This window comes from Epinephelus fuscoguttatus, linkage group LG3 (genome assembly GCF_011397635.1).
Source record: "Epinephelus fuscoguttatus linkage group LG3, E.fuscoguttatus.final_Chr_v1".
Classification (NCBI taxonomy): domain Eukaryota; kingdom Metazoa; phylum Chordata; class Actinopteri; order Perciformes; family Serranidae; genus Epinephelus; species Epinephelus fuscoguttatus.
Window position 1 is genome coordinate 45,369,751 of NC_064754.1, and position 60,948 is coordinate 45,430,698.

At 40.9% G+C, this 60,948-nt stretch overlaps 3 protein-coding genes across 9 annotated transcripts in view; all 3 read left to right on the forward strand.

Moving 5' to 3' along the window:
- LOC125886582 (transcriptional regulatory protein AlgP-like) overlaps positions 1–6,483 on the forward strand; it is a 10,256-nt gene extending 3,773 nt beyond the window's left edge. Inside the window, exons 2-4 of one of the 2 annotated variants that reach the window (XM_049572907.1) lie at positions 1,270–1,367; positions 2,811–2,883; positions 5,064–6,483. In XM_049572907.1, coding sequence (XP_049428864.1) covers positions 1,270–1,367; positions 2,811–2,883; positions 5,064–5,566 — 674 coding nt within the window. In that variant the 3' untranslated portion in view covers positions 5,567–6,483. Of the gene's footprint in view, positions 1–1,266; positions 1,368–2,810; positions 2,884–5,063 lie in introns of both variants that reach the window. The other variant, XM_049572906.1, reaches the window with a different exon arrangement.
- Positions 6,484–11,731: 5,248 nt separating this feature from the next.
- On the forward strand, positions 11,732–18,216 carry LOC125886578 (uncharacterized). Of its 2 annotated transcripts, none has more exons than XM_049572902.1 (2): positions 11,732–12,703; positions 17,470–18,216. In XM_049572902.1, the coding sequence occupies exons 1-2, from the start codon at positions 11,770–11,772 to the stop codon at positions 17,505–17,507; spliced, it is 972 nt and encodes a 323-aa protein (XP_049428859.1). In that variant the 5' UTR covers positions 11,732–11,769; the 3' UTR covers positions 17,508–18,216. The 2 variants fall into 2 exon arrangements, with proteins under 2 accessions (XP_049428859.1, XP_049428858.1); XM_049572901.1 differs by lacking the exon at positions 17,470–18,216 and adding an exon at positions 17,128–17,190.
- Positions 18,217–25,391: 7,175 nt separating this feature from the next.
- elf2b (E74-like factor 2b (ets domain transcription factor)) lies at positions 25,392–59,652 on the forward strand. Of its 5 annotated transcripts, none has more exons than XM_049572843.1 (10): positions 25,392–25,545; positions 40,239–40,408; positions 41,626–41,878; positions 52,876–52,989; positions 53,761–53,943; positions 54,333–54,419; positions 54,546–54,738; positions 55,478–55,888; positions 56,023–56,185; positions 57,961–59,652. In XM_049572843.1, the coding sequence occupies exons 2-10, from the start codon at positions 40,334–40,336 to the stop codon at positions 58,561–58,563; spliced, it is 2,082 nt and encodes a 693-aa protein (XP_049428800.1). In that variant the 5' UTR covers positions 25,392–25,545; positions 40,239–40,333; the 3' UTR covers positions 58,564–59,652. The 5 variants fall into 5 exon arrangements, with proteins under 5 accessions (XP_049428800.1, XP_049428797.1, XP_049428798.1 ...); XM_049572840.1 differs by having other exon boundaries at positions 25,393–25,545; positions 54,543–54,738; XM_049572841.1 differs by lacking the exon at positions 25,392–25,545 and adding an exon at positions 32,819–33,060 and having other exon boundaries at positions 54,543–54,738.
- The last annotated feature ends 1,296 nt before the right edge of the window (positions 59,653–60,948 follow it).

The window sequence follows — 60,948 nt, forward strand, 5'->3', positions numbered from 1 at the left end:
AAATTAACTTCACTTTCTTTTAGCTCTGTTTTTGATCTCTACAGATTCCTGTCTATTAAGTTGCAAAATGCTACACTGTTCATCGCTGTTTTTAAACTAATGTAAATCTAAATCTGTGATGGATCGATTAAACATTTTGTGAATGCAGCAGGTAAACGATCATCCATGTTATATAGATATAAGTTGTCAGTATCAAAGTCACAGGATGAGTTATGATTGCCAGAACACACGTGAAACATGGGAAGGACGAGGGGGGGGGGCGCTGTACATTGTGTTCTTTCATGACTTGAGATGGCCTACTCAGGTTGCTGAGTAAACCACGTGCATGTACACACACAGAGGGTGTGGATCATGCTAAAGATATCGTATGTACTGTAACAGCATGTAGACTCCTTGGTGTGTGTGTGTGTGCGTGTGTGTGCGATCTAGGTAGAACAAGATTAGGATGAAGAAGTTCTTGGGAAGCAGGGTGGTTTTATTTACAGCCTTCTCTGCATGCACTACTGGCAATCCTTTAAACACCAGCAAATCTTTTTACTGGGTACGCAGGCTGCAGCCATCCACAGTCACCACCAGCACAACAGTCGCCTGTTACAAAGCATTTGACAGATCCTCTTTGACTCCTGACAGATGTGCTGAGGGATTAATTCACGTTAATTTAAGACCACTAGATCATTTAAAGTTTATTTTTGATGCACATCTAAGATCATGAAGCTGGATGTGTTTGTGTGTTGGGGATTTAATTTAAGGGACAATTAGGTGTTTAGCTTGGCTGCTTCTAAATCTTTCCATCTCCCCTGTTACAAATGACCAGGGCTGTGTTGTGTAACTGGATTAAGGGATGGAGACATGTTGACGCCATCAGAATGCACTGGTCTATGTGCCGAGTCGTAATTCTGATGGAGCAGTTTCCTGAATGAAATGAATGACACACCTAAATGTTTAAATTTATCATACTTTCACTCTCTGATTTTTCTTTAATTAGTGATGCTTATTTTGGATCTCATGACACAAAAAGCAAATGCCCTATCGATAAAAGTGAACACAAGTCCATCCTAGTTCAAAATTAGTAATTTCATGATAATATATATTTCAGTTGGTGTGACTGACCTTTTGAGGGCTGACCCAATTGCTTCCATTGTTGCCATGGTAATCGACAACCAAATCAAAATTCAAAGCTTTAAGTTATTTAGGACAGCCCCAGGACTCAGCTTCCAATCATATTTCCACACTAACTCTGTGACTGTGCTTTCCTGTGTCTCTCAGCAGTTCCAGTGCGACACATGGCCTTTGGAATCCCTGGTGGCTCCAGCAACATGGCGTACTTTGTTCTGTGCGGAGGAGGCCTCACTGCTGCAGCCGTCTATGTGAGTATCTGTGTGAGATTTCTCCATTCTAGGTTCACCTGACCTCTAAGAATTAAAGTAGTATTCCACTCAAAATCTGTCCTCAGAATCAGCCGTGAGTGTAACTTAAAAGATTTTGGGAGAAATAGTACCTGAATGCTTAAAAATATTTATTACTTGATTTTCTCCTCCCACACTAAATGATATTAAAAATTGAGAATATAATTTTAAAGGAATTTAAAACTGTAGTCAAAATGTGAAACATGAGTTAAGTAGACTTGCATGCTAAACAGAGCAGTTCTATGCCTTGGCCACACTACCTGTGTGAGCAGTGCATGATGGCTAACTCACTGAACTGCTGCACCTTGCGCGTGTTTGGTGTTCACACAGACAGCGTTGCTGCTGTTGCCCTGCTGCCTGTCATCTATGTCTTTCTATATTGAGTTTGCCTCATAAAATCCATAGTAAGGACCCTGTGTTAATAAATCAAGGGACTCTGTCCACAGAGAACCTAGAGGGCTTTTAATTTGAAACAGAATCAGTCAGTGTTGAGTCAGGAGTAAATAGCCCCTTTTACACTGCCTCTTTAAGGCAGGAATTTCACTCACTTATCCCGCTTCACCATTCTGTATTGTTATTATTATGCTTTCGCAATGCTGGCATGCTGTCTAAAATAACACACTGGAGTGACGTGGTGTAAAGAAGGGACTTAATAGCAGCCCTGTAGCATGATCTTTATCTCACAGACATGGACAAAGATTTAGACAATCTATAGAAATAAGCATTGTCGGGGTTGCTGGTGCAATATCAATATGATTATCAAAAGACCATTTTCATGGTCATTGACTATTTTTGTTAAAAACTGCGCAAGTCACACAGAACAAATAATGAAATTCCAAATTTTTAGACGTAAACAGCTGCTAAGCCGTACAGTTAACACTGGCGCTGACAAAAAAAAAAAATTAGAGGTTCCTATGATGCACACGTTCTGCTCAGGTATTATGCTGGCATGTATTAGTTCTTTCCATATATTTATAAATGCAGCTAGGCATCATCTACAAGATCAGAAAATATGTGAATCCATTAAACACTGGTGCAAGGATAGACGTCCACTTCTGACTCATCAGCAGAGGGTCTTTGTGATCATCCAATCTGTAGTTTTACAGTGTGATGTCTTGGCTGGTGTAAACTGGGAGCCAGTTGACATGCATCCTCAAGAAAGACTGGTCTGTGTGTAGCAGACAACACCACAGCTCAGAAACTGGAGGCGACATAGGAGGTTCTTTGTGCTTTCTGCATACAGCCAGTCTGCCAAGACAATAGCTGTCAGGCTCTTGGCAAAGCACAAGCGCTATCAGCTGTGATTGTTCATGTTAGAAAAATCTCAGTGTAAGCTGGTATTTTGTGTTATCATTTGATGTGTGCTGGAATGTAATAAGTGCATATCTGCCCTCTTTCTGTCAGGCTTACAAGGCAGCCAATGGTGATAGTGTGCGCCATGAGGATGCAGTTGCCAGCATGTCCTCCACAGAAAAGGGTCAGTTGTTCACACACACACACACACACACACACACACACACACACACACACACACACACACACACACACTTAAACTTAAATTTCTAGGACTGTGTTTCTAAATATTACTACAGAAATGAATAATTTATTAAATAAATAACACTTTTCTTGTAACTTACATAATTAGAATTTTTAGACTTATGTCTGCAACAAATGCATAAATTACAGGCACAGCATTTCTACAATTACACATGACTAAGTCTACAGCCATGCTAGTGCCTTTTGTGAGGTTGTATCATATGGTCGTAGCCACTGTGATGTCACTCACTGGATTTTGGACTGGGTCAGTATTAGCACAAAATGTCTGAGTCAGTTTTTTCCTTTTTTTTAAATAAATAAATAAATAAATAAATAAAAATCAGGCAGTAAACATGCACTTTTGTATGGTGCTTGCAAATAATATTGCAATAATTTTGTCAGATATTGCAATATTTTTTTTCTTTATTTGGATTTTGTTTTCAGACACAACTAAGTAACTTATTCATCCAAACAACATTCAATAACCAGTCCGAGCAATCTGCACACCAATATTTCAGGGTTTTGTTGAGGCATTTCATGAAAAATTGAAAACACTACACAAAAGAAAGTGGGTCTCACATTTTCACAGATCACTTCCAATCCAGCCTCAAAGGTCAGTCAGCTAGATTTTAACTGGGTAACTATCTTTAGCTTCTAGAGAAGCAGTTGTGACATTGCAGATGTTTACACACACATTAATATTACACTATTATTCTGAATATGACAGTCTGAAATTGATGCGGGTTATGTAAACAGCATTCAGTTTAGATATTCCAAATTTGAACTTTCTTAATGTAGGATTTTCCAATTAAGAAGTATGATATGCTGATATTATTCAGGTTTTAATAGCATTGTTTGGACATGTATACAGCACATTCAGAATATGTCTCAATTGCGTTTTTTTTTTACTGCAGCTTGTGACATAAGTCCACCACCAGTGGAAATTTTTTGAAAAATTCTGTTTTGATGTGAAGAAGAAAAATGACAAGCAGCTCCAGCTGTTCTACTTTTCTGTATTACGACATGCCCTTTGATTTTCATTAGCCATGTAAACAGCTTAATAGGAACACTGTCTTCTTCAGAGTAAGGGGTAAAAAAAGAATATTCTGTGGAAGTAAACATATTGATGTTAATTTTGCCCAGGTGTACATATGTACTAATAATTTGAGAAACAGAAAGCAAAAAAAGCAAGAGATTCTGCTGCATTTCCTGACTGGTTGGCTTGGGTCTGGCTTCACCACACAAATATCAAACATGGTAGAATGATCACTCTCAAAAGTTTTATCTTGCCTGTCTGTTTTCATCTCTGTCTGCAAATTGTCTATTCAGCCAGTATAAACCCAGAGAGATCATGGCTCTACGCCCAGAGTGACTAACAAGCTTGTAATGGGGATAAGCAGCAGATGCCACTGGTTCATTTGTGTACATGCAGCCTGGAAGTGTTTCTGCTCCCAGAGTCTAAATCAGTAGTCCCTACAGCACTGTAGACTGTACTGCTTCAGCTTTAAACTGGCCAGTGATCATATTAGGTCATCAAGCACAGATTCCTGGACACAAAGTCACAGAAACATCTTGATGCACATCATGACTGTGATTGATGTGATTGTGATTTAAAGAACATATTGGCCTGACACATTCATCTGAATACACATCACTGACTATCACTACAGTGCAGTTTAGTGTGCTGAGCTGTAAATGTATATTGAATAACAGCAACTGAGAAGAGAGAATTTGTAAAGCCACACTGAAGCTCTGCTTGTAGCTCAGATTTTAGCCAATAAACCTTTACTTAAAAAACAAAAACAATATTCAGATACAAAAAAACTGCTTAACTCCAGAGTGCTCACTGATCATTAGGTATTGACTGTGCTGTCTTTTAATACTACCTAATGTATTGAATGATTGCAGCAAAGGGGGAAGAAAAAAAAATCTGTATTGGCCCAAATTTTCACAATTGGTGCATCCCTGGTATATATTGCACTAGCTGTTTTTTTGTTTGTTTGTTTGTTTTTTTTAATTAGTTTGGTATAATTTTTTCTGTTGCACATAACTGTATGAATGAAGAGACACGAGTCAAGGAAGGTTGCTATTATTTACTTCTGCTTCCTTTTTATTGTGCAGCTCCTGCAGCTGAGGCAGCACCAGAAGTAGCAGCTCCTGCAGCTGACCCTGCCCCAGTGGAGGTGTCAGTGCCAGCCGCAGAGGTCATCACAGAAGTTGCCACAGAGTCTGTCCCTGCTCCTGCAGAACCTGTGGCAGAGACCGCCGCAGAACCTGTGGCAGAGACCACCGCCGAACCTGTTGTCGAGGCAGTGTGTGAAGCAGCCGCCGTGGCCTCTGAGGTGGTCATTGCTGAGGCTGCAGCTGAGCCAGCAGTCACAGAAGAAGCTGCCCCACCAGCAGTGGTAGAGGCAGTTCCAGAAGCTGCTCCTGTCACTGTGGAAGTCACTGCCACGGAGGAGACACCAGCAGAGGCCCCTGCCGTCGAAGCCCCTGCAGCAGAGAGTGCTGGTACGGCAGCAGTAGCACTAGATGAAGTCCCTCCTGCTCCCCCTGCTGAGGCAGAGACTGGCCCTGCAGCCCCTGAGGCTGAGGCCACCCCTGCTGCTGAGGTGGCTGCATAAAGCTGTGATGGTAGGATAGTTGCCCATAAAGTAGGGCTAGGAGTTAGTTGTGCTGTGTTCCACCTTTTGGGGCCTAGGAAAAAAGGACTCATGAACCCCTGGGGTTCATGGGTGGCGTTTAGTTTTCACTTCTAGTTGGGGGTTCACCAGTCCAGTTCCCAGGGTTCCCTCCTTTCCTTACCTCACCCCACCCAAAAACTTCAGACCCAAACCAGAACATTTGGCATTAGGCTGTTTTAGATTCAGTTTGGAAAATTCAGTTTCTATAGGAATTTTTTTATAATCAGAGCAAATCCAAATTATGGTTTGGCTGCTGTACAGCTGATAGAGAGTTAACTAGGTGATATAAGGGACAGAGCTGATGACTGATGTTCTCTACGAAATGTTATACTAAGTGCCCTTAAAAAACAAACCTTACATATTCTTCCTCATTTAAAAATGTCAGCACGGTGAATGAATGCAGTCCTTAAGTTATTCAAGTTGTCTTCCTCATTCAACATCATTTGCACTTGATCTTCATCTGCTCAGCCAATGCTTACTTCGATCTGTATCCCATGAAACTTTGCTTAGGTTAGGATTATCATTCAAACAGTAGGGATGAAACACAGATGGTGTGTTTTAATATTAACTGTCTCACTGTAAAGTTCTACCAAAAAAAAGTTTGCTCTTTTTTCATGGCTGCAGCACTCTCGTTTTCTTGATCATTTTGCACATTTTTCCTCTCTTGACCATATTGAAATTCTTATTTACCAGCCATGTACAAGACGTTTTTTTTCTCTTAAGTGTCAAACTCACCTTTCTTGTTTCTTTACTCCTTTTTTAAATGTGAAATCTTTCAGGGAACACTACCGAAAATTCATTCACCTGTCTCTCAGAAATTTGTCATTATGATTAATATTCTCAAGTTTCTAAGAATAAAACATCTCTGGATGAGAAGAAAGTGTCTCAACATTGTATTTTTATTTTTTTTTTTTTAAAAAAAAGGTGCTATATTATGTAAACGGTTGTGTGGTGAATGTATGATTAAAATTATGATTTGGTTTATGTTTGCATATATCAAGATTGTGTAGGTTGTAAAAGAATCTGTTGAGAATAAGTATCTTGTTTGTCCAAGGCTAACTGTAGTCTAGAATTTATCCAGTGACTTTTAGCCTACCTTCAGTCTGCAGACAAAAGTGGCCCAAATCAAGATTTTTATTTTTTTTATTTATTTATTTTTTCCTTTGGCTCATATGTGACTCAGATCTGTTTTTAGATGAGCCTGTTTATACCTGGAATATCATCTCGCATCATCTCGGGTGATCTGATCATAAGGTTAGGGTTAGTGCCTTGCTCAGGGGCACCTCGGCAGTGCTCAGGAGGTGACCTGGCACCTCTTCAGCCACCAGTCCACACTCCATATTTGGTCCGGATGGGGACTTGAGCAGGTGACCCTCCGGTTCCTAACCCAAGTCCCTATGGACTGAGCTACTGCCGCCCCAAGCTGTCCCTAACATGGAGCTCACACCAGTGACATAAGATAGTTAAAATGGGCCCCAGTGCACGCTATTATGCACACATCGTCTCGTCTCATGACCAGAGACTTTACATTGGATAACATCAACACACAGCTTACCCAGCAATCATCACTGCATATCTGTAATGACAAATGCCAATGAAAATAAGACATTAAGAAATTAACAATTTTAATTGATTTCTAGTTATAAATAGTTAATTTATAGACTAGTTGATTTATAGTTAAAGAATATGCATGCCACTTTGTTATAGATGCTGACTTGTACAAAAAAGAAATATGACCAATGAGTTTACCTTTTTTAAGAGTATATATATATAACAAATGGCACTGTGTTTAATGTAATGGGAGTTTCTCTTTGAACACAGGCATATTTTCAAGGTGGCAATCACTTTTAAGGGCCTGTTCTCCACCCAACACATTGTTGGAGGGCCCACTCCCCCTATGGGCCCCAGTGCAACCAGTGCCTGCACTGTCTATATTTACTCCCCGCACTCACACGCTGCAGCAGGAAGCTGCTAAAGGTACACTTTTCTCATGATAAACATGTGCAACAATGCAGAGGCTGTCAATATCCTGCATGCAGCCCTACAATTAGACAAGGCTTAAGTGAATGTAAATAGTAAAGGCTGTAAGTGTGCCTATAGAACTACATAGCTCCCTCCTGTCAAAAACAGAGAAATTTGGTCATGGTAGATAATTCACATATTTATTTGCATATAGAGCAGTAAAGTGAGATCCTGTCACTAGGAACGCATGTGGAGATGCATTCAAATGCCTGGTGTAAACAGACAACTAGAACTATCCACTCCACTTCTCAATTGTGATTGGGGTCACTTCATATATATATATATATATATATATATATATATGTTTATTTATTTATTATATTTTTTTGCAGTGCGACCTCACTTTGAACAGCTATTGGAATTCATGCGTTGTGTTACACCACTGTATAATCAACATTCATCACAGTACTGTGCTGGTGAAAGTCACTTGCAGAATATAACAGACATGGTAGAAAAAAGGCACATTTAAAAGTTTGTTTCTCTTTCGTCTTGTCCTCATTTTCATCTGCTCATGAATTCACTGGTTTCCACTACACATCAACTTACAAATGAAACCGTAGACGCTGACTTAAGTGGCCTCCATGTGTACTTCAATACAACAGTGTGCTGTGTGTAACATCTTTCAGTCAGTTCAGGACTATGACCAGGACTTTGTTTTAGGTGTAGAAACACCCACTTCTTGTAGAAATGCTTCATTTCCTTAGGATCCTTGTGCCATGCTCATACTCCTGTGCTTCAAGTGTAAGATGAAAAGATAACGACTGAAAGCAGTGTTGTAGCGTTTCAGTGTTTTTCAGTTTCAAAGTTGTTTAGTAAATCAGACACTGATAAAGCTAAAAGCTAAAAGTATTTCAAAGGGGGTACATAATTGAAAAGAGTTCAAGGACCACTGATCTAAGGAATGTTTTTGCCTTCAGTCCTTTGTTCTCCTGTATTGCTTGTTTTTTGAAATGATGACCACATGACCACTCTTAGAAGATAAGATAATAAATGAATATAATGCTAGTAAAGTTTAGATCTTACTAATCCAGGTGTGACTTCTGGTCATAAGGGGGAGAAGATGACAGCTCAAGTGTTTAGCTTCCTCTAAATCTCGCCTAAAAATGCAACAAACAAACAAAAAAGCAGAAAATAAGAAAAACTGAGGGGACTGAGGAGAGAAGAAAAAAGCAAATTTTGAAAAAAAGACTGAGAGGAGATTGGAATATCTTGAAAATAAATCAAGCCATAACAACATCATGATCTACAATATCGAAGAAAACAATAATTCTGTTAATGTGATACAATTAGAGGATTTGCTGATGCAGAGATCCTGGATATTCCAAGGGAGAATCTCAATATGACAGAAATACTGAATAAGCCCTGCAGTGAGTTTTCCCATTGTGGAGATGGGGCAGCAAGTTTAAAAAACTGTGTAGGGGAGGAGGAAACTTGCATGTCATGCAGAGTGAATCTATTTCAAGACTTTAGACCATGTTGCAAAGTTGCAAAAAGGTTTCAGGAATATCTGGAATCACCTAAAGGAGAAGGGGATCAGACCACAGACTAAATACCTAGCAGAACCCTGGGTGATGATTGAGGATAAAGGTCAAAGGCTGAACAGGCATATGGAAACATGTCAACAGACCCTAAAGCAGACGACCCAGGGGAGATGGAAGAGACCACAGCGCCTGGGATGGAAAAAGGTGAAGCCCTGTGCTTCCCCTGGAAATAGCCCAAAATACACAATCCTCTGATCAAGCCTCACCCAAAGCCTAATACAAAAAGGGTTTAGCCACTCAATGAATGATTGGTGATAGGTGGGAGGTGGAATTTAAAGGAATGTTTTTTTCCCCCTCTTGTTAGCCCCCTTCATTAAAATGTGCTGACTTTTCTTTTTTATACGTTCTCTCCTCCAGTGTTAAAGTTTGATATAGAAGGGTGTTGAAGGGAATTATGCAGCAGTCTCACAACATTTTGGTAGAATTATACAATTTTGGTTACATGTGAAAAGTAGGATGAAAGAGGCTGAGGGCAGGGAGAGGAATACTTTCATTTTAAAAAAAAAAAACAGGTTATTGAAAGGATTCTTTTTTGCTTCTGTTCTGCTTTATCTTATCATTGTATTATTTTTATTTTTTCCCTTTTCTTCTGTGTTTGGAGAAATAGACAAAGTTGGGCACTGTCATGAATAGCTAGAAGAGCTATCCTGATTCAAATATTACAGTTAACAAAAATGTAAAAGAAAAATATGGGAGATGTAGAGAATAAACCAGTGTTCCTTCTTAATATTTATAGCCCATCAAAACTTTATGGTTGTCTCTACTGGTCACAGAGGTGAGGGGAATAACCATCATGGGAAGGGACTTTAATATGATCACGAATGCAAAAGACACACAAAGCAAAAAGAAACATAAAACTGCAGCAGTTTTAAGGAAGGCGGAGACAGAAATAGGAGTGGTGGACTTTTAGCAAATCTTAAATCCACAAGGTCTGAAGCACATAACATAACAAGAGTGCAGATGTGAAATTGACACAATATGTCAAACCTGGGGCGTCGGTGGCTTAGTGGACAGAGCAGGCATCCCATGTACAAGGCTGTTGCCGCAGCCCGGGTTCAACTGCAGTCTGTGGCCCTTTGCTGCATGTCACCCCCCCCCCCCCTTCACCCTTAGCTTTCCTATCAATTAAAGGCAAAAATGCCCCCAGAAATATCTTAAAATAAAAAAAGAAGAGGTGACACCTATTGTATGATGGGAAGTAGAGAGATAATATCATATGCAACCTGGGAAGAAAAAAATGCTCAAAAAGAAACAAATGCAATAGAAAGAGAGGTATAAAGATTACAAAGTATGCAGGACAATCCAGGACACATATATTAGAGAGCAACTTAAAAAAAGCAAAATAATTTTCATACATCGTGAACAGATGAAACAGAAAAGCCTCTTGCCTTTTACAGCCAAAAGGCAGTAAAGCCTCTGGCATTTAAGATATAAAAAAGCAAAAGAAACAAGCCATCATTTCTAAACTGAAAGGGGGAAACTCTGATTACCACTGAAAAATCAAAAATTGCAAGATGTTTTCTATAGATAGATAGATACATGTAGATATTACCAAAAACTTTATAGTGAAACAAACTGAAAGTAACAACAAAGTAAACCATACCTTAAATACCTTACCTTTCTAATTTCCTTCAGATTTGATTTGTTTGTCACTGATTTGTATCAGCTTTGTCCTTGGAGTTTTAATTGTGACAAGTGTAGTTTAATGCAGTCCCACAGACAGGTTAAGACTAATCCTAGATTACAGTGCTTGTTTTAGGGTGTCCCAGTGGCTCGCCAGTTGGTGGCAATCCAGGGATGTTTACTATGTAGCAGCACTTATTTCATTATTTAAATGTCATGTGAGGATCGTCTTTATAAAAACATCCGTTTCCATGTCTTAAAAACAAGACTTAAGGCTTTTGTGTTGAAATGACATGCTATCAACCAATTCTCTCCAGTAAGAGTGTTAAGACTGCTCACTACACTCACTCGAAAAGCCATCTGTTTTTTCAAGTGCCACGCACACTTTTTCTTGAAAGCTTACACCTGCAGAGGGAGCATGAAATAGGCAGGTAGTCTCCTGTAGAGTTGTTCCTGAACCTGTGGTGACTGTAGATTATGCAGTAATAGACACCTGCTCAAAGTAAGTGGAATTTAATAAAAACAGCACAGCACTGTATAAACCAGGATAAGTGCAGCACATGCCTCGCATTCACAGTAAGGTGAAAAAAAGAAAATACATGAGGTGTAATCCTAATTTAATCTGAGGGAATTTACTGGAGCTGCAACAAATTATTATTTTCCTAGTTGGTTGATGTGACATTTAGTTTTTTTTAGATCAATTTATCCATCATTATGTGCATGAAATGTCAACAAATGTCCATCATAAGTTTCCAGAGCCCAGTGTGATGTCCTCAGATGTCTTGTTTTTTCTAACCAACAGTGCAAAACCCAATAATAAAACTGGTTACTAGTTATTAGTACGTACTAGTTTAAGACATTAATATTAAAGTAATTTTAAAGTGCACTAAGCCATTTCATACTCAGATATTAAGAATTGTTGTAGTATATGAACTTAAATTCAACACTGTGTTTAAAATGTCTCTAAGCCACTACTTCATGTCCTCCCTCTGTACTTCAGAGTCTCTGCCAGATCTCCTCACAGCTGTGAAGATCTTGACAGGCTCTACAGTTGAGATCGCCGCAGCTTCCGTGGGAGAGACCACCCTGGTAAAAGCTGTCCAGAAAATAGAGGACGATGGAAAAGGTTTGGACTTCACACTGGAGGTGGTAGAGCCAGAGGTCCTGGAGGCAACCACAGAGGTGGGAGCTAAAGAAGCAGCAGGTGATGAGGCAGCTGATGAAGAAAATGAGGAGGGGCTGAAGTCTGCAGAGCCTGATGTGGAATCTCCCGCTGCTGAAGAGCTTGCTGAAGATGAAACATCTGGTTCTGTTGCAGCAGATGAGGAGGCAGCCTCTTTTCTGTCTGAGGAACCTACAACCTCAGCCCCAACAGTGGAGGAGGTGGGTGAGGTTGAGTCTGAAGATCAGGCTGCGGTCCCTGAAGCTGTATCAGAGGAGGCTGTCTCTACAGAGGCCTCACCTGAAAATGCTGTTCTTGCCGAGGACACTACACCAGCTGAGGAGGCCACCAACACTGCTGAAGCTGCCTCAGTGGATGTGACGACACCTGCTGCTGAGACATCAGTGGAGGAGGCAACAGTTGAAGCATCAGCAGAGGAAACAGTTGAAGCCGAGGCAACGCACAGTGCAGCAGCAGCAATTGTGGACTCAACTCAGCTGGCAGCAGCCTCCTCTGGGTCAGACCTAGAGGTCCTTTCAGCTGCGGAAGCAGAATCTACATCAGAGGCTCCAGTACACGAGGTCAAGCAATGCCACTCCTGCCACTCTGCTCCACTCGCAGCAGAGGACGTGGCGCCACCTGCTGCTTTGGGAGGGCAGCTGGCCAGTGAAGAAGCTGCGGATATAACATTGGAGGTCAAGGAGGCAGTGTCACTGGTGGAAGGACAAAGTAAGAACACACTGTATGAACTGCCAGTCACAAGTATTTGAACACCCAATAACCTGCCCACTTTAGCTTTACCCACAATGCTGCATAATAGCTCAACTTGTTGCTCTCTTGTTTTGTTAAATGTAGATCAAGGAAACAGAAACAGTGGTGGAGTAGATGATAGAGTAAGACCCGCCCAAAAAACAGTGCTCCAGGGATGATGTTTTTCTTTAGGCCAACACAGAAGTTAACATCGCCCTGGTTCCCTCTTCAGAAAATTAATAAGTAGAGTAAATTTTGGATTATTGCAAAAAAAAAAAAAAAAAGAACTCTGTAGCAAACAAACATTTATGATACATTTACTTTTCACTTTTATGATTTTCGAAGCCCAAATGCATTCACCAGAATAATTGTAATAATAATAATAATATTCTTATTTGTATAGCACTTATCCATAAAAGGTTACAAAGTAAATGGACCTACATTTGTATAGCGCCTTTCTATTCATCCGACCACTCAAAGTGCTTTTTTTACACTACAAGTCACATTCACACACTGGTGGCTGAGGCTACCCTACAAGGTGCCACCTGCTACCTAATTGTTTTTTTTTTTTTTTTAAACACACTCACACAGCTTGGGGGTCAGTATCTTGCTCCAGGATACTTCGACATGTAGGGGGGATGCCGGGATCGAACCGCTGATTTTCTGATTGGTGGACGACCCGCTCTACCTCTGAGCCACAGCCGCTTCACAAAGTGCATGACATTCAGATAACATTAACGTTACAATATTTAAAAAAAAAAAAATAAAAACAAAGAAGAAAAACAAAAAAGAACAAAAGGAAATAAAACGCATAAGTTACAAATCAGGCATTCAAAGGGAAAGCTTTCCTATAAAGACATGTTTTAAGGAATGATTTAAAAATGGGTAATGTGCTAGCGAGCCTAATCTCCTCAGGCAGAGAATTCCAGAGCCTCGGGGCCTTGATGGGAAAAGCCTGGTGACCTTTAGCTACCAACGTTGACCTAGGGACGACTAGTGAGGGTAGGCTTGAGGATCTCAGGTCATGATGTGGAGCAATGGTAGTCAGAAGCTCAGCTATATAACTGATGATTAATTCTTTAATTAAGATTTTAGAGTTGCTACAGGACCCTCTGCCCACCTCTGTCCACTGCCCACCTCTCCCAAAATCAGTGTGGAGGTGAGCAATCAGACATCAGCTTTCAACCTGTGTTCCCATTTTGTGAGCTACATCTTTATATTAAAAGACTTTTCACTTTGAAAGGTTAGGTTAATTAGTTGTTTTATGAAAGACATGTGCAGCGAACAGCCCACATCAATAAACCTACAGTAATGAACATGCATCATATGAAGAACTGTAAAACACGTCTGCATGTTTGTTCTGCTATTTTGAGTCTTGAGATGAATAGAAAATGAAGTGACATGTTACAAAATAAAACATTGTCAGTACAGAGAGGTACACTTAAAGGACCTTTATCAGTGAATGCTGCTAGATTTCTACAACCCCTATTCCAAAAAAGTTGGGACACTATGTAAAATATAACCAAAAACAGAATGCAATGGTTTGCAAATCCTTTTCAACCTGTATTCAATTGAATACAATACAAAGACAAGATATTTAATGTTCAAACTAATGAACTTTATTGTGTTTTGTAAATATACACTCTTCCTGAATTTGATGCCTGCTGAAATACCAACACTTAATGGCCGTGAGCTTCAACCTCACAAGTGGCACTGCACTGAAAACTGACATGATTGTATAAAGGATACTACTACATGGGCTCAGGAACACTTTGGAAAACCACTGTTAGTAAACACAGTTCGTCATTGCATCTACACTGAACAAAAATATAAATGCAACACTTTTGTTTTTGCTCCCATTTTTCATGAGCTGAACTCAAAGATCTTAAACATTTTCTATATACACAAAATACCATAAAGGCTCTGGAGAAGAAGCCAAGTTAGTGACATGCAGTAGAGCCGAGTTAGCGTGATTCAGTAACAGGACATGAGTGTTAGCAAAGGAGAGAGAGAGAGAGAGAGATAGAAGGTGCTTGGTGTATTATAGGAGGTGTATTATAACTAACTAGGGGCTGGTCAAAAGGAAAGTCTTAAGTCTTGTCTTAAATGTGGAGACAGTGTCTGCCTCCCAGACCGTAACAGGAAGATGATTCCACAGAAGAGGAGCCTGATAGCTGAAGGTTTTGGCTTCTGATCTACTTTTGGAGACTTTAGGGACCACGAGTAACCCTGCGTTCTCAGAGCGCAGTGTTCTGGTGGGATAATAAGGCACTATGAGCTCTCTAAGATATGACGGAGCTTGACCATTTCAAGCTTTGTAAGTTAGGAGTTGGATTTTAAATTCAATTCTAGATTTTACAGGGAGCCAGTGCAGAGAAGCTAAAACAGGAGAAATGTGATCTTGTTTCTTAGTTTCTGTTAGTACACGTGCTGCTGCATTCTGAATTAGCTGGAGAGTTTTTAAGGACTTACTAGAGCTACCTGATAATAGAGAGTTACAGTAATCCAGCCTTGAGGTAACAAAAGCGTGGACCAATTTTTCTGCATCTTCTCAGGTCAGGATAGGCCTAATCTTCACAATATTATACAGATGAAAAAACACAGTCCGTGAGGTTTGTTTTATATGGGAGTTAAAAGACAAATCTTGGTCAAATATTACTCCGAGGTTTCTTACGGTAGAGCTAGAGGCCAGAGCAATGCCATCCAGAGAAACTATATCATCAGGGAAAGAGTCTCTGAAGTGTTTGGTATCAAGAACAATAACTTCAGTTTTGTCTGAATTTAACATCAGGAAATTGGAGCAGGTTTTTGTGTCTTTAAAGCATTTTTGAAGTTTAGATAATTGATCGGTTTCTTTTGACTTTATCGATAAATACAATTGAGTATCATCTGCATAGCAATGGAAATTTATAGAGTGATTTCTAATAATGTTACCTAAGAGAAGCATATATAAAGTGAACAGAATTGGTCCGAGTACAGAACCTTGTGGAACTCCAAAACAAACTTTAGTACATAGAGATGATTCATCATGAACATGAACCAACTGAAAACGAGCAGATAAATAAGATTTAAACCAGCTTAGTGCTGAACCTTTTAGGCCAATTAAGTGATCCAGTCTCTGTAGCAGAATTTGATGGTCAATTGCGTCAGATCTCGCACTAAGATCTAATAAAATAAGTACAGAGACAAGTCCTTTGTCTGAAGCAATCAGAAGATCATTTGTAATTTTAACTAGTGCTGTCTCAGTGCTATGATGCACTCTAAATCCTGACTGAAATTCCTCAAATAAATTATTATCTCGGAGAGTCACACAGCTGGTCTGCGACTACTTTCTCAAGGATCTCTGACATAAAGGGAAGATTAGATATTGGTCTATAGTTGGCTAACACCTCTGGATCCAGGGTGGGCTTTTTTAGGAGAGGTTTAATTACAGCTGCCTTAAAGGACTGTGGTACATAGCCTGTTAATAAAGATATACTGATCATATCTAATATGTGAGTGTTAACTAAAGGTAAGGTTCCTTAAGTAGCCTAGTTAGGATGGGATCTAAGAGACACGTTGATGAGTTAGATGAAGAAATCATTGAGACCAACTGAAAAGAAACCTTGGGTTGTTCTTATTTTCTTCTATTAATGCTGAGTAATAGTTTGCTCTGGCATTGCGGAGGGCCCTCTTATATGTTTTGAGACTGTCTTCCCAGACTAAACGAGACTCCATCCAGATGATGTCTTTTTCGGGGATGTCCCTGCTAATGCCATCAAGACAATGAGACACATTCTGCAAGTGTTACAACAGCATGGCTTCATAGTAAAAGAGTGCAGGTACAAGACTGACCTGTCTGCAGTCCAGACTTGTCTCCTATTGAAAATGCATAAAAACAGAGACCCCGGACTGTTGAGCAACTGGAGTTATATATCAAGCAAGAATGGGAAAGAAAGTCACTTTCAAAACCTCAACAGTAAGTGTCCTCATAGTGTTGTTAAAAGAAAAGGTGATGTAACACAATGGTAAACATGCCCCTGTGTCAAATGTATTGGTACGTGTTGCAGGCATCAAATTCAGAATGAGTGTATATTTATCAAAAAACAAAGTTTATGAGTTTGAACATCAAATATTTTGTCTTTGTACTGTGTTCAAATAATTATAGGTTTGCAAATAATTGCATTCTGTTTTTATTTCCATTTTACTCAGTGCCCCAACTTTTTTGAAATGGGGGTTGTAGATTTGAAGAAATCTTAACTGTTGAGCATCACATTAACATGACACAATAAAGAATATAATCTGGCTAAATTTACTGCTGCTCAATTTAACGATACAAAAAAAAAAAAAAAAAAAATCCCAATATAATATGAGTCTTCCCTTTATTTGGCTCTCACCACATGTATTTCTGCCTATATCCACAGAGCCAAAGGTGTCTGTCTGGACTGTAAAAAGCTGCTCAGTGATGTAATAGTACAGTTAAGAAGGTAAACAGTCAAAACAAGCAGAGCTAAAAGCACACCTATTTGTGTAGAGTTAGAGACAGTAGAATGGACATCTTACTCTCAGATAGCCACATTTTATATACTCAGTATATGAGGCCATGTAGACACTGTTATTATTATTTTTCTTTGCTCTCTATTAAATCCCTGCTGCCCATGTCCATTCTACTTATTTCAACTAGGATATGTATGTTGCAAAATGACACGTACACAAAGCTTGTGCATTTCTACCAAACAAACTTGTGTTGTGCTTGTTTGTTTCAGCCACAGAGACTATGGTTGCGATGACGACCCAGTCATGACATGACAGAGTGTGCCTTCCACAACACTTACTTATCTGTCAACCAAGCCAGAATGGTCAAGGAAAACAACATGAGGAAGGAGCAACTGGTTTCACTAGATAATGTGTTCTTTTTTGAAATGTTATAACAGAGATGTTGTTTTTTTATGTTTCCAATCTGTCCCTGCTCAAATTATATTAGTATTTGAGAGATGATTGCCATTATATCTCTTGTCCTCTAGGTGCCACTGTTGCAAAGCTTTTCATGACTAGTTGAATGGAGCACAAGTTTCTTTGTAGTTGTTTCTGTTGTATTAGGCAGTGATGGGGGCGGTTTGTTGTTTATGCTGTGATAGACTGATTTTCATAGATATTGCCGAACAATATCTATAAACGGTACCAAGATTTTTAAGTGTGAATTCACCCATTTGTTTCCTTCAAACTGATGAAGTCATTTTTCCACTTATGTCGGCTGATATTATAGTATAAAGATTTGTATTTTTGTCACTTTTGTCATAGTACATAGACTATCTTGAGGCATTTAAGTGTTTTAAGACCATTACACTTGTGCTGCTAATTTTAAAGGGATGCATTAGTTTCAAGGGGTCGAGGATATCTTTATTATCCCAAGGGGTAATTTGTTGCGTAGTCAGTATTACGAACATAACCAACCAAGAAAAAAATTAATATATAAAAAAAATTTAAAAAAAAACCATATTGGTAAAAAAATACAACACCAATGCTGATATTTGTTTTTGAAAGCTGATTTCAATTGATGTCAATAGTAAATCCATATGTTGGTGAATATCTATTATATATTTTGTTGTGTTACCACTGTCCGTGTTTTACCTTCTACAGCAAAAGACTGAAAAAAACCCAAAACATTTACTGGTAATATGAACTGATTTGTACTTAGACATTATATTCAACAATAATGTGACAATATATCTAAGAGTTGATGGATTATTTGCTTTAAAGATATTTGTAGGTACTTTGCATACACATCGCATACATACATACATCATATATTAACTATATATATCAATATATTACGTAGTTAATATAATATATATCAATATATTACATAGTTAATATATCACTTTGTAATTAGTCAACTGTGTCCCTGTTGTCATGATAATGTGCTCTCTTAGACACTTTAAATAAAGTGATGTGTTAACAATTTTATTCTGCTCTTTTTTGAATAAAATTATTGGTGTGTGAAACAGTGTTATTAAAGGGGAACTATGCCCATTTTAAATTCATACATGTTATTCCTGTGGTCTATGACAGTTGAAGAAATGTTAGTAAACAGGAACAACTCTCTCTGAAATCCAAAAACTAGAGTGCTTAAACTCAAATCTATGATGTCATAGGGTATAAAGTCTGGAGCTGCTCCATAAATAATGAACTGGGAAAAATGTTGTAGATGACACAGAGAGCACCCAGGGGAATGTTCTGAGTATATGGGCACATTTTCTATTTTAGAACTGACAGCACCACAATAGAATAGGATCATTTGGGTATGAACAAGAAAACAAGCAGTATGTGGGTCCACAAAATCAGTGTCCAATTCATTGTCTATAGAGCAGCTCCAGAATATGACATCACAAGTGTGAGACTTACTTTGGTTTCTAGCTTTGAGAGAATGTGCCTCGTATTCACAAATATTGGTTGAACTATCCTTGGCTGTGGAAATAACAAACTGGAATTCTTAACTTAGGTGGTGTTCCCCTGTAAATTTAATCTACATTGTAATGCACTGGTGAATGTCAGTGCCAGTGGCATTGTTAGGCCTGGGTGTCTGAGGCTTCAGCCCTAACTTTTTTTTTTCCTAAGATTTTTTTGGGGGCTTTTTTGCCTTTAATGGACAGGACAGGGTGAGGAGTGTTAAGTGGGGAGAGAGAGAGAGTGTGGGGATGACATGCAGCAAAGGGTTGCGGGCCGGGGTCGAGCTCACGACCACTGCAGCGAGGCATCACCTCCATGCATGGGCGCCGACACTATCCACTAAACTACTGATACCCCCAGCCCCAGACCTAAATAGCCCTGTGTCTAGTAATGTGTCATGTCGGTCATGCAATTAAAGCCCTCAGAAATTTTATCGTTAATCAAAAGTGCAAGTTTTGGGTCCTCTGTGTCATTCAAGCAGCACATTTTGTGTGATTGTGACAGAGAGAGAGCACACCAGTAATCACTTTAATTTTTCAGCTGGTAAAGGTGGAGCTCATTTTGAATGCTTAATACACTGCTGGGTAGTTTAATCTATAATTATACATAATCGTTTATTAGTTGATTATATTTTGTATTAATAATCTAAGTTTTCAAAGTAACTAAAGCAGACAAATAAATGTAGTGGAGTAAAAAGTACAATGTTTCCCTTTGAGATGTAGAGAAGAGTGTAAGTATAAAGTACTATAACATGGAAATACCCAGGTACAAGCATCTCAAAATTCTTTAAATTTTAATGACAACAGATGTAAAGTATTCTGTCTTTGCTCAATAATAATTACTAACAACTACGAATACGTTTAACATCACAATTCATGATTAAGCTGTAAAATAAAATTTTAAAAAAAGTTTAAAGTTAAATAAGATGCCAGAGTTCATAAAAAGAAAGAAAGAAAGAAAGAAAGAAAGAAAGAAGAAAAACAAGGTCGGGGCACTAACCACAATAATCAGCATTTACAATAATTTGTCCGAGGTAGGGATTTTTGGAATAATAGACTATGTGACCATCGTGACATCATCTCTGTTGTGCTAAGTAAAGGTAAGTAAGAAAATAAGTTCCTAATAAAACAATACATTATTTATCCTTTAGAACTGATGTGACAGGGAAAGATTTAGGATTTTTCTTTTTTTTTAACAAAACAAAGACAAACAAATTAAACTGAGATGGACGGGTTCTTCTGATGTAATTTGCTTGAACAAACTAACAATAAACTAACAACAGACTCTCCGTTAACAGAGGAGCAGCCTGTCCTGACTCATGACCAAGCTTTTGCTTCTTTACTCCTTTACTGTCCCACAGGAAAATACCAAGGGAATGGAAGCAAGAATACAAACAGTTAGGTAACGCCAGGGACTGTTTTTTTCACTTATCAGAGGAGGGAGATGGCTGGGGTGTAATTTAGTTGTTGTGTTTTTTTTTGTTTGTTTGTTTTTCAGATAATCTCCCCACCCAGTAGTTATATCATAACTATGGGAATTATCCCAATCTGGGCTAATCGATGTGGAAAATTAATGATCTTTATAACACACCACTTTACGTGGCTGGCATGCACCAGGCTATAAAAACCCCACCTTGCGCATACACCCACTGACCCACTGATTTCAACCTGTCGGAGTCGACGTGAGAGCAGAAAGAAAAGAGGGAGGAGTTTAGCCTTTTGTGTCCACTTACCTTGGTTTAGGGTGGAGAGCTGGCTTTCCTAGGTCCCTCTCAGAGATAGCTAAATGCCGGTTCTTCCTTTTAAAATTAAAATACAGAATCTCCCTCCAGTATTAGTGTCCCGCTGTCCAGTGTCAAAGAAAATAATCCATATTGTGGCCACACTTACATCTGTTGGCTCAGGGAAACTAATTAAAGACAGTTAACAGCCCTATTGCTATAGCTAAAGAGTGCACTTTCTGGTCACGCAACAGTGACATCACTCTCTCAGAAAAGAAAAAAAAAGGAGAGAGAGGGATGATGGCAAGGGCAGGGCCCATCTTGTGGGGGCTGTAATGTTAATATGCCAGTAGAGGATGGCCATGACTACTGTGTGTTATGTTTGGGAATTAAGCATCGTGCTCATGATAATCCAGCTTCATGCACAAACTGCTTCTGCATGTCTGCTGGGCAAAGGGAAGCCCGTTGCCATTCATTTGGCATACGTCCACCAGCCCCTTCTTAGGGTCTGCAGCCAGCTAAGCATCCTAAGTTGGTGGTCCGGCAGTGGGGGACGGGGGGCCAATCAGGGTGCTGTGGCTCAGAGATAGAGCGGGTCGTCCACCAATCAGTGGATCGATTTCCGGCTCCTCCAGTCTGCATGTCGAAGTATCCTTGAGCAAGATACTGAACCCCAAATTGCTCCTGATGGCTGTTCCATGTGTTTAAAAAAACAACCAAAAAACTGAGTAGCAGATGACACCTTGTATGGCCACCTGTGTATGAATGTGTGTGAATGGGTGAATGTGACTCGTAGTGTAAAAAAAACGCTTTGAGTGGTCGGATGACTAGAAAGGTGCTATACAAATGCAAATGCAGGTCCCTCACCTCCATTATTACAGTTTCAGTAGGGGGTGAGCGGACTGTGTCACATAGGAACTTCCCTGTTCCTGGGCCCTCTGCTGGGTTGGATAGGAGCCCCTTCTCCGCTTTGTCAGAGGAGGAGACAGACATTCTTGGCCTATGGCCCTAAAAGAATGATGAGTTAGCCTCAGAGGGGCAGCAGGTGCCTGTAAAAGAGCATGACCAGCAGTCACCTCTCCTTCAGGAAATTATTGGCCAGGCTGCTTTGGCTCTGGGGATTGACCTGCCAGCTGGTCAGGGTCCTGCCTCTTCTTGTTTCAATGATGAAACAGGGGGGTGACCCACACAGTTCCTTGTGCCTCTCCTTTCTGATTTCGAGGAGGTGGTGGTCTGCTGGTCGGGGCTCTGTCATCGTATGGCTGCGGTTGACATTCGGGGGAGGATAGGCTGTGGGCCATTGCTCCCCATGGATCAGGCTCTGGCTGCCTTGGTGGCTCTGTCAAAGTCCCTCCTGGACAAGGCGAACTGCCTGGGTAGAAACTGCAAGGTAACAGATGGCTTGTTGGGAAAAATGCATAGAGCCATGGCAGTCCAGACACAGCTGTCAGCTGGTGCCATACTGTCCCTGTACCAGTGCAATCTGGTTGGCCAGCTAGAGGAGGGGTATAGTATGGATCTAATAGCCGAACTTCAGTGTGTCTCCTCACTTCTTCCAAAGCTCATGAGAGAGCAGGGTGACGCGGCTGGCAGTGCTATGGCAAGTTTTTGGGTGGCTAGGCGCCATCTTTGGCTGTCACAGTCCATGCTGCAGCCAGAGGATAGGGCGTGTCTGCTCAACCTGCCTGTTGAGCCATTTGCCTTGTTTGGGCCCAATGCATGTATGATGATTCAGCAGGGCCAGGAAGCCTGTTGTTGTGCTAAGGAGGTGTCAGGCACCTTGAAGTGAGGTCAGGGCTGGAAGCGGCCTCAGCCGCAGCAGCCCAAGCAACCTCAGCCTGCTTAGGGGCAGGAAGATCTGTGGGGCTGGCTGGATGCAACACAGCAAGTCTCACTAGGGCAGAGGACATGGCAGTGGCCACCCAAACCCACACCTCAGTCCTTACACGACATCACCCCCAGCCTTCCCTTGCCCTCAGATGGCATGGGAGGCTCTGGGTCGTTTCAACAATGACCCAGGGGTATCGTTTGCAGTTCGGAAGCGCTCCTCCTCTGACAAGGGTGGCTGCATTTTCCATTATTGCAGACCACCAGCACAGAGAAGTCCTTTGATCAGAAATCTTCACTCTCATGGCGAAGTCAGCTATCAGGGAAGTGAAGGAAGAAGATTAGCAGGCAGGGTTTTATTCCCGCTATTTTCTTGTTCCAAAGTGGGACGGGATGCCTAGGCCTGTCTTAGACCTCAGAGGGCTGAACATGTTCCACAGGGCCCTGAAGTGCAAAATGTTGAACGTGTCCAGGGTCAAGCAGGCTATTCAGGTGACTGATTTGCAACTGTCGACTTCAAAGATGCCTGTTTTCAAATCCCAATCTGGGAGTGGCACAGGAGGTTTCTCAGGTTTGCCTTCGAGGGAAAAACCTTCGAATTCTGTATCCTCCCCTTCAGCATCTCACTGGCACCCTGCACCTTTACCAGGAGCATGGATGCAGCCCTCGGGCCTCTGCGGCAGCAGGGTCTCAGGGTACTGAACTATACTGACGACTGGCTAATATGTGCACAGAGGAGCTGTGCCACCATCATGTGTCTGTGCTGTTGGATCACATTCAGGGTCTGGGGCTGCACATCAATAAGAAAAATTGCAGTCTCCAGCCTGCACAGGCCACCCAGTTTCTAGGCATGTGGCTGGATTCCAGAACTTGGTTGGTGATGCTGTAACAGAAGACGCAGGTTTCAATCAGGACCTGCCTCTCTCATTTTCGGCTGGGTGCCAGGGTCACATGGTGGCTGTGTCTCCACCTCTTGGGTCTTATGGCAGCCTCAGTACAAGTGGTGCCACTGGCTCTTCTACACACATGTCCAGTCCAGAGGAATCTCTTCAGCCTGGAGCTCTGTCTGCGGAGACAGCTGCAGGCAGTGGTGCTTGTCATCGTGCAGCCTTGTGCGGACCTCAGGTGGTGGCAGGACCCAGCCATCATCTTGAGGGGAAGTATGCTTGGTCCTGTACTGCACTGCCAGGTATTCTCTATGGAGCATCCATGGAGGGGTGGGGTATATTCCACAAGGGGCAGGGGTACCAGTGGGGTCTGGAGCGCCCGCTGGAAGGGCCAGCATATCAATGCTCTAGAACTGAAAGCCATTCACCTGGCCTCCAGCATTTTTTCCCGAGTCTGCAAGGCTGTCATGTGCTAGTAAGAACCGACAGCACAGCGGCAGCAGCATATGTCAACAGGCAAGGAGGCCTGGGCTCCCCAAACCTCTGCAGAATAGCACACCACCATTGACAATGCCCATTACCCACTGTTCTTTTCCATTGGGTGGGGCTCCCCCTGGCGTCAATGCCATGGCACACCAGTGGCTCAAGGCCTGCTGTATGTGTTTCCCACGTTCATTCTTGTCCCAAATCTGCTGCAGAGAGTTCAGAGGGAGGAGGTGCAGCTGATCCTGGTGGCCCCGAACTGGCCCCACATGACATGGTTGTCAGAGGTGGAGGCCATGGGAGCTCCCTGTCCGGTGGGATCTTCTGAGTCAGGTGCAGGGGGCCCTGCCCCATCCCTTTCCACAGGGGCTCAAACCTTGGGCCTGGCCCCTGAGAGGGCCGGTCTGCTAGGCCTGGGACTTGTGCAGTTCTCTTGCAGGAGCTCTTTACATCATGGTGCACAACTAACCAGATCGATGCACTGACAATGCACACTTCTGAAGGGTGCACAGAGGCTTGCACTGCGCACCAGGAGGCCGGTCATTCCACTGAGGGACCTGGGTCAGAACCTTTTGAGCCTCTGGAGTCAGTCAGCATTAGGTGGCTGCCTCAGTCGGTGGAGGTACAACCCACTAACCCTAATAACCATAGTTATGATATAACTACTGGGTGGGGAGATGATCTCCTCAGTCAGAGAACCAAAGTTACAATGTAACCGAGCACTATTTTTTCCTTGAGCCTTCCTGAATGACTGGCGGAAAATGCACAACCCTCCTTCCAACATAAATTAGTTATTAGATTTTTAAAATTTACCCTTTGATGTTTGAAAGTTACAAGTTAAAAGTTAAAGATGGATTTGACAAAACCTCGTTTTTGCATACTGGGTAGTTCATGCAAACAGGTTTGCATTTTTTTTTTTAAATGAGACATAGAATAAAGTGATTTTGATGAAATATCACTATTTTAAGCTCAGATTTTTTTTTCTTTTTTTGCCTGACAGAAGCATTCATTGCACATGATGACTGGCCATCCGACAGTTAAGGTTTGTTGGTAGGCTACTGTTTCTGACTATGATAAATGGTCTAAATTTGTCAATTTTTGATTTCTTAGTTAAAAAAAAAAATAGAGCTGTGAAATAAATGCAAAATGCAGCTATTTAAATGTGTATGCCTCTCCCCTATTGAAAAAAAAACATATAAATCCTTCCCCAGTACTTAAAACATTATTTGACATGCCTCCCCCTTTTTGCAACCCCACCCCCAGAGCACAGCGTTATTATTATATTTCTCTGGAGCGGAGCCGTCCGGAGAGGAGGAGAGGTTACTGGATGTCACTCACACACACACACACACACACACACACACACACACACACAGAGAGAGAGAGAATAAACTCATATTAGACAGCCAGCTAACGTCAAGTTGCCGCCCGTAAACTAAGTTGGCTACCAGCGAGGAGCTGACAGAAGTTTGACGGTAAGTGAGCTGACGTTACATTAGCCAGCATTAGCCACATGGTTTGCTGTGTTTCTCTTCTGACAGCTTGTTTTTCTCACAATGCTAACTTAGCTAGCTAATGTTAGCATTGTTCAGTTTCTGTTTCTGTTCAGTTTGCTCTTTGTATGCGACGTGATCTCCAAAATTACCGCTCTTGAAATGCGACTTATAGCACTGAATTCCATGACCAGCTCGGCATACGAATATAAAAACTATATAGCGTTAACGTAAATGCTGCAAGAGATGGCTAATAATTCGTTGATAAGGTTAGCAAAGAGCAAAGGTATCATTGCAACAGTGGATTCCCCCTGTGACACGCTGTAGCGATAACGTTACATGCCTGATGATGACATAATCTTTCTGTTGTCTTTCATAACTCTTCAATTGTAACGTTAAGCATTGCAAACAGGCGCCCAACCAACTGTGTGATCATAATTAGGTAGCTCAATGAGGAATTACCCAGCAAACAAGCTTTGTGTCAACACACTGAAACTATGTTGGCTTTGTAGGAGAGAAAGTGACTGTATATGGCCAGCCGTTTTAACATTTAATAGCTAGATTGAATATATATTGCAACTATCCGTACTTCAGTTATTCCTTGTCACAATGAACATTCCAGATATCTACAGTGACATTCTTCCTGTTCATAACTGGTAACGTTATTTCAGATAACCAAAACGTCATTCTTTCTTGGAAAAATTACGTCCCTTTTGCCTTTCATGCCTAATGGGCTTTCAATTTTGGATATCCACAATGTCATTTTTTATTACAAGGAAAAACTCCCATTTCAGATATCTACCATTCACTTGTTACTAGTCATGATTTTAATGTCAAATATGCAAATTAGAAAACTATGTCAGTTATCTGTAATGTAATGTGAATATCCAAAATACATGTGACTACTAAAAATGTCATTGTGCATATTTGCAATTGGCTTTTAAAAAAAAGCAAATACAATTTCATATGTCTACAGTTAGAATTATGATTAGGAAGAATGCAATTGCAGATATCCAGAAATGTATTGTGAATATCTGTTGATGAGAAGATGGTACGCCTTTTAACATAAAGGTTCATTGACTATACACAGCTGTGTTTCAGATATCAATATAATAGCATTTCACCTAGTCAAAATCATATTCTTACAGTCAGTTAGAGTCTGCAATGGCATTTTCACTGATAGAAATTGTATTTCAAAATATCTAAAACTTAATTTCTCCAAGTCAAAATTCAAATTAAGCTATCTTTAAATCCTTTAAAATTATAGGTGGCCATTTTAACATTTAATAGCTAGACTGGCTATGTACTGGAGGTATCCGTAATTCAACTCCATAGTCAAAATGAACATTTAAGATAACCACAATGACAACCTTCCTGTCCAGAACTGACCTTTCGCCAAGCCCCACTCCTTTGCGATGGGGTGTCAAGCCATCTGAGGATGCATGGAGCCCACACTATGACCAACTGCACTATCACTTTTGGAAAAAACAAAAAATGATTCCAGAGAGAAGTACATGGAAGGGTCTAAAATATGCATAAGGATATAGCCAGACTCCAGAATGTCAAACACACTCAGCTGCAAAAAAACGGTTTAAAAGATAAAGATATTTAGAAGCTAGAGCCAAACGATAGGCTACACGTCATAGTGAGAAAGTGAACCACCACATCACTGGTGATCAAGACTGAAAACAATAAATATACAGGGAAACTTTGCTGATATTCAACCAGCTGTATGTCAGATGAGCAGTGTTTGGCCTCCTCCAGTGCCACCCGCACCACGAGCAGGGAGCTCCGGGGAAAGCCAAACGCCGTTTATCTGCACGCACTGTGATGACACACAGCTGGTTGAATATCAGCAAAGTTTCCCTGCTTCCCCTCCCTGGTTCCCGTAGAGCAGGGTAGGTCTTTATTCACTGTCATAATCCCTAAAAAGCAAAAGCACAATGTGTATACATTGAGTAAGGTATATATCTTTAGCAGCTAGCTCTCCAACCCTAACCCTTTTCAGGGTTTGATTTTGGTTTTGGAATGGGACAGAAACATACATCTCCTTACAATCTCTTAAGTATCATTACTACATGTGCCCCAGACACAATGTTTAGCTTGAAATCCACAAAACCATCTTGAAAAAGAAGGAAATCTAAAATGTTTGCAGGAGAGTCTATGGAGCACAGATGTGTTGTTGTCGGACCTTTTTCGGAGCTAGCCAATGCTATGCTGTGATTGGTCAGTCCTTGTTTGAGGGGTGGGGTGGGACCTAGCAAAGAGTCAGTTGTCATTTCAGATATCCTTGTCATCCTGTCATTCTTTCTAGGAAAAATGACATCACTTTGCCATTCATGTGTAATGGACTTTCAATTTCAGATATCCACAGCGTCATTTTAGATATCCAGAATAAACATTCAGGATTTCTGCAGTAGAATTCTTATTAGGAAAAACTCCAATTTCAGATATCTTACAATCCAGTTGTATAATTAATAATTGAGTTTAAATCATTTTGATATCATACTGTATATCCAAAACGGAAACCATTCCAGGTATCCGTAATGTAATTTTAACAGATTTCCACAATACATTGGTGGATAGCACAAATGGATTGTGCCTAGTCATGATTGTAGCTGTAGATAAATGAAATTGCATTTTTACCAGTCATAATGTCAGGTGTGGATATCTATAATGACATTTTTAATAGTCAGAATGAATTTTGGATATTCAAATGACCTCATGGATATCTGGATTGTTAATTTTCTTTATTTTGGAAATCTGAAATTAAATAAGACTAGCAACAGTTGGATTGTATTTATCTGAAATGGGTGTTTTTGCCAATAAGAATTCTGTTATCTAAAATGCAGTTGTGGATTCCTGAAAATGACAGTCTAATACACATGAATGGCAAAAGTGACATAATTTGTTTTTCGAAAAATGATGTTTGGATAACTGAACTGGCACTTGTGAGTGGAAACAATGTCATTGCGGATGTCTGAAATTTTCATTTCAACTAGGAAGAACTGAATTACTGAGATTGCAGTATATATCCACTATAGCAATTAAAAATGACATTGCCACTTATACTTTTTAGGAATTTTAAGATATTTTAAATTCAGTTTTGACTAGTAAAGTCAAAGTTGTAGACATCTTGATATACCATGTCTACTACTAAGAATATATTGTGGATAACTCTAATTACCATTCTGACTGCTTTAACTATGAGAAATGCTGTTATGTAGTTCTAAAATGTAATTACAGAAAGGGATATGATTCAATTAAATGTTAAAATCACCTGCATTACACATTTTAGTTTATGTTTTAACTGCTAATTATTAAGTCTACAAAAAGAAAAAAATGAAAATAATCATAATTAGGTTATTGTTTAAAATGCAAAATTAAAAAAAAGATTAGTTTGATGGTTGAAAAAATGCAAAACATAGAGTAGTTTCCCCTTATACTGTAATTTCCTCAACACTGTCACTTGCCTGTGTACCTGTCTTTGACTACACAATAAATAAGTATTATGTTATGTCCTAGTGTAGCACACTACTTTTTTTAGTTACTTTTCTTTATACTTAAGTGGCAGCTGGAATTTCCAGTTTTGATTGTGTGGTAAAGTAATGTTTCATTCACAGAGGCCAGGGGCTTGGACCTGTTGTGTCCAGTCAGTGTGAGCGGTACTCAAGTGTCCGTGCTTTATTCTGGTAAAAAATTGCTTTTGCTCAACTGGTATCCTGCAGTCTAAGCTGACAGTTGGTCTGCTATCTGATGATTTTTTCTGCTGGGCGTTTCTGCTTAATGTTATGTAATGGGGCTAGATCACAAGAGGCCTGTTGAGAAAACACTGAGCACAGCGATTGGTGCCACAGAGATGATTGGATGATGTGTGGGGGGGCATATCAGGATACTGGAAATTTTGGGTTTGTGTGTTACATTGGGAGTATAGCGTGTTTATGATAGACGTGAGTAGCAGGAAATGTGATGACTGAGTGGCTGATGGTCATTTGTAGACTGCACATTGTGATAATTATATTGTCACTAGATCCCTCAAACCCATTTTGGTCCTTTTAAAGTTTCATGTCTTTATTTGGACATCCAGGGCCACCTCCTGCTGATTTCCAATGGAATTTCTGCAGAGGGGTTTTTATGAAAAATAACCCCAATTCCTAAAACATTACAAAGCGACGCTGTGTAAAACATAAATGAAAACAGAATTAAATGATCTACAAATCCTTTTTATACTATACTATGCAACACTATATTAAGTTTAATACTGTATAAAAAGAAGATATTTAATGTTCAAACTGATAGACTTTATTGTTTTTTGTTAATACACAATCATTCTGAATTTGATGCCTGCAACATGTTCCAAAAAGTTGGGACAGGAGCATGTTAGTCACTGTGTTACATCAGCTTTTCTTTAAACAACACTCAGTGAGTGTTAAAGCAACACAATGGAGTTTTTGAGCCCTCAAAATATATATCCAAGACCCTTGTGATGGTACATCAGCTCACAGTAGGTTGGATGACACCTCGGTCATTGCTTGAGAGCGTCTGTTTCACTAGCACTGGCACTATACAGTTTCGGGGTTTGGGTAGGAACCCAGACACAAAAAAGACTACAAAATTTGGCTGCTTTACGGCATACGTCATATCCCCCTCCTCTTTTTAGAGTAGCGTAGCTGGAGGTGAACGAAGTTAGATGTGGTGGTCATGGCTGAAGCGATAAAGAAAAGGAAGAAGGTGAAGGCATGGGTGCAGATCTGATGACAAGTTTGGGGGGGACACAATCTGATTGTGATTTTTTTTTTTAATTGCACGCGTGCAAATCATGCCCACAGAGCGCTTGAGATTGCCAGCATATTTCACGATTTCATAGAGGCTCATCACCATCACCAAGTCATTCAAAAAGCACTACAAAGAGAATCATATGCTTACCTTTACTGTTTATTTCTCTTAAACAGCCAGTAGTACATGGAACCAGCCATCACCCTCCTTTTCACTGCTTCGCTGTTAGTTAATGCTACTTCTAGTTTTAGGGTCTCAGGCATGTTATGTCCACTCACGTTCTCATCTCTCGCCTCTCACGGATTCCCATTTCTCCTCATCATCTTCCCTTTCTCCCAGTATATAGGACTACTGTATACATTTGTTCAATTTCAATCATTTAAGCTATTTAAAATTGGGGGGAACAATTTGTGTTTTTCATAATTTGGGGGGGACATGTCCCCCCCATCCCCCCCGGGATCTGCACCCGTGGGTGAAGGTGTTGTCTGAGGAGACAACGAAAAAAAAACGAGAGAGCAATAAAACAAGAGCTCGAACAAGGATTAATATTGGCCCGGCTTTCACACGCTGGCGAGAGCTGAAAGAGGAGGAGGGATGCCCGACCAATGGTGACCTGGCGCTGTTACTGCTGTTACCCTCTACTGAGGAGACTCACTGTGTGCAGGTCGGCTGCCTCAGGTACATTTTAAGATAAAGTGTTAGCCTACATACAGACAGCTTTCATTTTAGTTTGTCTTTGACTGACAGTTTGCTGTTAGCACTGCAAGCGCAATGTGCTTGTGTCGACCGCGATTGTAAATCATAATAGTGGTGAATGAGAGACTGTGGACAGAGCAGATTGAAATATGGCTTTCTACATGCTGATCACATGTATTGATAAAGTAAGGACACTAATTGTTGAAGTTTTGAAAATAACATTCTTTCCCATTCTTGCTTGATAAACGACTCCAGTGGCTCAACAGTTCGGGGTCTCTGCTGTTGTATTTTGTGCTTGATAATGTGCCACACATTTTCAATAGGAGACAGGTCTGGACTGCAGGCAGCCAGTCTAGTACCTGCACTCTTTCACTATGAAGCCACGCTGTTGTAACACATGAAGAATGTGTCTCATTGTCTTGCTGGATTTAGCAGGGACATCCCTGAAAAAGATGTCGTCTGGATGGCGGCATATATTGCTCCGAAGCCTGTATGTGGCTCTCAGCATTCATGGTGCCTTCACAGATGTGTGTAGTAGTTACCCATGTTGCCATGGGCACTAACACACCCCCATACCATCAAAGATGCTGGCTTTGAACTTTGAGCTGGTAACAGTCTGGATGGTCCTTTTCCTCTTGTCTGGAGGACCCAATGTCCGTGAGTTCTAAAAACAATTTGAAATGTGGACTCGTCAGACCACAGCACACTTTTCCACTTTGTGTCAGTCCATCTCAGATGAGCACAGGCCCAGAGAAGTCTGCAGTTTCTGAATGTTGTTGATATGTGGCTTCCACTTTACATGGTAGAGTCTTAACTTGCATTTGTAGACGCAGCGACAAATTTCTCACTGACGGTGGTTTTCTAGAGTGTTCCTGAGCCCATGTAGTAATATCCTTTATACAAACATCTTGGTTTTTAATGCTGTGTTGTCTGAGGGGTGAAAGGTCATAGGCCCTTACATGCAGAGATTTCTTTGGATTCTCTGGATCTTTTGATGACAGTATGGATTGTAAATGGTGCAGTCCCTAAATTCCTTACAATTGTCTGTTGAGAAAGGTTGTTCTAACACTGTTGGACAATTCACCCATGCAGGTTTAACAAAGAAGTGAACCTAGCACCATCAGTCCTTGTAAATGACCTGTGAGATGTTCCAAACAGGTGTTTTTTGAACATCTCACAACTTTTCTAGTTTTTTGTTGCCCCTGTCCCAACTTTTTTTTTAAATGTGTTGCAGGCATCAAATACAGAATGAGTGTATATTTACAAAAAGCAATTAAGTTTATCAATTTGAACATTAGATATCTTGTCTTTGTACTGCATTCAAATGAATATAGGTTGAAAGGGATTTGCAAATCATTGCATTCTGTTTTTAGTGACATTTCACACAGCGTCTCAACTTTTTTTGTTCATTCATTCATTCAATCGTGTGTGTGTGTGTGTGTGTGTGTGTGTGTGTGTGTGGATTGAGTGAATGTCAGGTAAATCCTGAGGTCATGCTTGCTATTTATTTGCTCGTTGTGTCATCACTGTGTCTGTCTGTATGTGTGTGTTGGTAAAGGGCATGGCACAAGGCAGGGCGTTGTGTCTTTACCAGCAGCCCCAGTTACTTGGAACAAAAGCTCTGTTGTTGCAAGATCATGTGACTGTGTGTGTGTGTGTGTGTGTGTGTGTGTGTGTGTGTGTGTGTGTGTGAGAGAGTGTGAGAGTTCCACCCTTGTCATGTGATCTGAGCTCAGGGCAGGGTCTGAGAAGTGCTGACTCGCTCTGAGACGTTCCTTCTACACAGGGAACAGACAGTGAGCATGCAGCCAGACAGTGAAGATGAACGGATAGATGGGTGGAAGGATGGATGTCAGACAGAGAGGATTTGTGGGAGAAAGTCAGAGACAAGGGGAGAGAGAGGTGCAGAAAAAGACCTGTAGCTTTCTCTTATTCCTTCATTCTTCTCGTCTCTGGATTTTTAAGCTGCAGCCAAGTAAAGATGCAATCCTGCGTTCTGAGTCACATCGCCTTTTCTGTGGCAAGGCAAGTTTGGAGTTTTTGTTTAAGTTTTGATGCCATTTGTTGGGATTCCATAGTGGGAAAGTTGACCTGTAAGAATGACTCTGCTGTATTTTGTGAAGTCTTGACTGGAGACTGCAGTTCACTCTCTATGACTCAGAACATTTGTGTAAGAATCAAGCTGCTCACATGCTTCCACTCTACTTATCAAAGGTCAGAAGTGAACTAAATTTGGTGCATTTACAGTGAGACATGTAGCTGTAGCTCTTATCTAAAATGACTTTAATTGCAGCAGACATATTTTTAATTCCTAGAATACCAGCAACAAGACTAATAGCTAACTGCAGGAAGTGAAAAGGTCACACTGACTGCTTTTGACCTTTTAAAACAATTACATTTATTTCCTTATAATGTGACAGGTATCTGCTATCTGCTAGTTTCTGAATGAATTAGGTTGTTGCAGTAGTAATAATAATGCAGCCTTGACTCATTTATGTTTGACCTCAGAATTAAAAAAAAAAAAAAGGCAGCCACGTGTTTGCAGCCGTCCGGCAGGTCCTGTAATACTTGTTTAAATCAATTCAACCTGCAAGTCCTTCTTGGAGGGACTCAGCTCCTAACAAGTCTTGGGTGTTTGTGTTGAAGAGAGAAAGAATATATATTTGCAGTGCCGCAATGAGAGGTTATTGCCACACTGACATATACTGTCATTTCAGTGCTGGATCATTCCATTGACCAAGTGAAAACACCACATACCACACCACATACAGGACCCTGCACTGTAGCCATCTCTTCACTCAGCTTCTGTCTGACTTAGATGGGTTGAATAGATTACAAAAACTCAGTGTGTTACAATCTCTCACTCTTCCATGAGGTTACATAATAACGTCTGTCAGTTTAACAGCAAAATAATGGCACATAGTGCAGCGCACATACACACCTTTCTTTGGTCAGTTTGTTTCCGTGCCAGACAGCAAGGGTGTGAAACTGCAGGGGAAGAATGAAATATTCAGACACATTGTGATGGAAGGATGAGAAGAAATTGAGACTGGAATTAGAATGCAATTTCTGATGATATTGTGGGTGTGAATGCTGCATGTTAAAAAGTTGAAACTATATTCCAAACTGGAATATAGATATTAAAGATTTTGGGCCTAACTGGCAGAGAGTGTGGAGTAATATTCCCCTAACATCTCTTAATCATAATCATCAGTTAATTCATTATAAGCTAATACAAAGATATTATTTATCCCCAAGATGATGCTGCCAGATCCGTATTACTCAGAGCCCACTATGTCAGTTATGTCCTCACAAAGTGTTGGGCACCTACCTCCACATGATGTGGGAATGCCCTGGGGTCTATTCCTTTTGGCTCAGTATTTCGAACATTCTTTCTTGTTTAATTCAGACAAACATACCTTGTTTACCACATATATTGCTATTAAATGATGATACTTCTCTGAATTTAACACTCCACAAGAAGAGAGTACTGTTCGCAGGTTTAACTGCAGCAAAAAAAATGTTGATAGGGAGATGGAAACCACCACATGTTATAAATGTGTATCTGTGGAAATTATCATTTTATGAAGTCCTGTCATTAGAAATCTCCAGTGCCCGTGCTCAAATGCCAAAGATAGAAGCGATACAGAATCTGGAATTATATATATATATATATATATATAATATTTTTTTTTTTTTGAGAAAAGTGAGAAACACCTTATGGATATGTTTGCTATTTACGGCTGTTTTTTTGTGTGTGTTTTTTTTGTGTGTTTTGTTATTTATTTATTTATTTTTTTTTTTCCCTGTAACTGTCCATAATTAATGTTGCCCTCGGGACGAGGGTGGGGGTAAGGGGTTTGGATGGAATCAAATGAAAAAAAATAAAAAGAATTGATCACAAAAAAAAAAAAGAAGTTGAAACTACACTGCAATGCTGGCTTTGAATGCTGAATAATACCATAAATGTATGAATGCTGTGAAATATTTTAAGATTTCTGGTCTCAGTCACACTGAGTTTAATGCGGCAATTAGTGGAATTTCTTTTACTTTCAGTCTGACTGTGCCAAATATGTAAGTCTGTTTGCTTCCACAGCAACATTGTTTGAAAGAGCACACGTTTTACTCCATTTTGACCAAAAATGATGTATGTAGAGTGAAAATTGTTGGTGTGACAGTGAGTTACAGAGAATTGTATTAGAAGCTCTCTGACAGCTGAGTCCACCACTTTAGCTCTGAGCATTCTGTCCAGTACAAACCAATGTAAACACCTGAGAAGGGCATTTTTTTTTTTGAAGATGCTTGAGAAACCATGAATTTACGTAAAATTTCAACATTCCTCCATTTGTTTGAATGGGGAAAGTTTCCTGGAAAATGGTGAATATTTCGGACAGTTTGAAAGATACAAATAATCAAAATATAAGCAGGCATGTCCTAATTGAGCTACATATTTTGATGTTTGAAAGACGTTTCTATGTTGAAATAGGTGGAGGGAGTAGCGTGACAAAAAGTGGGCAGAATTTTTTGCGAAGAGATTGATCAATAAAGTTTTAATAAGATATACACTTTATCTATGAAGTATGAATCACATTGTCACAATCATTTCACGAGAAGAGGTAAAAAATTATTAAACAGTATGTAGAGTAACTGAGTATGTCCTCAGACACACCATGCTAATAGAAATTGTATGGTCAGTAGGTTTGTCGGCCCACAAAGTTATGACACACAATGACACATTTTGAAATAGCCAGAGCACAGTGTGAAATGTGTGGCAAATCCTTCTATGATCCAGAGCTTCTTTTTTTTGTTTGAGATATTTTTTAGGGCTTTTTTGCCTTTAATCGATAGGACAGTTTTAGCGTGAGGGGGGTAGAGAGAGGGGGGTGACATGCAGCAAGTGGCCGGGATTGGACTCAGGCCCGCAGCCACTGAGGCAAGGACAAAACCTTCGAACATGGAGCACCTGCTCGACCAGGTGAGCTAAGCGATGCCCCAACATTTTTAACTTTGTGGGCCGACAAACCTACTGACCACACAATTTCTATTAGCATGGTGTGTCTGAGGACATACTCAGTTACTCTACCTGCTGTTTAATACTCTATAATATATATATCTATCTCTCTCTCTCTCTCTCTCTCTCTCTCTCTATATATATATATATATATATATGACACGGATCAATGCGTTAAGATGTCGTGGCATACTGTCCACAAGCTTGTTGGGGCCGTCAGTGGGAAGGGCGTCCCACACTTCGGTCAGATCCCGGGCTAATTCCTGTAGACTCTGAGGAATATTGTCCCTCTCATTAAGGGCTTGGCCTAAGACATCCCAGGCATGTTTGATAGGATAGGGTTTATATCAGGGGAGCAAGCAGGCCATGGCATCTGCTGCACCCCCTCTGCAACAAGAAATGTTCTCACTGCAGCTGCCCTATGTGCTCTTGTGTTGTTATCTTGCAGCCTAAAGTTGTTCCCATAAACCTTTCTTGCGCGTGGAGGCAATGGTTCTCCAGGATTTCCAGATACATGATGGTGTTGACGTTTCCACCCAGCACCACCAATTGTGTTTTTCCTCCATAATAAATACTGGCCCATACCATCACTGAGTCGCCACCTCCTTGAGTGGTTTCCTGGATGCAGTCATCACGGAGGTTCTCACCATGTAATCGCCACACCCTTTGTCTTCCATCTATAGGGTCAAGGATATAGTGGCTCTCATCCATAAAAACAACATGTCGCCAGTGCCCAAGCTGTAATCTTCTGTGCTCCCTACCCCAGCGAAGTCGAGCAACTCTGTGTTGAACAGTTAGACGTGGACACTTGGTCATTCGTCTTGCTCGGTAACCATGCTGAAGCAATCATCGGTTTACAGTTTGGCAGGAAACGTTGATTCCATGGTGTCCTCTCCACAAATGACAAAGGCGACTTGCTGGCATTTCCGATTTCTACAGCACAGATTAAGCAGTTGCCCATCATCTCGTCTGGTAGTTAGTCGTAGTTGTCCTGGAGATTTTCGTGGCCTCAAATGACCGTCTCTCGATGATGTTTGAGGATTTTAAAGAACACACTCTAAGATATTCCAAGGAAATCAGCAATGTTGGCTTGTGTCCATCCTGTCGGAGCGCAAGCACTCTTTGGCGTATTGCCAGTGGCGTCGGATGAGGCATGGCCTAGGGAACTTCTGTGTCAAATTTGGTTGAAAATTACACAGCCAATTCTGAAAAGGTGGACTTACTGCATACATACTTTAAGCGGGAAAAGGACAACACAGCGAAAGTCTTGCCTTTCATAGTGCCAAATAATTGTTACGCATGAATTTGTTTTAGCTGGGTAACTGGAACTCAGTATTTCATCATTGCACCTGGTCACAGGTGATTACTGATGTGTATAAATAGGAATAAAAAGGGAGGGGGGGCCTTAAACAAGTTAATGATTGGTTCGGGTGGCCAGAATGTAGACTTACCTAAATTCAATCAAGAGCAGGTCCAGGCTAATGTTACACCAATTTCTGATATAGTGGCATCAAAGATGAGCTCCCACACAGTGGATGTGCTTATTATGACCAGGCTTTTTTTTTTAACATAACCTGTAGTAGGATAGTTACCTGGATATGCAAATGTCTGCAGCTTACTGTACGTATGAGCAGACAACCACAATATCGCCATGGTGTTTTTGATTTCGAAAAGACCAAAAAAAAAAAGACACAGACCCTCTACACTACATGGAAGCTGCAGTTTGTGTATAACTGTCTGCCTCTCCATGCTTCTGCAGTCCCTTTGTCTTATATCCTGTTGCCCCCCACAAAGCAGTACAGAACAGGAACTGAGGGTCTGTGGTTCTGTTACCATGACTTGGCTTCCTGTCAGTGCATTTCTTCCTGTAATAGCAGACAGGCACTTCCTGCAGATCAAAGTGAGAAGGAAAGAGATGGAGGAGCTTCAAGAGATCCTGGCCTTTTTTCTAACCTGGGTCTATAGCTGGGATAGGTGGAGGAAGGTGTAGTTGATAGACAGGTTTTTATTTTGTGAAGAATAGCTTAGGGTGTTGAGCATAAGCAGAGAAGATTTGCCAATATTCTAGTAAAACATTTTTTTTTGGCATAATCAGAATTATGCCAGTTGAATCAGGTTTGGCTGTTTAATATGAATATTTGACTAATGGTTCCTTTTTTGAAAGTTTGGGTGGGTTTTGATGGGATGTTCAGTGACAGCGACATTAAAGTAATATAGCTGATCAGCTAATTATGCTAATGACAGATCAGAAATGTGCAACAACATTTTTGCTGACACTAGATCTCAAACAAAACCAGAGACTATGTTGTATTAAGTTGCTGTGAGATGTTAATTCCCCACTTCCCCACAAGCAGTTGGCAGTGGATAATATTATTTAATCAGTTCAATTCAATCAATTTTATTTATAAAGCCCAATATCACAAATCACAATTTGCCTCACAGGGCTTTACAGCATATGACATCCCTCTGTCCTTAAGACCCTCACAGCAGATAAGGAAAAACTCCCCAAAAAACCCCCTTTAACGGGGAAAAAAAACGGTAGAAACCTCAGGAAGAGCAACTGAGGAGGGATCCCTCTTCCAGGACGGACAGACGTGCAATAGATGTCGTACAGAACAGATCAGCATAATAAATTAACAGTAATCCATATGACACAATGAGAGAGAGAGAGAGAGAGAGAGAGAGATGTTGAAAGTATGTATTAATACCTGGCAGTATACATGTGTGACAATAATCATATGTGTATAATAACAGAAGAAGTATGACTAATGACTAATGATGGCAGCAGCAGCAGGAGGCATCTGGCGGGACCACGACAGCAGCACAACCACACACGTCACGCTGTCCAGGCACCGCTGCGGTATGAGTTAATCTGAGAGACAGTGGAGCACAAAGGCTCCGGAGAAGAAGCCGAGTTAGTGACATCCAGAATGGCCGGGTTAGCTAGATGCAGTAATAGGATACGAGAGAGAGAGAGAGAGAGAGAGAGAGAGAGAGAGAGAGAGAGAAGGAGAGAAGGGGCCCGGTGTATTATAGAGGGGTCCTCCGGCAGACTAGGCCTATGTCAGCCTAACTAAGGGCTGGTACAGGGCAAGCCTGAGCCAGCCCTAACTATAAGCTTTATCAAAGAGGAAAGTCTTAAGTCTAGTCTTAAATGTGGAGACGGTGTCTGCCTCCCGGACCGTAACAGGAAGATGATTCCACAGGAGAGGAGCCTGATAGCTAAAGGCTCTGGCTCCTGATCTACTTTTGGAGACTTTTGGGACCACGAGTAACCCTGCGTTCTCAGAGCGCAGTGTTCTGGTGGGATAATATGGCACTATGAGCTCTCTAAGATATGACGGAGCTTGACCATTTAGAGCTTTATAAGTTAACAGTAGGATTTTAAATTCAATTCTGGATTTTACAGGGAGCCAGTGCAGAGAAGCTAAAACAGGAGAGATATGATCGCGTTTCTTAGTTCCTGTTAGTACACGTGCTGCTGCATTCTGAATTAGCTGGAGAGTTTTTAAGGACTTACTAGAGCTACCTGATAATAGAGAGTTACAGTAATCCAGCCTTGAGGTAACAAAAGCGTGGACCAATTTTTCTGCATCTTTTCGGGTCAGGATAGGCCTAATTTTCGCAATATTACGGAGATGAAAAAATGCAGTCCGTGAGGTTTGCTTTAAATGAGAATTAAAAGACAAATCTTGATCAAATATTACTCCGAGATTTCTTACGGTAGTGGCAGAGGCCAGAGCAATGCCATCTAGAGAAACTATGTCATGTCATGTCATGCATTGCAAAGTCTCTACTCCACCGGGCAGCTGCCTCTGTGTTCACAGCAGCCTGTACCAAAAAGTAGCATGAAAGTGAAGAGCGCTCACTCTGCAGCAAAGTCTGGGGACCAAAATGTCGAATTGGGGCAGCCCTAATGGGCCTCATGATACTTTAAGAACAATGTTTGACATTGTGGGATTCCCACAGCCACATCTTCTTGACATTTTCTAAACATTGCTAGACAACAACTCTGGAGGTGCTAGGCCTTCATTGTTATGGATAAAAAACACAACACAGGGCTAACATATGGAAACAGGGGGACTTCTGTCATTACAAACTCATCTTAATACTCATTTTTGACTAAATCTGCATCACCGACTTAATTGTATTCAATTAAGTTTTGTTTACCAAGTGTGTCTTCTCTCTCCAGGTACCTTTATTCACCAAACTGGTGGAGTCCACCAGACGGAGGTGCTGGGTGGCTAATCACTGGCTGTGATCGCTGGTCCATGAGGAGCATGAGTCATGACCTCAGTGGTGCTGGTTGACACTGGAGGGACGGTGGTGGAGTATGTTGCAGCTGAGGAGGACCCCCAGCAGGTGAGTCAATTCTGTACAAATGAAAATTAATGATTTCCCTGTTCCAGGGCTCTGTTTTCACTGGTTTTAAAACAGACAAACTTCTAACAAGGTGGTGGTTTACAACATTGAACACATGGTTTTTACAGTATATAACTTTGCAAATTTATTTTAGTGCGCAGTGATAGTGTTGCTATTTTTACACCCTAATTCCATCACTGCAGCTCAAAATAACACGAGGCACTTGTGTGATGAGAAGTAGAAAAAATAAGGTTATTTTTCATAATAAAAAATAGTCCACACATGGTTAATTGGCTCCATGCTATCATAATTGCAGCATTTCAGTGAGCTAGACCTCATTAGTCATTAATTAAACCTTGCTTACACCTTTTACTTTGGTAGCAGAAACAGTCTGGCAGTACTTTTAAATGTTTTATGTGACATATTCAGAGTAGTTTTATCATCATCCAACTAAATAGCAAAAAATACTCTATACCAATGTCACATATAACCTAGTGAAACCCACATGTAATTCAAGTCTGAGCTGACAGTGAATTTTTTGATTAGTATTTTCAATTTTTTTACATTTCCCATTATAACATGATAGAGTAATGTTTACATACCACACCACTGACATTTTACTGTCTCGCAGTCTCAGACTCTTTTGGTACCATTCCATCTTATATCATATGAAGCAGCCTACTTCATTCATGGTTCTGATGGTGTCGCTCATAATTAACAGCACCGCCTCTTTTACAAGAATACGCTCGTAGCTGGATAAGAAAACCTAGAGTTGGGGTGTCCGTAGCGTAGTGGATAGTGCCGGCGCCCCATATACAGAGGCAACACCTTGCCGCATCGGTCACTGGCTCGACTCCGGCTCGCAACCATCTACTGCATGTCATCCCCCCACTCTCACCCAGAGTTGACTGAACTGGTTGATAACCAGCTTGATGATTTCTGTTATCTAGATAGACAATGTTAGGGTTTGTCAAGCCAGATAACCAAAAGATATCCTGGGTAAGTCACACAAAAAAGTCAAGTGCTCTGAAAAAGACGCTGGACGTGATGCTTTTTCTCTAGGCGGCAGCATGCACTCTCTCCTCATTTGGAACAATTGAAAAAAGATGCCAATGCTAGGAAAAAAAACGGTATTTGGACCCAGGCCCTTATCCTCACATTGAAAACTTTTTTTACTGTCTTGCTCTTTTTTGTCGCCCAAACCCTCTTCTCTGCAGGATGGAGAGTGTGAGGTGGACCGGGAGTTTGAAGGAGAGGAAAAGAGTGAATGTGAAGCTGAGGAGATCTGTGAAGAAGTACGGGACAGAGAGGAAGCTGAGGACCACCCAGCAGTAATAGTGGAGGAGGTACCCGGTGCCTGCCTGGCTGAGGAGCAAGGTTACTCAGCCCAGGTGTTGGTGTACGATGACGAGGCCTACCTGATGCAGGAAGTGGGCGATGAGCAGGAGGTAGAGACAGAAGGGGAGGCAGGTGAGACAGAAATACTCTTGTATTTATTAGAAACTGAATTTAATGTTACCTCATAATATTCCTTTTGGTGTTGCAGATAAGTGCATCAGATGACTATCATGCGGTCTATTTGCAAGACATTTCGCTTGTTTCTTTTCTACAATACAGTATATCCTGTTATCCTAGTTATTCTGATAGACAATTCCCATTCTCTCTTGGTCACGAAGGTTTTGCATTAATAAAGAAAGGCTGATACAACCTAAATTCCCAAAAAGTTGGGAAGCTGCATAAAATGTAAATAAAAACAGAATGCAATGATTTGCAAATCCTTTCCAAACTACATCCAATTTAATACAATTGATAAACTTTATTTTCTTCGTAGATGTACACTTATTCTAAATGCCTGCAACATTTTCTAAAAAAGTTGGGATAGGAGCAGGGTCCAAAACTAACTTTTTCACTTACCAGCCACGCTGGCTGGTAAGTGAATTTTTTACCAGCCAACCAAATAATTAATAATTTAAAGGAAAAAAAGTCAAGTCACTTAAGGCCTGCACAGATTCGATCACCGGCGATCGGCGCACAATGCATGCTGGTTAGTTTTGTGTCACTTCATCCCGACTTGCTCTGATGTATTACAAAAGTGGACGGTGATAAAACCGCGAGAGCGAGGCGGCCGCAGTTTTTAGAGCCAGGCGCTGCAGTTACTCTCCACCGACTGCACCGCCTGGCTCTCACCTGATCTAACAACTGATTGGTTCAGATGTCGACTCAACAATATGACATTTTAGATAAACTTTTAATTTTTGTTGAATTTTAGAGATTAAGATTTTATTTGTCTGATTTGAAAGTTTATTCTGTAACAGAAAACATGTTGTGTGACTGATGGTGAAGTTTAGTTGTCAGAGACTGAATACATTCATCATAAACTATACAGAGTCTACTGTACTATATTAATATTGGACGGTTTAATTATTGAAGTATTTAGCAACACAGAGACTTGTGGTCAGTGGGATGTGAGGATTCTTAAACTAACATCTGTACAGATGTGAAGCCCTGACTGTATCTGACTGAGCCTTAATGAAAGCTGTTGTCTTGTGTATTTTTTTCCTCTGAAAATATGAACCTTATAGTCAAACACAGTTTATTTAGCCTGTGTAGTTGAGGGGACAGGTCAAAGTGATATGATGTTGATTTACAGGAGAGTTCATGTCAAATGGAGGATAAACCATGAACATAAATTACAGATTGCCTATGAAGCATTTTAATAAATTAATCTATCATAATTGAAACAACTGGAGACTGAAAACAAACTGATATATGGGTCTGATCACTTTTTTAATGAACTGACATCATTCCAGACAGGATGTTAGTGTGTCTGTGACTTCGTGTACGGACTGAAGGCTGCTGGAAACTGTCGGGAAACTGTCCGACTTCACCACAGCTTTTTGTCACCGCCCCCCGCTGCGGCCGCCTGCTCTTGTTTCGGGCGAGGCGCAGTTCATCTTGAACGAGCCTATTAAAGGGAAATTTCGGTTTATTTCAAACCGTCTCCTATCGTCCTAAATTTGTTTGAAGTCACTAGTGACATAGAAATAATAGTTAGCATGTTAGCCGTTAGCCTAGATACAGCCGTAGTGTCAGACCTGTTAAAACTTAATTGAACGGGCATCCTTTCAAGTGCAAAGTTAGTCCACTAAACAAGCTTTTTCTCCACAAAGACTGCCTCATATCGTTAGGATAAATGTCAGAGAACATATAGAAAATGACATGTAAACGTGTTGTCTTACCTTACCGGTGTGCTGCCATGTTTGTTGTTTACCATTTAGCTAAGGCTGCAACTGGTCCCATTCCTTGCAACAGAGGTATTCCTCTTCTGTGGGCTACAAGTGTAGCTGCCGTCAACTGGAGTCATTTTCAAGTTATCTTCACTTTGTTTTGGCTGTTCACCGGTTACCGTGTTGCATCGGCGTGTGTGTGTGTGTGTGTGTGTGTGTGTGTGTGTATGTGTGTGTATGTGGAGGAGATCAGCGCCGGCACAGAGCGCAGAGGAGAACCGATACCGTTAGTGCTTATCAATACTACAGTCTCTGACAATTTAGTCCCGGGGCTAACTTAGTATCGGGTTTCGGTACCCAAAACACAACCTAAGTGAAGCTTGTAGAAATGAAATAAAGTTTGCAGCAGCAGACACACTGACATGGAAGTGCGGAACACAGTGTTCTTCAGCAAACAGCCCCGCCCCTCAAGAATTCTGGGTAATCTGAAAAGTCCTACACCCTATTAGGTACTTTTTTCAGGGAAAGTTTGGGGTTAAGGGAAAGTTTTTTACCCGGGTAATTTCAGTGGAAACGCGCCAAGGTTTTTCAGAATCCTGGGTAAATGAGAAAAGGTCCTGTGGTGGAAAAGGGTCTATGGATAGGCTACAGAACTGCTTTGAGGAAACTGACTGGGACATTTTTAAACAGACTGCTACCCATAGCAACTAGATAGACCTCAACACTTACACCACATCCGGATTGGTTTATATCACCTTCTGCATGGACAGTGTCACCACACGGACGACAGCACAGACACTCCCCAACCATAAGCCATGGATGAACTGTGCTGTGATTAGTCTGCTGAGGGCCTGGGATGCTGCTTTACACTCAGGTGACGCAGAGGCCTACAGAACAGCAAGGTGTTGAGCCCCTTCCTCTTCTCCCTTTACACACTCGACTGCAAACCCACCCATGAGGCCAACACCATCATAAAGTTTGCAGATGGTATGACATCGTGCTTGGCAGGATCACGTCAAACGACGAGGCTGCCTAGAGGAGAGAGGTTGAGAACCTGGTGAACTGGAGCCGGGAAAACAACTTGACCCTCAACGCAGCAAAGACGATGAAGATGATCATGGATTTCAGGAGGAGTCAGAAGTCCTTCACCCATTGCCCCATTAACATCAATGGCGAGGCAGTGGAGGTCATGCAGAACTTCAAGTACCTCCCAAAACAGCTGCTGGTGAGCTTCTACAGGTCAGCCATCAAGTCGGTCCTTACGCACTGGATCTTAGCATGGTACTCTGTCTGTACTGTAGAGAACAGGAATACCAATTCTGGTATTCTCTTGTGGCGAATGCCTATCAAGCTGCACGGTGCTGGGCTGTGAGCACAAGTCCCACTCATGGAGTCTGTTTCTGGCAGTTTGGTCAGAAACATGGACACCAGTTGCCTGCTGGTGGTCATTTTGTAGGGTTCTGGCAGTGCTCCCTCTGTTCCTCCTCACACAAAGGAGCATATACCTGCTGCTGGCTTGATGCCTTTCTATGGCCCTGTCCAGCTCTCCTCATGTAATGGCCGGTCTCCTGGTATCTCTCTACCTGTGTAGCCTGATTGGGCTGCAGATACCACCTCATGCTACCAGTAATGACAATGACCCAACAGAACACAAAACCAGAGAAGAATCAGTCAGGAAGGATAAGGAGAGAGCAGCTATCTGTGGTCACCACATACAAAACCATTCCGTTTTTGGGGGTTGTCTTGCTTTTTCCTCTCCATTGCACATGTTGGCACTTTCATTTGCCCTAAAGCAGGTGTAATTGATTCACAATCACTTGTGTTTCCTAAATGGATGGATTGATATCCCTGTTTAAGTTTAAACAAAGAAGTTTAACTGACTAGGTGTTATACTGTGACAATTCAGTGTTCCCTTATTTTTTGAGCAGAAAAGGATATTACTGCATGGGCTCAGGAACGCTTTGGAAAACCACTGTCAGTAAACACATTTCATCGCTGCATCTACAAATGCAAGTTAAGACTCTACCATGTAAAGCAAAAGCCATATATCAACCACATCCAAAAACACCACTGACTTATCTGGACCCGAGCTCATCTGAAATGGACTGACACTAAGAGGAAAAGTGTGTTACCAGCTCAAAGTTCAAAGCCAGCATCTGTGATGGTATGGGGGTGTGTTAGTGCCCATGGCATCATGGGTAACTCTCACATCTGTGAAGGCACCATGAATGCTGAAAGCTACATACAGGTTTTGGTGCAACATATGCTGCCATCCAGACGACATCTTTTTCAGGGATTTCCCTGCTAATGTCAACAAGACAATGAGACACATTCTACATGTGTTACAACAACATGGCTTCGTAGTGAAAGAGTGCAGGTACTAGACTGGCTGCCTGCAGTCCAGACCTGTCTCCCATTGAATATGTGTGGAGCATTATGAATTGAAAAAAATTGACAATGAAGACCCAGGACTGTTGAGCAACTGAAGTCATATATCAAGCAAGAATGGGAAAGAATGTCACTTTCAGCAGTTAGTGTTCCCAGTTTCCCCAACACTTTGGCAGTGTTAAAAGAAAATGTGATGTGATACAGTGATAAAAATTCCCCTGTCCTAACTTTTTAAAAATGTGTTACAGGCATTACATTCACAACAAAGTTTATCAGTTTGAACATTAAATATCTTGTCTTTGCACTGTATTCAATTGAATGTAGGTCAGAAAGATGTGCAAATGATTGGATTCTGTTTTTATAGAAGTTTTGCAGTGTCTCAACTTTTTGGAATTGGGTTTGGAGGCCTAGCTAACCCTGAAGAGCCATGCCATGTTCACATTCACACAGTTGTAAAGATATTGTATTTACATATTTTCAGCTGTTGCCACGGCCAGAGCTCTCAGTCAGAGTGGCAAATCAGTTAAAACAAGCAGTTGATTTTGCCCTGGCTGCCTCCTAGTACTGACTCAAGCACTCACTTTCTAACATCATCTTTAAAATATGCCTGTGAATATTCTCATTTATCCAGGTCATAGTTATCTCAAGGCAGTTGAATTGAACGCAGCTGGACTTAGACATCTTTAAAATTCTGTTTTTGTGCGGTGTGTCTATAGTCTGTAGTACAGTTTTCCAAATGTCTTGGGTATATTAAAGAGGTTACAGCATGTAATGAAAATGTTGCGAGTTGGCATGAATCTAAATCCAAGATCCATACATAAGTTTCATAAATTCAGGCTTACAAAATGCTGCTTTTGTTTGTTGTGGATGGGCTGAAATGAAGCATATTTGTCATATGATTGAGCAGCCAGAATCTGATGATGCAGGCTGTGAGGGTTTACTTTCCTCTGTGTTTAAACACTGCCACCTTGTGGGTATTTTTTGGACAGTAACTATTTCATGAATAGCGAAGGTATCCAGTATGGATAGTTTAACCATTTGTTAATCCTGTAGTAATGATGATTGGTGTCCAGTCCAGTGCAGTGTTCATCAGTATGAAAGAGAATGAAAGTCTGAGACTATATTATCATAAAAGCTGCATTTATTCACACTGTCCCAAATTACGTCTCTAAACACCATTTCCCGTAATCTGTCTGTCTGTATCTATCTGCCTGTCTATATAATTTTATTATGTTATATATGTATAATTTTATTTTTAACACTATTTTTTGTGTGTAATTTATTGCGCTGTGTCTGCTTCATCTCATTGTGACAAAAGGACAATGAAACCTAAAAAAGAGAACAGATGTGCAGATTGAAACAAAAAGCTGTAGATGTAGATACCACACTTCCTCAGAAAGCATTTCCACTATAAAAGTGCTAACTGCATGTGAAGCTCATCAGTGCGTAAACATTCTGTATACTGTAGTTGTCAACTAAACCTTAAGAGTTTACTTGTAACATTTGTGATTAAGTTTAGAAAACACGCTAATGTTTCCTCAGACCTTAAATCATATTTCACACAAAGTTATCCACCTTTTTTCCTAGCCCCCATGATACCTTGCGGCGTTTAACCGAAACTGGCTTTTTTCAGTGGTAACAGTTTGTTTACAGTACTCTATTCTTCTTTCCAAGAGTAATTGGGAAATAAAACGTGGAACACAGCACCTGTTAAAGCTCGAAATGGGATTATGTGATCATACCTGCCATCTCTGACAGCCAGCTCAAAGCATTGTTTTTCCTTTTCAACCGAGCACGCTTGCAATTAGCTTGCCTTACTCCGTTAAATATTGTTAACTTTAACATGGCCCGTTAAGGTAAACATCTGCTCCTTATAAAGATATAAAGATTTCTGGTTTCTGGTGACTTCTCAAGAGATACTAACACATTCGGCAAACATTTAACATAATTCAGTATTAATAGTAGCTCCATGTAAAATGAATATATGTGATGTTTCCCAGCTAATCCTCCGCATGTCTGCGTTACCGACGCAGTTAACATGTTTTTTTTTTACTTCTGATTTATTAAAAACTGTGTTCTGATGCTGAATTTAGCAGCAGACTTCAGTAATAGTAAGATAAAGTTGTAGTAAAAGAAATAACTTTTGGCATTCATTTTTTTCTGTGATTTAAAGGAAGTACGGTAAATCAGTAACACATTCTGAGCCCTGCTCACTAAATACATATTTCAAGGTATGTTGCGGAGTTTATTTTATAACAAGCAATTTTCTACTGTAGGTTGAGAATTAAGTCAGATGGGGAAAAACAGGGATATCATGTACTGACGTTAAGTGACAGACCTGTCAATCTATGTGCATTTTCTTCTGCAAATTCTGATTTCTTGATTTCTGACATTTTCGCTATGTCTTGTAAAACTTGTGTGGTTTTATTTCTCATATCAATGGTACCTTTGGCAACAGGAACAATCCCTTTTTGTTCTGGTTAAATGTTTAACACACAGTTAACCAGTCTAAGTTTAGTTTAGACTGGTTGTTAGTCGTTACAGACATGGACAGTGCAACAGGTACCACAGCTCCGCAAAGACATTTTAGAAAATGCTAAGTTAACATTAGTTAAATATTTGTTAAAAAATAAATCAGTATTTGCTAAACTGAAGGCAAATTACTAGGGTAGCCACTGGGACTAATCACAGACAGTCTATGGGACTAATTAGCTTACTGCTACTTCCGCTATCTCACTGGAAGTTGCGCCCATAATCATTTCTACAGTAGTGCCCTCAGGAATAAGGTAGATAGCAAACCTAAAGGCTGTTCTTTAAAAATGTAATGATTATTTGCACTATAGCAGTTATTTAATTAGGGTTGACCAATAATGTTTTAAAGGAATACAAAATGCCTCCATAGAAAACAGCAAACAAAAACTATATCAAGACATCCGTTTACAAACTCTCACACAACTTGTGTAGTATAATCCAATACCCCTTTTCCACCAAAATGAGTTCATGTATGTGTGTGAAAAACTGCTAAAAATAGGTGATAGACTCCTTTCCCATTGCTAGTGGACTTGAGACATGTTCATGGCTCTGTAGTATGCCTGTCTGTTTTTTTTTTTCTGGTGTGTCACATTCTCTGTCACGAACAGGCCGGAAAACAGGTTAGTAAACGCTAGAAAGCAACATGAAGGCCTGTGAAAACCTTATGCTTCTTTTTATACATCTCCTACTTATTCAGTGTCTTTCAAACTCAGTTCTGACTCATTTGGAACAATGTTTGAGTGCTGCTTGGGCAATGGACAGTATTTTGTGGTGGCGTTGCATCATTGCATCTTGCCAATAAAGGAGCTAAAAATAGCACGTTCACCTGGGTATTTTATTATTACCATCACTGCCAATCAGAGCTGGAGCAGATAAATTCCTGTGAATGTCGACATAATGGGAATGTCCCTTTCCCATTACATACAAAAACCTGATGTTAGTGGGTGTTAGTGGGTTTATTGTGCAGTGATAAAGGAGCTCAAGTCTCATTTATCCAGTCATATGCTCAGTACTCCCCAAAGTACTTTTTTTTTTTTTTTTTTTTGGAAAAAGCATGTATTGTGAAGTATTGGTGAGACTTGGATTATACTGTACAAGTTGTGTAAGTACAAGTTTGTAAATGGGTGTTTTAATATAGTTTTGCTGTCATTACACATGGTCCCCAATCAATCAATAAATCAATCTGTTTGCCATTTTCCATGGCAGATGTGAGAAAAACAACACTTTTCCCTCATGAATTCAAGGTAACGCACCATGATTAATTGATTTACAAATGTCATTTTGATGGTGTTCCTTTAATTCACAGTTCGGTTAATTTCTCTCAGGCAATAAAGACTTGCAAAAGAAGCCATTTTAATTATGGAATGACCTACACTGTGATAGATTGATCAGTTATTTTTGTTTGATTGCATTTGGCTTGTACCTAGTTAAAACCCTAGTTACATCAGTTTAAAGACAACAATAACGAAAACGTATGCTGTGATTGCTGTAGTTTAAACAGAGCAATTTATGTATGCAATCTCAGTCGCTGAAACGTGGTGTTCATTGTTTTGAACTGAAGTCGGTTAGGTGCTCTGTTGAAGTGCATTATTCTAACATGTCAATTCGTTGTGCAAACAGCTTTGTAAAAATTAGGGTTTTTTGTTCAGTGTGGTTATTGAAAAACTGTTATCGCAGTACGTCTTTATTTGACGTAGTCACTACGCAAGTGAGGGAGGGCGAAGGAAGGATTTCCTGTGCTCTGCTGCGGAGTGATACCTTTTTGCCGCCGTAGTGTGTCTCGTTGAATTCGAGGAGATTTCCCATTAGCGGCGGAGTGATCTGAGGTAGTAGCTTCCTATACAATTCAGTGAAAAGTCAATGTGAATCTGCAGCAAGGGGAAAACATGGCGACTTCGCAGCATGAGGGGCACGCAAACCTCGATCTACTCATCAGAGCCGGTAACGTACCTTTGTGAACTTACAACCTCGATCCAGGAACTAAGCTCAACGCACGGGTTGTGTATTTAACCTCGACTCCTGCGCCTCCGTCCGCTCAGTAGTGTGGTGAAGTAATGGAGGGCAACCAGGAAGTGATCACCTTGGACGCAACCTGCATGGCGTTGCTACACGATTTACCGAACCCGGTTTAAGAGGTGAAAAACTTTCGCAGGGCCTGCCAGTCTGCACAGATAGATCGGTATCTGCACGAAGTGTGTTTTGCATGTTGGAGTAGATTTTTCCCATCGCAGTGTGAGTTAGAATAACGGTTTGCAGATCGGCTCTGCACAACCAGGAAGTGTAAAGATGTTGTCTTTCCTACGTATTTGCCACGCTGTCTGAGTCGGAAGGACATGTGGGTTTATTTTTACTAGCATATATTAGGTACGCACCGTCAGATATCACCTCTGGTATTACTGTTACTGACGTATGCTGTAGTATTGAACTGTGGCTATCTTAAGTGTCTTCCGTTTGAAGGAATTATGTGCAGTAACAGTCCTCACACGCAAGTCCTGAATAACAGTCCACTGGATCTAAAAAGTAATGACCATACTATTGTGTTTTTATGGATTTTAGATGTGGTGGGCATATTTTACACATTTCCAGTGTCGGAGCTTGTGATATATTTGTGTGATGGTTTCCGTTATGGTGTTGTGCAGCCGCTGACTAAAGCGTGGGATGGCCTAGCGCACTCGCTTTCTTCTCTCTAGTTGTTTCCAGTGAGGCTTCAGCCCTCGACTGCACTGACCTGCACATTTACTTTCTGTGTAAATTCACTGGCGTTTTAACACTTTCTGTTGATGAACTATGTTTTGTGAAAACAGCGCGTCGTTTCCACCTCAGTTTCCAAATTTCAAAGTATTTAGTCCCGTTTCGATGGCGGAAGCATTGTGTATGGAGAGGGCGTGTCGTATTGTTGATTGACTTCACCGTTAGTCGAAACAGCGCGCGCGCTGGATTCTAATGCCAGCAGCGGTCCAACCAGATTTAACCGAGGGCGGGCTGTTATTGGAGAATGAGCCAATAGGAGGCGAGGTGGTTGTTGAGTGACAGGAGGACTTGAGAGCTTCCTCGAAGAGAACTGGAGGGAAAGGATGAGAACTGTAAACACGGAAGTCATCAGAAGCAGCACTACTTTTTGTCGGACTTGCTGCTATTCTTGGCGCCGTAACACAGTAGGATAGATTCATAATGGACATTTTTCCAACTTGTGAAAATATATAAATACTTTTATATATGCTACCCACATGTAGTACATATACGGTACATAATTCTTAATGCTTGTCCTTTTTTTATTTTATAAATGAGGAAAGAAAATCTTAACGTTTTGCACAGACTAGAAGTGTCCAAGTGTGGTTATGTAGATCAAGCCAAGCTGCAGCTCTCTGACCTCACACCTTTTGGTGGTCTTATTACAGCACTGCTGCCTGGTTTCAAGGGCAGCTCATGAAGCTATACAGTCTCTGCTGTGATGTCTAGCAGCATGTCCTGTGTGTTTCTGAGAGGGATTGAATGGATGGGACAATCTAAAGATAGCCCATTTCTCCCCTATGCCTGCCTGTTGACTCAGTGAGATAGCCAAACATGGACAACACAGGGTGTAACGGGATCCTGTGATTCCCACCAGTGATTGACACCGACAGCAGGTGCCTTGGGTTCCTTCTCAGGGTCCCACATGGGGCAGCATACCATTTCCTTCAGGCTGAATCCCGTCTTTTATTTAAACTGTGTTGTGTCTTTTTAGTGCAGTTCGTTGCTGTATTTGACATAATAAACAAGGAGGACATTCCTCATGTCAGTCTCTAGTATCCTGAACCAATCCTGGCACATTGCAGCTTCAAACAATATCCAGTGAAGTGCAGAGTAAAACCTGTCCTGATAACTGGTTTAACAGAGACAAGATCATAGAGACATTTCCCACTGTGAGTGTTGTACTCAATAAAGTCATACTGTGTGGTTTTTTTGTTTTTGTTTTTTACTGAAATTGCCATATCGTTCTTGAAATTTGTCTTTTCACAAGGGGGCACCACATAGTTTTGGAGTTGCACTCTGTTAATAGTGTGAGAGGTGACAAACAGTTGGTAGTAGTATTTTACTGTTTTTCCATTGGATAATATTTAAGTTGACCATTAATATGTAGTGTTTTCGTAGTGTAGACATGGGAAAGCAAGGTGGTATAGTGTTGTAGTGTCCTTGAGCAGCACATTGGTTTTCCCTGTGGGGATTAATTAAGTGTAGCTCATGTATTTTGGTAAGACAGGCTCCACTGGGTTCAACTCCAGTGACTTATTTTTCTTTTATTATTTGCGTGTTGATTCTGTGTGTACATGTGTGTTTCAGTGGAGGCTTCTGTTCATGGCACAAGTGTTCACTGCTCTGACAAGACCATTGAGGCTGCAGAGGCTCTGCTACGCATGGACTCCCCCTCTAGCCTCAAAGAAGACCGTAGCCCAGGTAACACACACTAACCAATAATACCTCAGAACGGGTATAAGTAGCTCAGCATGATTGGTTTCATCTGTATGGTGGAGTGTGATGTGTTTGGGCTGTTTTTGCTGTAGTATGAACATGCATAAAGTATCAAGCTTAAATATTTCTTAAAGCTCCAAGCTGTTATGTTGTACCACTTCTCCTCTTTCTTTTATTAGTAATCTGTCGTTTTGTGCACGGCGGTCCGTAGCAATGTGGCACATCGATAATTATCACTGCTAGTTGCTATTTACATTTACCACGTCTGTCCCACTGCTAGGGAGGCAAAGGCAAATGCTCTTTTCTGTCCATCTCTCCGTCTCTCTTCCTCCCACTCTCCCCTGGTTGCTCTGCTGTTCTGTCACTTTCCTTCTCTCAGTTGCAGTCCCCCCCTTTTTTCTCTCTTTCCCTCTTGATTCGGTCCATTAACATTTCTGCCACTTTGCATAAGAACTGCCAGCTTCAAAAAGAGAAAAAAAAACATAAGTAAATTGGCGAGATTCAACTCTGGAGGAATAATGAGAAATAACAACCTAGCCAGACCCAAAACCAGCGAATCGGACTGGACCTAGCCAGGATCGGGCACAGAATCAGAGCTCTAAAGCATTAGCTAACCATGTAGAATCTTCTTCCTTTACACTAGGTATAAAGGACCAAAAGTATAAAATAACTTGATGTGATAGTGACTTATTCAGACTTTAAAATGCGGCTTTAAAGCACAATTCTAATTCTTCCCTCTCTAACTCTTCCCTCCAGAATCATTTGTCCCGCCTTGCATAGTGACGCCAGATTTCCTTCATGCGGCCATGCGGCCTGACATGATTACAGAGACAGAGGTGGAGATTTCGACGGAGGAGTGCTGCGAGGAAGAAGATGAGGAGATGGTCACACTGCTTGAAGAACCAGATCCAGGCCAAGAGCCTGTCAGGAAGAGGAGAGGTAAGCAGCTGTCATCAGGAGAGTGATCCCCTCACTAGTCCAAAGCTGGGGAAAAGCATACAAAATTGTTCAAGACTTTCATGCAGTTGTAGACCCACTGTACGTATAGTGCAGTGTGGGGAACTAAACTTTGGGAAACAGGCTGAACTGTGTTTTAAACAACGTTTTAAAAGGAAAACATCTGGCAGCTCTGTGATTAACCTTACCTCGCAAGTTAGGCCACAGACCTCAAACCAAAACCTTGACTTCCACTGTGAAATGACTGTAACTGAGTTTATCCAAGAGCACCATCTAGTGGTAGACTTGTACTGTTGGGTCTAAATTCAACCTTACAAGTCATTGATCAATGCAAATGAATAAGTTCTGTTGGAAATGTTTCTTTGTCATAGCTGGACGGAAGCCAAAGACTCATCAGTCAGCTATTTCCAATGGATCACTGGACCTTGGCATCAAGAAGAAACCAAGAGAAGGCAAAGGTACCTAACAGTGCTAATGTTACTGGCTATGGTAGACATAGATGTACATTTGTTGCTATTATAATGTTTAAAGTTCTGATAGGGTTGCATTTTAGCAGTGCATAAAATTGTCTTGTTTTCCAGCAGGCAGCACCACCTACCTGTGGGAGTTCCTGTTGGACCTCCTCCAGGACAAGAACACCTGTCCCAGGTACATAAAGTGGACCCAGAGGGAGAAGGGCATCTTTAAACTGGTGGACTCAAAGGCTGTGTCCAAGCTGTGGGGCAAACACAAAAACAAGCCAGACATGAACTACGAGACCATGGGACGAGCACTTAGGTAAGCAGTCTGTGTGTGTGAGGGAGATTCCTGTTTATCTGTATGCCTCCACGCCAGTGACAGCTGTGGCCCGAGGCATTATGTTTTCAGGTGGTCCCTTTGGCAGTTCTAATGAATGTGATATCTTGAAAGCTTTGAGGGGATTTCTAAAAAAATTCATCCACCTCGACTCAGCGATAAACAGATTAGATTTTTGTGGTCATAGGTGAAGGGTCAAGGTCACTTTGATTTTGTCTGGCTCATTCTTGTGAACGTGATATCTCAAGATATAATTTGACACAAATGTCCACCTGGTCTCAAAATTGACTTGGTTGACCTGAATTTGTTATAAGGTCACTGTGACCTCACAAAACATGTTTTTGGCCATAACTCAAGAATTCATTCATTTGCTAATTATGACAAAATGTCACACAAATGTCTGAGGTCAAAGGTCAGCTTCACTGTGACATTATAATGTTCTGCAAAAACACTTTTCTAGTCATTGCTCAGCATATCTCAGGAACAGAAGGGGAGACATTTGGTCAGATACTGAATTGGTGACTCTAATCTTAAAAACTGTGCCGATTGTATAGATCTTCTGTGTTGCCAGGGGGAAGATGTGTGTGAAGCATTCTTTTCACAGACATGGATGTAAACTGTAACTGCAAGTTGACTAGTTCCAGAGGCCAACAACCGCGACATGGTAATTCTAGTTTCATATTTGTGTTTTGTAACTTCTGTCCTCCTCCTTTTTCCTCAGATATTACTATCAGCGCGGCATCCTCGCCAAGGTAGAGGGCCAGCGGCTGGTTTACCAGTTCAAAGAGATGCCCAAAAACATAGTCATCATTGACGACGACAAGGCAGACATGCCCTCTCCTGACGATTTGATTGGCTCTGAGACTGTATCCTATGAGCGTGTTCCACCTCCATCAGATATGCTGCTGCAGGCGACGGAGTTGCCAGCCTCCAAGAAGCCCAACATCCTACGGGGTGGAAACAGGGCCAATGTGGTCCATACTACTGTCACTACAGGCAGCAAGCCAGTAGCAGGGGGTGGTGCAGCGATGGTGACGGGGGTGCCAAGAATAGTGTCTGTTTCAGGAGCATCGGATGTGAGTCAGACCCAGCAGTCTCACACAGCTATCATCCCTACCGCCACTGGGCCCAGGTTAGACTCCTGCAGAGAGAGGAGGACCTCCAATTATTCTCCTGTTAGCAGTGCTAATGTAAATGGCAGCATCTTTTTTCCAACAATAAGTATTGACCTTTGACTCTGTGTCCTGTCTTATATCTTGTTGACAGGACGGTGCGGGTGGCAATGCAGGTGCCTGTTGTCATGACAACATCACTGGGTCAGAAGATCTCCACTGTTGCTGTGCAGCAGCCAACAGGAACAACAGGGGCAGCCAGCCACACCACCCTCCTCACAAACACTTCTGCTGGTAACGCCAGCTCACAACAGAAGGTGTGTACATGTGGAACCTCACTCACTGACAAGCACTTTTACACATCACAGCAGGGTGTACTACTAACTCCAGCAGCTACTGATGCAGCCACCTAGAATTTCCTCTCCCAGTTGACGGCCTTGTGGCTGCCAGTCGGCTGTCAATCAGTTTCCAGTCGTTAGCCATTTTGTCACAGCTGTGATAGTCCCTTTTATGCCGCCTTTGCATTTTACAAAAAATCAAACAACACAACCAGTGAAAGACACTGAAACCCTGATTTTCAGTGGTGTAATGTAACTAATTACATTTACTCAAGTACTGTACATACAATTTTGAGGTACTACTCTACTTTATACTCTTACTTTATATAAGGCTATACTTCTTACTTCACTACGTTTATTTTAAAGCTTTAGAAACTAGTTTATTACTATAGTTTATTTGTATTTTTTTTATCAGTAATCTATATTTGCATAGTTTAGCCTATATTATAAATGGTTAAGCCAGTCAACAATAAATAAAGTATTTAAAATGAGCTCCACTTTCACCAGCTGCAACATTAGTGATCAACACACTAGTGCATCAATATTTATAATTCAGTAATATAGATTAATTTAAAGAGGGCCATCCTGCACATTTTTGGTTCTTTATTTTTATACTTTTGTACTTTAATTGAAAGTAATATTGAATGCTGGACTGTTACTTGTAACACAGTATTTTTAAACTGTAGTATCACTATTTTTACTCAAGTAAAAGATGTCAATACTTGTTCCATCACTGCTGATTTTACATTTTACATTGAAGTTCACAAAAAAACCCATTCTGACAGTATCACATGTTGTGTATCAACATGTTCCAGCTCTTCACTGAAGTTAAGCTGTACTGTATGTTAACACTGAGTGAAATATTCCTACCAAATACTACATGTTTATATGGCTACACCAATACATCAAACGGAAATTTTCTTGATGTCTTTCTCCCTCCCTCTCCCGTTCAGAACTTCATGGTCCATGGTTATGACCCATTTTCCATGACAGATTAGATCTCTTAGTGTTTAAAAAATGTTCATGAATTTCAGCCAGATTATGTGAATGGTATATATTTCCTCACTTGGAGGAAAAAAAATTGGCGGGGCATCATTCTGTATGCTCCAGCAGCACTACACCCCTGCATCTTGCTCAACTCAACGCATAAACCACTATTTTTAAATAACCCATGAAGAGGGACTCCAAATCCAGCATGTTCAGAAAATGTCTGCATGCAACCTGATATTTCTCTGCATCAACAGGGAAGAAAGGAGCGCCATTGACTTTTGGAAAACAACAAAGATGTCGGCAGCAGATGTAGAACTTCCCGTTGAAGTACTATTTTCAAATTCTGATGTTAAATATGGCAACACTCATTCACAGACATAATTATGCTCCACCATCAATCACAGCTCATCCTTGCCAGCTAGAATCTGTTTCCATTTATCCGTCACTCAGCACTATGCCACGTTTCATTGCTCTAATTGGTTGTATGGCTGCTAATAACTTCCCTTGAAAGTTTAAATAGAAATGAGAGGTTTCTGACTAAATCCATATTTGTGAATTGGTCTGGCCATGCCAGGCTAGTATGACTGTGAAACCAGTATTGAACTTAAAAAGGTCTTAACATTAGTCTTAGATTTAACTTGATAAACTTGATGAACTCCTGTACAGGCCTAGAGACCAAACAAGGAAACTGTTTACACATAACATTGCTGGTTTGTAGTCTTGCTTTGTTAACTTTGACTTTTTTAATGTGTGTTACTGGGTAGGTTGTGATCCAGACCATCCCCACCATGGTCCCAGCCACAGCAGAGAACGGAGACAAGATCACTGTCCAGCTGGCCAAGATCATCACAATCCCAGCCCACCAGCTAGCTCAGTGTCAGCTCCAGACCTCCACAGGCTCAAACAAGTCCAGCGTTGGGGGCTCCCCAGCGGGCATCAGCCTCCTTGGGAGCCCCCTGACGGTCCGGGCCCTGGCACCTGTCAACGTCGCCCCGGGAACGCAAGTGATGAGACTCACTGTGCCAACGCAGACGCAACAGCAGACTCTGGTGGTGTCTCAGTCAGGTAGTGGGGCGGGGGTAGTAACGGTATCAACAGCTAATCAGACAGTGACGGCACAGCCTCGGATCATAAGCGGCATCATTAATGGTTCCGAGCTGGTGATAGGAACACCAGCAACCGGAGGAGTCACAGTGGAGAAGCTGAAGGCTGCAGGAGTCCCGGCCCAACTGCCGATTGCAGTCCAGCAGAACCAAGTGAACCCCAAAACTATCCAGAACGCCCAATCAGAGGCTGTGGACGCTGAGGTGGTTATCAAACTGGAAACACCTGGCGTGACAATAAAGACTGAAGAGCCTGAGTGTTAAAATGCACACATCTACCCGTATCCATCTTTTCCTTCTCCGCCAGAGACGGTTAGTTTGTACATGTGTGACATCATTTTTACTCTTGTAATAACCAGCAGCAGTCTGTGAGACTTTAAAGACTCCTGAAGGCCTGTTTTTAGTCCTGAACCTGTCTTCACATCTTCCCTGTTGCTACCCCGAACTTAACTGATCGAAGCCGGTCCTCAGAACCACACTGAAACCTCTCCGAGTGTCGTGTATGGAGTTCAGACTACTCCGCAATGTAGAAATACACACAGACTTTAAAGGGACTTGTTGGGAAAAGTAAAGGGACCAACTTTGATCACTACAATTTATGCCTTGTTAAAGGATCGCTGTACTCACTGACTCAAATTGGGGGAAAAGGAACGATTCCTGGGGAAAAAAAAAAAAAAAAATGCTGAAACACTACAAAACAAGGCAAATAATTACAACTACCCAAATTTTGAACTATCAAAAAAAAAAACAGTGAGGGATGTAATGAAGCTTTTGTAGAGACCATTTGTTTATAATTTTGCTTCTACAGATGTGAAAACCAGCAACTTCTTTTTTTTTTTCATACTTATATCACTGTGCAGATCAAGTGTAGGTGGTGCTACCTGAGTGCTGAAAGCGTGAGAGAAAGATGGAGAATGTGGAGCTGGAAGAAGCTCCAAGAAGGAACGATATCAGACAGAAAATGGTCATGTATGTACATAGATATAAATATATCGACTATATACAGTTTATGGAGCTAAAGTTAACAGAACAGCCCTAGATTTTAATTTTGACTTTTTTTCATGTATCGTCTGAACAGTAAGCTGATATTTGTTTGTGTTTTGATACCTTGTACCAGGCACAGTATTATTGAAACTAGGTAAAGTAATATTTGTATTATTATTAGTTCCTCTGTCTCTTATCAGGCTGTTAAATGCTCCTATAGATTCAAACAGACACATGGTGTAGATCAGTGGCCAGATTGCTTGCAGTGTGTCCTCCAGCATCTAGGAAAACCTTTAGGTTTGATTACCAGACTTATTTGACTAAGGAATCTTGGCTTTTTCTCAATTCTTTTTTTTTTTTTTTTTTTTTGGGACATACAGAAGTGTGAGTCAGAGATGATGCATGCTGCCATGATTTGAAAAATATAATCCAAATAGGAATGTATGTAAAGTCAGATGAAGAACACATTGAAACTATTATTTTAATAATTAAAAGAAAAGCATTGGAAACCACAAACTTATGCAAAATAGTTGCAAAAAACAAAACAAAAAAAACCCAACAAATTTTGGATCCCAGGTCACTTTACTTAAAACAGAGGGTCAATTTGCCAGCATACATATTTTTTACTGCCTTTTTGGCCCTGCCCCTACATTTCATTCTTATTTCTATCTCAAGAGGAAAGATAGAAAGAAAGATGTTTGTGTTCAGACTGAACTGTTTGTATATTCAACATTTGAACTATATTCTATTTTGTTGTACTCTTGTTTCAAAGTGTATTAAAGTAGATTTTACTGAAATATAAACAGACATTTGAAACAAGATGTTTGTTGTCGTTTTCTTCATGTTTTTATGGATTTATTCTTGTTTTTACTTTTGTGTGTGTGTGCATGAGTGGGTGTGTTGATTTGTTGTAGCTTAATTTGGCCATCTCGGTAATGTGATTTAGTTACTTCCAACTATTTCCATAAAGTTTCGTGTGAGTTATTTTATCCAACCCTATAAATGTAAAATGAAACCGGGAGGGTGGCCTAGTTACCTAGGTTACTTCCAAAATACGATTACATTTTTTCAGTCTATCAGAAATGCATTGAATGCACACTGTTTCTGTGGTTACTTTGCACGTTCCGCTATTCAGTTGGTTTAGTTACACAATGTATTGTTCCACTGATAAGGTAGACAAAGATAAGTCAGAGTTGTATTTAGGCGTGCTGCAGCTGAAAAGACGCTCATGAACACAGATGATTGAAAAAAAATAGGGTTGCACAATCCTATCAGAAATGTTTTCAAAAGTTGTGGACAAAATCCTTTTTGTTACCTATCTGCCCCAGGAAGGCCTCTGGACCAGACAGTATCTCCAGGTGTCTCCTAAACTCTTGGAGCGAATAGTTGGCAGACGCCTGATGCCCCATCTACCATAAGTCTAGAGATGCACACTCAGTTCACTCCATCTGGAAAAGCTTTTTTATTATTCCTGTTCCCTACAAAGCAAGCTGTAAGGAGAATATGGACTACCGTCCGGTTGCACTTCACTTGCAATGAAGTGTTTCGAAAATCTTGTGATCAGCCTTGTGAAAACAGATGAATTGTTCTTTAGATCCCTTTCAGTTTGCTTATTGGAGTAACAAGTACAGGTGACACCAACATGGTCATGACACATTTCATTAA

What these genes read in the sequence shown, in the direction of transcription:
- elf2b (XM_049572840.1), top strand. Translation starts at nt 40,334, where the DNA reads ATGACCTCAGTGGTGCTGGTTGACACTGGAGGGACGGTGGTGGAGTAT. An exon ending in AGAGACAGAAGGGGAGGCAG is followed by an intron (nt 41,879 to 52,875) that starts GTGAGACAGAAA and finishes TGTGTGTTTCAG; the next exon opens with TGGAGGCTTCTGTTCATGGC. An exon ending in ACCATGGGACGAGCACTTAG is followed by an intron (nt 54,739 to 55,477) that starts GTAAGCAGTCTG and finishes CTTTTTCCTCAG; the next exon opens with ATATTACTATCAGCGCGGCA.
- LOC125886578 (XM_049572901.1), top strand. Translation starts at nt 11,770, where the DNA reads ATGTCTCTAAGCCACTACTTCATGTCCTCCCTCTGTACTTCAGAGTCT. An exon ending in GTCACTGGTGGAAGGACAAA is followed by an intron (nt 12,704 to 17,127) that starts GTAAGAACACAC and finishes CTATATCCACAG; the next exon opens with AGCCAAAGGTGTCTGTCTGG.